Source organism: Coenobita brevimanus, chromosome 88, assembly GCF_032717465.1.
Source record: "Coenobita brevimanus isolate Jiangsu-jjx chromosome 88, ASM3271746v2, whole genome shotgun sequence".
NCBI classification, from domain to species: Eukaryota; Metazoa; Arthropoda; class Malacostraca; order Decapoda; family Coenobitidae; genus Coenobita; species Coenobita brevimanus.
Window position 1 is genome coordinate 2,420,580 of NC_137041.1, and position 72,089 is coordinate 2,492,668.

General features: G+C 40.3%; 1 protein-coding gene, 1 long non-coding RNA gene and 2 other non-coding genes across 5 annotated transcripts in view; all 4 read left to right on the top strand.

Annotated features, from left to right (window-relative positions):
* The first annotated feature begins 279 nt into the window (after nucleotides 1-279).
* On the top strand, nucleotides 280-40,047 carry Parg (Poly(ADP-ribose) glycohydrolase). Of its 2 annotated transcripts, XM_080281147.1 has the most exons (16): nucleotides 280-319; nucleotides 4,584-4,672; nucleotides 9,782-10,227; nucleotides 13,241-13,426; nucleotides 14,561-14,782; nucleotides 15,046-15,201; nucleotides 15,653-15,802; nucleotides 18,350-18,453; nucleotides 20,419-20,498; nucleotides 22,258-22,414; nucleotides 23,019-23,149; nucleotides 32,653-32,843; nucleotides 33,496-33,600; nucleotides 35,934-36,063; nucleotides 36,604-36,735; nucleotides 37,761-40,047. In XM_080281147.1, exons 2-16 carry the CDS (start codon nucleotides 4,597-4,599, stop codon nucleotides 38,255-38,257), a joined length of 2,763 nt encoding a protein of 920 aa, XP_080137273.1. In that variant the 5' UTR covers nucleotides 280-319; nucleotides 4,584-4,596; the 3' UTR covers nucleotides 38,258-40,047. The 2 variants fall into 2 exon arrangements, with proteins under 2 accessions (XP_080137273.1, XP_080137274.1); XM_080281148.1 differs by lacking the exon at nucleotides 14,561-14,782.
* Nucleotides 12,077-12,195, top strand: LOC145411280 (5S ribosomal RNA). The gene has a single exon (XR_013899406.1). It is a non-coding gene; the product is annotated as a 5S ribosomal RNA (ribosomal RNA).
* Nucleotides 40,048-57,892: 17,845 nt separating the features above from the next.
* The window catches only part of LOC145411132 (uncharacterized), a 120,763-nt gene continuing 106,566 nt past the window's right edge, over nucleotides 57,893-72,089 (top strand). Inside the window, exons 1-2 of the long non-coding RNA XR_013899377.1 lie at nucleotides 57,893-57,959; nucleotides 67,762-67,788. This is a non-coding gene — a long non-coding RNA (uncharacterized LOC145411132). The remainder of the gene's footprint in view (nucleotides 57,960-67,761; nucleotides 67,789-72,089) is intronic.
* Nucleotides 58,475-58,593, top strand: LOC145411253 (5S ribosomal RNA). The gene has a single exon (XR_013899381.1). It is a non-coding gene; the product is annotated as a 5S ribosomal RNA (ribosomal RNA).

The window sequence follows — 72,089 nt, forward strand, 5'->3', positions numbered from 1 at the left end:
CGAGTCGGAAATTACACCATGTTTTGTTTTGATTGCATGACGTGACGCCGTAGCCGTGAGTCTGCGGTGCGGTATCAGTATTTGTAAAGTTTGACCCTTCAGTCAGCCTCAAACGTAGTGTACCGCGGCTGACTAGAGACTTCGAGTGTCACTTACTACCGCAAAGTTTGAAATCAGCGGGCAGGAGAAATACCAGCCTGGGTCTCTAATTAGGACAGTTTGGTATCTTAGCTGATGCTGGTGATTGGATTTGAGCTAGGCCAGGGAATTACCATCAACGTGGTATTGCAAGCCCCTAAAGCACTCAGCAACATATCTGGTCAGTTTTCGGTAATTCACATCACTCGATCCAGGAAGTATGACATAACCACGTTGTAGATCACGTTATTTTGAATCTTCCACAATTTGTTTTCGGAATATATATTTAACGTGAAAATTCTGTATTGAATTACAGTACCCCGGATCTCTGCTGACTTCTGCCAGTAGCCGGCCATATTTAGCGTTCTTAACATGCATTTTTTTACATATGAAAGGTGGCTGTCAAATGCAGTTGAGGTTAGGTTGGATTACATTAGGTTTGGTTAAATCATTAAGTTTCCCATTGTTTTGACACTAGATACACTGATGCCTCCAGTTGGAGTGATGGTAAACAACATGGTCAGTTGGTGAGATTGTTGGTAAACATTGCTGCGGGTGACCTAGCCGCTTCCTTAACAACCCAAAAATAGGTATATTTTGCCATGGTTAGACCTAATCTCCAAAATGAGTGATTTCTGACAAAAATGAAGCTAAAATTCATTCAGATCACAAAAGTTGACCAGAAAATTTTTTTTTTTTGAATGATTTGACATCGAAAATTGACTATCTTTACACTTGCTACAGCTTGGGTGTATTACACACATTATTGACTAGAGGAGTCAATATCAGTGTATGTCAGTCAACTTATTAGAATTTCCTTTTGTGAGATTTAAGAGAAAAAAGGTTAGTGTATGTTTTACTTTAAGTAGCAGAAAGACCTTATCAGTTCAATTTATATTCCTCCAGTTTGTTTTCTGTATTTTTCTGTCTATTTTCAGGGTGGTAAGTTATCTTTTCCTGCCAAAAAAATTCCCCCCCTGTTGTTATCATCACGTTCCTTAAGCCGTACCTATGATTGTTTCTGGCGTAGTGGAAGAAACCTACTCAGCCAACTCGGAGGTAGATTTCATTTCCCAATTTCCCAACTGGAGGTTGGGTTAGGTTAGGCTAAATTATTAGGTACGGTATAGTTAGGCTAAGATAGGTTAGGTAGCATTAAGCACTTAGGTTAGGATGATCCTTTCCACCATTATGCTGATGAATCAGACGAGTTGTCACAGCAGAACAACTAAAAACAACAGGGTAACACATTTAACAACAAGCATTTGTTTACCACCCCAGAAATAATCATTAAAATATAATGGACTACCTGGAAGAAGAGGAACTGATTCAGTAAGGTGCTTCTACTGCTTAAAGTAAAACATATGATTACCAGGGAGGGGGGGGGAATGCAGGAACGTTGTGGTTAGTATATAGAAGTGATCACTACTTGGTATATGGTATGATAGTTTTTTTTATATGTGGATTTTGTAATTGATATCAATAGGTATACAACTTTTGATGCTGTGCTTAAGTCCATGGGATGCCAGTGTTAGGACTGAAGGATACCAGTTTTATAAATGAAAAATGTCTTGGAGTCATTCCTGGTAAACGAAAAGTTTGCAGCAAGAATCATACTGTACTGTCTGATGAAGTAGCACAAGATAAATGCTACAATGTAAGAGGAAAATACTATTAAATTAGTAGTCTTGTTCTGTAGCCTATAATTCTGTATTTTTGAGGTAATCAAGGGTACAGCCATTACGAAAGTATCTTTTTGTTAGAAGTGCCATTGTGTAGAAGTATGTGGGTAAGTGTTTGTGATATGTGTTTTGCCTGTTTTTTATTAAATACTGTACCGGGTATCCTTAATTTCTCCTTCAAATGCTTCCAGTACTGTTTTCTGTACTTTTAATATTCTGCAGTTTTCACCCCTTTCTCCTCCTAGATTAAGGGTAATGTGGGATATTAGAGTAAGATGAGGATAACCAGTACATAATACAGTACGGTAACTATAAATAAGCTGCTACAATTTTGAACATGGCCATGATTCTCATTTGCTTTATGATGCTGCTTAACCCTTTCAACCTACCTGGTGATTTTTTATTTCTACCATCTCCAGATAGTTCTCTTCTGTCTGTCTGTCTATTGCCAGATGCCTTACTCCCTTAAGGGGTGGCATGGCCACAAACAAATCGCCTCCATGTCACCTGGTCCCCAGCCATTACACTGCCCTGCTTCCAACCCACACATCCTCACTCTCATATACCTCTCCACTCCATCCCTCCATCTCATCCTTGGCCTCCACCTCACTCACATACACTCTCCTCATTAGTCTGTCACTCTCCATCCCCTCCATGTGGCCAGACAACCTCAGTGTATTTCTCCTAATGCTTTCTGTCACATCCACATCCATACCACAATGCTCCTTCACTTCCTCATTTGTCAGTCTCTCTCTCCATGTTAAACCACATGCTCCTCTGAAATAACTCATTTCCACTGCTCTCACTCTTGTGTCCTTCCAACAAGGTCCAAGCTTCTCTTCCATATATAGTAATCCCTCCAATATCCGATGTAATAGAGCCAAAGGCATGTCTGGATAGTGATCCTGTCCGGATATTGGGCCCCAGCCTCCTGGACTTATACTTATGGACCCTAACTCAGAAAAACACCTATACAACTCCCTCTGGACATGCATTGCACCTATTTAAGACCGAAATCACACCAATAAGGGACATAAAAGACTGAAATAAATGCAAAAGAACCATAAAATGAGGTTTTAGAGGTGAGTTTATACAATATTAAACATTCTGGGTACTTACAACAAGTCCCTGGCTCCTGGACTGGTTTGAACTGGCAGTTTGCTGTCCACAGTTAATTCCTTTGCACTCTAAATTCTAATTTCTTAACACTGCACAACACTGTAAATTCTCGTGTGTTCTAGTGGCAAGGTATTGCAGTTTATTCACAAAAAACGAGCATGGGTGGTTTGCATTGCTATAAGCATCTGCTCTCGATTGAAGTTAGGCTGTGACTGTTGATGATAGCGGGGTAACAGAGTTTGCCAGATCGCAACAGCTACATTACCAAACTCCTCAATTTTCATTACCATTTTTAACTTTCATTACCAAATTTGTAAAGCTAGCATCTGTTCTTCACTAATTATTTACACAAGTGGAAATACATGTAATCACTCTTCTTATAATTAACAGCATGTTGGTGGAGGATTAGTGCCCGTCCCTGTAAAACAATTAACTCTAAGCCCTTGGCCACCCTGTTTGGGATACATGGCGTCTGGCAATGAATGAATGAATGAAAAAAAATATTATTATCATGCTATATAGGCTACCAAATTAATCAGAGAGAGGAAACAATCCACCATCTCCATCCTGTGTATCCCCATACATGTGAAAAATCCGTTTGGTATTGTATTATTCTGATTCATTACCAAACGAATTTTTCATTACCAAATTGGCCCACATTTGGTAATGAAAAATACCAAATGGCAACCCTGACAGGGGAGGGGGAGGGGGAGGAAGGAAGGGGTGAAGGGACCATGGTGTAACAGCTGTTCGGCTCCATGTGGCAATTTCAAATTACGGGTGGGAAAAAAGTAAGATTTTTTTCTAATTTTTTGCAGTTTTTGGCCCTTTTTGGGAATATTGGATCCCGGGACGAAAATGTCCGGTTATTGGGGATGTCTGGAAAATGGGTGTCCAGATATTACAGAGATTACTGTATTAGAATTGGTATCACAATACTCTCATGCAGCAACTTTTTTACTTCCGTGTTCACTTCCCTGTTCTTTATCACTGCATGCAAAGAACCAGCAACCTTTTTTCCATGTTGTACCCTTTCAAGCACTGCACATCCCTACTCATCACACTTCCCAAGTACTTAAATGCACTCTCATTTTCCATTTCCTTATCATCCAGCCACACTGTACATTTAGTGACTTAATTTCTCTCGAAGACCATAACTTTACTCTTCCCTACATTCACCATTAGATTCTGTTTCTTGCACTTTCTTCCAGACTAATTCACCAAGTCTTGCAGTTCCCCTTTGTCTTCACTTAACAGCACAGTAGCATCTGCTAACAGCAGTACAAGGAGTTTCCAAATGTTGCCCTTTCTCATTAACACAGTTCTATTCATGGTACAGGAAAAAAAAAAAAAAAAAAACATGAATTAAGGTTATATCTAACCTCTACGGTACAGATGGTTGGGCTAGACAGTGCAGTTACCGTACTGAACAGCAGCAGCAGGACAAATAGAGTACTGTGGTCTAAGACAAGTAACGAAAATTGGGAGAAAGCAGGAATAAGCCATTATGTCAGTGGATTCTAGGGGTTAATCCAGCTGTACATGCAGTGGACATAGATGCTACACCTAGTTAGGCTTACTATCTGCAATACAGTATTATGATTGTAGTTTAGTTTAGTTCTTACACAAGGCTTCTTTTCACAGGTAATTTCAAGTTATGACTGAGTATCCACCAAAGAAGAAATTGCGGCAGTTATCACTGACGGACATGTTTATGCCATCAACTAGCAAAGGTTAGTTATGAAATATGGTATAGTGGTATATAAATGGCAAGTAAAAAGATTTTGGATATGGAATTGCCAGTTTACTTTCCTGCTTCATGAACAGTTTATGTATACCAGAGATGATGTATGCTGTGTATGGAATGCATTATTTGCCATCACCATACTGACTTCCATTAAATCTTTTGCTCCAGTATTCTGAGTTTAACAGTGCAATACTGTATTTCATCCATGGCTTATCAGAATTGTTGTTCGGTAGCTATGAGATATGTTATGCTATGCATGTACGGTATAGTGTTACAGCAATCCCTCAATTATCTGACGTAATATAGCCAGAGACATGCCTGGATAGTGGATCCGTCAGGGTAATGGACTTCTCCCCAGGCCCCCCTTTGTACATACCCTAACTTTGAAAGTCATTTTAAAAGGCCATTACAGTACATTGCACAACACTTATTCCTGGTGTTTTACACTACTCCATCTGGTCAAGCAGACCTGTAAACCACAGCCAAGAAGTTACCATGGTCAATCAGACCCATCAACCACAGACAAGCAGTCACCACTTCAGGGCCATACCCTGCAGTGGAAAAAAAAAAAAAAAAAAAAAAAAAAAAAAAAAAACTGCCAGAATTTCCACCCAGACTCAAGCATTTTGTCTGGATAAAATTGAAACATGTATGAATGATGGTTTTGAGCAGGCAGATTACAGCATCTGGATAATTGGATGATGGATTGTTCGGATAATGGATGTCTGGATTATCGAGGGATTGTTGTAGTTGCGAAGATGGTTTGTTGATATGATTCAAGGGGACCGTCCATATGATTTCTCATTATTGGCAGGATGTGACTGCAAATTTAACACGTCATTTGGCCCTTCCCAACAACATTCTCACCTAAGTTGCAATGCATTCTACCCTTTTTTTTTTTTTTTTTTTTTTTCCCCACTATAAAAATGGAAACTCAGGAAATACCTTTGAAGGGATATTGATGATTTTTTTTCCTCATAATGAGACAGCATAAGTAAAGATTGTGTGGAAGAATCATTGCATTATCATTAGTCAGTGATGAGAAAAAAAAAATCAAGATTTCATGAAAAAAAAGGGTAAAAGTTTAAAAGTGTAATAAAACTATTTAAAGGAGCACATTTTCCTTCTTACAAGACTGATTACTTATGACAGCGATTCCAAATATGTTTAGAAACTGAAAATCAATCAAGAAGTTTTTGCCCCATTTCCAGTTTCATGTGAAAAATTACATTTTTCAGGAGTGGCCTTTCAGGTTTATTGTTCATGGTATCTGGCCCCCTTCCTTTATTTTGTATGGTATACTATTGTTACAGAAAGGGTATCATGGGCCACCACCCCACTCTCTGTTTTGCCAGGTTTAGATAATCAGTATCCACCAGGTTTGTAGTTTGTAGCAAGGTAAAATGAGAGGGGGGCGATCTCAAGACGTGCGGCATGGGTGTGCTCTTAATGACAGCCAGGCAGACACTGTGTGTGTTAGGTGAGTATCCACCACCACCACCAATTACTGACAGTGTTGTCAATATGGAGGTTGACTATTTATTGTAAATAATCATAAGTAGAGTGGTAACAGCATATTACAAAAGAATAGTTACAACAGAAAATGGTCTTTACTCAACATCCCTGACCATGCCTGGTGTGTGGCATGGGGGGTGGGGGGTCACTGTATTGATTTTTTAGGTAGTTGATATCAAGATACAGCCTTCATACTTGGTGGTTAGGTAGAGGGAGTCTACCAGAGTCCTGGGGATTTTGTGTGGAATTTCGTATTTTTCCGTCAGTTTTCATGTGGGTGGTCTTCTTGAGTGTACAGTAGTCCCTCAATTATCCAGCGTAGTAGAGCCAAAGGCATGTCTGGGTAGTGGCAATGTCCGGATAATGAACAATATTCCCCCTACTATACCCAGACCCTACCCGTACCCAACCTCCAACCTATACCTAACCTATTTGTACAGCACCTCTGCTTACTTTGGCAGTGCTTTCCGGTTGTTCAGGCATATTTCGACATCAAAATACACATAGGAATGCTCAAAATATTTTATAACACCAAGAAAACCTTGGGGAAAAAAAAAAAATCTATCTATCTATAGCCCGACGCCCTAATCCTGCAAAGGGTGACCGCAGACAAAACGCCTCCAAGTCGCTCTGTCACCCACCATTTGACTACCCTCTTCCCATCTCACCCCCCTTTCCTCCCTCATATACCTCTCAACTCCACCCCTTCACCTCATCCTCAGTCTACCCCTCCCTCTCCCTCCCTCCACCTCACCTACATACACCCTCTTAGTCAGTCTCTCATTCTCCATTCTCTTCACATGTCCAAACCACCTCAGTGTATTTCTCCTAATCTTCTCAACCACATCCACATCCACCCCACAACGTTCCTTCACTTCTTCATTCATCAACCTGTCCCTCCACGTCACTTGGGTGCCTAAGTAGCTCACTTGGTAAGCTGCTGTATTCACGCAGTTAGAAGCGCTGGTTCGAATCCTCCCATTTTACCCCTGGGGGTAGGGGGGTTTCAAGAATACTCCCCCAGTATCCCTGCTTGTCGTACAAGGTGACTAAAAGGGTTGGTGGTGGGTTAGTGCCCCACCCTGTAAAAAGAACTAACTAAAAAAGCAAATAATAAAAAAAAAAAATGAAAACCAAAAAACACCCTAGCTATATACTACTGTATGTACAGTACCCCTCCAAATTTTGGCAGTGGTTTCTGGTCATTCTGCCATATTTAGAGATCAGAACACACACAGGAATATCCAGAATAATTTTAAACACCAAGAAAACCATAGAAAAAAAATACTGAAAACCAAAAAACACCCTAGCTATGCATTACTGCATGTACAGTACCCCTCCTAATTTTGGCAATGTTTTTTGGTCATTCTGCCATATTTAGACATCAGAACACACATAGGAATATCCAGAGTAATGCTAAACACCAAGAAAACCATGCAAAATAACTTAGGAAAAAAAGTACAGTACCTATATGTACAGTACCCCTCCAAATTTTGGCAGTGTTTTTCAGTCATTCTTCCATATTGAGTCATCAAAACACACACAAGAATATCCATATTAATGCTAAACACCAAGAAAACAATGCATAAACAACCACAATCCACAAAAAACCTGAAGACAGTTGGAAAATCAGTTATCTTTGAGTGATAGCTGTTCCTGGGGTACACACAAAAAAATTCCACGGCCAAATACGCCACTGGAAATTGGTTATATTGGTATACCATCATCTTTGGTGGTGTTTGTACTGTAAGTTAAAACACAGAAAACTGATGAGTAAAATAACAAAACGGTGAGAATAAATGGTGTTCAAGAGTAAAATTTACCTTCATATAACTTCCCACCATCCTTGCGCAAAATTTTGCCCACAGCTTGCAAGAGTTAAGCATATGAATAGATGCTGAATTTCATGAGCTTTTTCATGGATGTCACGGAATTTTGATACGACCAATAGTATTCAAATAAATTGCCAAAAACTTTTAAAAGTCACGGGTCAGTGGTTTCAGCACGAAAGAGGGGAGGGATTGAGGGAGTGAAGGGGGAGCAAAGCGGGGAGCATCGAAGGGTATGGAATAGGGACAGGAGGGGGGGGAGAAGTGAGACTGTGGGCAGGATTTTCACCCTTCTGTCATGAGGTGGACGGGCACTTTTACCGTACATTTACTTGTGGCATGTGGTCTATGTTACATGTTTGGTGGCCATTCGGAAACACAGCTCCCAGTGATCAGGCATTCGGTAGAGAGGTGGACGGCTGCTGTCACCAAACATGTGCTTGTGGCTCGTGGTCTGTGTTTGACGCATGGTGGCAAGTAGGGAAAGACTTATCGCGGTTGGCTGTGCGACTTTGGACATTCGGTGCGTACGGACATTGCGACACCGCCTGTGGGCCACAATCGGTATTGCTCGGGTACTGGAGGTTTGTTGAGAGTGATCGGACCTGCACACGTCTTTGCCCATTCAGTACAGGGGCAGACGGACATTTTAGCTCTGGTTGTGGGTTATGGCCTATTTCCCACTCATGGCTCGAGCCCAGCGGCCATGATACTGAATGTTTGAACATGTCGGCTGGCCTGCTGAAGTTTTAGGGGACTTTTATGTCAGGATAATAGCAAGTACATTTGGATTATGGTTTAATAAAGCCAGGGTCCAGTATCTGGATAACAAACAGGTCCGGACACTGCATGTCTGGATAAATGAGGGATTACTGTATTTTGCATGTGATGTCATCATACAATATCTGGTCTGATTTAGCTACTGTTTAGCCATAACGTATTGGGTGCAAAGCTGAATACTCTTTACTGTAAGGAGAATATATGATGGGGATGAAGTTGTGCATCTGACTGTACTAATACAAGTGAAGGAGGGTGTATCTTGCCTTCCTAAGGTGAATACAATACTCTTCTGGTATACAGAAAAATATGCTGCCATTGTAGTGAAAGGGTTATTGTAATTATAACATCTGATTCTTTTTTCCACTCCTGGGTACTGTACCCTCTTACTTGAGATGCCTGTGACAGAACCACCTTCAGTCTTCAGGTTAGTTTGTTTTGCTTCTCGCACTGTCTGTCACTTCCCTTCCTCTCCTCCCTCACAAATGTAATGTACTTTTGCCTTGTGTTTTTCCTTACAGCATGTCATCTCACCTCTCCAGGAGTGCCATCAATCCTCTTGTGTTCTGTAATCTGCATATACCATAATAGTTTGGAGAGTTTTGTGATAAGTACAATGTGTTAGGTGTCTGTGCAGGACTGGCTGGTCTTTTATGAAGATCTTGCACTTTGCTTCTATAATGCAGATAACCATTTTTTTTTTTTTTTTTTAATGCAAATCTATTGTATTTTATATAAATGATGTTATATGCTGGTGTCCCATATATATATATATATATATATATATATATATATATATATATATATATATATATATATATATATATATATATATATATATATATATATATATATATATATATATATATATATATATATATATATACATACAAAGATGATGTTGATATACAGTGGAGTTCCTAATATTTTTTTTTTAATGAAGATATTGTAGATATATAATGTTTTAATTGCAGGCAGCAAAAAAAGAGGTGTGGAGAATTCTCAGACCATTGAAACCGATTCAGACAGCTCTCAAACAATAGAGTCTAGTATAGAGTGTATGAAGCTTGACTCTGCAACTGAAAATCAATATAGAGAGACTAAAATATTACAAGATAACCCTCAGGATGATTGTAAGGAATACCCATCAGACAGAGAGAGGAAGTTAATTGAGAACTGTCCAAAAGAAAAAATGGAGAAAAGTATAGAGAAAGCATACCAGGAAGAGGAGAAAGGACAGGTGGAGACCAGCCAGAAGAGAAAGAATGATGAGATGTGTGACGCAAAGAATGGGAAGCAGGGAGGTGGGAGGAAGAATGATGACAATAAGGAGGACAGTAGAGGTCAGGGAAAGGCAGCCTTCCAAAAGACTCCCAAGAAACTCGCACCCCGAAAGTCTCCAAGAAAGTCTCCTTACAAGGTATGTCATGGTCGAGTCCACTATTTTACTCCTAGCTATAATGGAGGCTGTTATTTTTATTTAAGGAATTGGGTTTGAGAAATTTGTATATGCAACTAAATATATATACTTAATAGTTTGCAAATTCTTACGGTTTGGCTGGTGTTATGAAAATACAGTCTTTTACGCACTTTTGAAGTATATTGGCCAAATAAATATATCTCTGATGTTAGCTCACTGCACTAGGGGGGAGAAGGTACCTCCTCTATGCTGGCATTTTTTTTTTTTTTTTTTTTTTTTAAATGGCCAAATGGGCTTAATATGCCAGTATAAGATCCCTAGCACAAACATAAGCAATCATCAAAGCCAGAAAGTTGGTTGAATTGAGTTGGGTTGGTGCCATTCGACCTCTGAAATCTTCGAGGTTTCTGAGAGAGCAGAGTGGCTGAAAGCCTGTGAAGACTGACGGCTGCCTCCCATGCTCCAATATCAGTGTTATAAGCGTAGCGGAGAAATGTCTGAAGTTAAGAAGATACGTTATCCATCCATCCATCATCCAATCCCCATGAGGAGTGTAGGAGCCCGGGGTAAGGCAAGTTGGTCCCGACATTTAAGATGAGAGTGACCAACCTCACTCATCCCTGGGTGGCATTATGCGAGCAATAAACGCCAACCCCAATTTGGCTCTCTTTCGTGTTGTTTTTGTTTTTTTCTCGGAAGGAACGGTTTGTGGGCTCGTGGCCTTTGGTTCCTTCTTCCTTGCATTAAAAAATAAAAAATAAAAAAACTTGGCTATAAACCTACACAGGCTGAATCCAGTTGGAGCACGTTAATTACCCACTAAACCACCAGGTGCCATAATTTGGTTATATGGTTTCCTGGTGTACAGGAAACCATCTGGCTTGTCATCCATAGACAGAAGGAAGAGGAAAGAATGAAGAAAAGAAAGACAGAGGAGGAAAGAAGGAAGGAAAAGAGGAAAGGATATATATATATATATATATACTTTACTGTGTGCATATACTGTATATATGTGTGTATATATATATATATATATATATATATATGTATGGTTTTTGGTTAAGTTTTTGTTTTTGAAGGCTCCAACGTGCTTGCATGTGTTAACCTTGGTTATCTAATGGCGGCTGTCCATGCAGCTTGATCTCTGGCAGCTTCCATGTTTAGTCCCTTAACCCTGAGGTCACACTTAATGACCTTGTCCCAGGTCTTTTTCGGTCTACCTTTCACTACCCTACCCCCAACATTAACACTTCTCACTTTCTGCACCCAGTTATCATATCCCATCCTCTCCACATGCCCAAACCATCTCAATCTACCTCTCCTCATCACAACACCAATACACTCCAATCCCATCCTACCTCTCAGCTCTTCCATCATAAACCTAGCCCCCCCAGGCCCTGCACTCAAGGACGTACTGCACATCCACCTAATCATTGCCATTTCAGTACTTATTTTACTGATTATGAACAAGTTAAAGAATATATATAGTGTATATATATATGCAGTAATACCTCGAAATGCGATACTTCAGCTTAACGATGGGGGTAGAAATTGCACCATACCCCTCCTAATGATGGCCAAACCCCGGTTTAATGATGGGCTTTGATTTTTCTTATTGATTTTGATGATATATTAGACTAAAATTGTTTGTTTAGGTTGATTTATAAACTTTTTTTAGACTTCAGTTAATGTGTTTTAGCCGTAGGTGGGGTGAACATTGTCATTTTGGGGTACAGTTTACTAAGCTCGAGTTTTTCCAGACTTACATTTGACGATATTCAGATTTGATTTGTTGGTTTTGGTGAGTTATGTACAGGTGTTAGGCTTAGGTTAGCTTCCTTGACAGCTATTTAACGGCCATGTCACGTTGAGTACACCGCTTCCCGTCCGATCAGCGAAGTTAAGCAACATTGGGTCTGGTTAGTACCTGGATGGGTGACCGCCTGGGAACACCAGATGCTGTTGGCATCCCTACGTGTCAAGTGGGGTTGGTGGAGGATTGGTGCCCCTCCCTGTAAAACAATTAACTCTAAGCCCTTGGCCACCCCGTTTGGGATACATGGCGTCTGGCAATGGATGGATGGATGGATTGCCTTTAAACCTGTTTTTGGGCTCATCTGGGTGAGTTTTGGACTTGGTTTGGGGGGAACCCAAGGCTGGTACACGGTTCACATTGAAATACATGTTAAAAGTATTCCGATATACGATACCCCACCTAACGATAGGGTTTTACCTGACCAATTAGATCGTTAAACTGGGATATGCATATATATATATATATATATATATATATATATATATATATATATATATATATATATATATGGAGCCTCTGTGGTAGAGTGTGTGTTTTTGTACATCGGAGAATGAGGGTTCGCACCCTCCCAGGGTAATAAACTTTGGAAGTGTTCACCCAGCCACGTACTGCTTTGGCAGACATAAGGGGTGCTGTGGTTGAACCAGTGACGTATACTATAAAGTGTGCTTGCACCCAGTTGGCTTGCGTGGGCCGATTACACATGGTTCACAGACTACACACACATCCAAAGCCACTCCAACATTATGATCTCACTTACAAGCACATCTCACCCTACATACAGTCCCTGCCAGACAGCCTAAGCCACTTGGTAGAGATACATAGGCTGTATTGTCCCCAGTTCGGTCGGGATAGGCTGGTCCTGCAGTGGACACTCAAATGGCTGATGATGATGATTTTATATATATATATATATATATATATATATATATGTACAGTATATTATATATTTATTCATTTGAAGCTCCAGGTTGATCTGTATGTGAACCCAGTGGACTCCATGTTGAAGGTCTCCTTTTTGTTCAGTCCACCATCCTTTTCTTGAGGAATAAGTAAGACGTTAAGGGACATTTGCACAGTATAGCCCGATTATTCATGTCTGGCTTAAAATTTGAGAGGTAGATACTGGTACTGAAATGTTCTAACCATTATTATATTTATAGATTCTGTATCAACTTCCTTGCTTCATTCATTAAGGAGAAGGATGGGCGTCCAAGGAACAAGGACCCATCAGACCTCCGCAATATTCTGGCTGGTGCTGCAGAAAGACGGATGAAGTCAGCCACTCCATCAACGTCCAGTGCACCCACTCAAACCTACCAGCTCTCCCCTGATCTCTTTGAGGATGACTTAAGTGACAACAAAGGAAGTAGAGAAGAAGAGGTGAGAATATAACTTTTGGTAGCTCTCTGTCAAATACTTTGTTAGGTCACCATCTTTTATGCTTTCCTGTTCCTGTGATGGTGATGAATTTGATGATGATGATGATGGTGATAATGATGATGATGGTGATAATGATGATGATGATGATGATTTCATTATTGTGGCCCATAATGTCTGTTAGCAAAATCTGTTGAATGAGAAGGTTGGACACTTATGCAAGATGCTTTCAGATGAATGTGTTCAAAGTTATGTTTTAGATAAGTTTATTGTTTTTTTATGTTCATGAAAGCCAGACTGGGAAGTATGGTAGTGTAGTATACTTGTGATTCAAGATGTAATTTTTATTTAATGCATTTAATAGTTTTCTCTCGTTCATCTTTTTTTCGTGTTTCTCGATTCTGCCTCACTCTATCTTTAGGTGGGAAAAGGGGTTTTTTGAAGTTTACAAGAATTATTTATATATATATATATATATATATATATATATATATATATATATATATATATATATATATATATACCACTTTTTACTTATCATTGATTTTTACAGCAACTACAGAATCAATTCAAGAGAGAAAATTATCTTGATTTTTTTTTTAAATGCAAGAAAAAATGAACCAAAGACCAGAAGCCTGCAAACCATACCTTCCAAGAAAAAAAACAAAAACAATACAAAAGATAGTGAAATTCAAGATCACCATGGTCACTTCAGATTTTATGAAAAGTATGGCAGAGCTGAGGAAGAGAATTTTTTTTTTAAAGTTTTGCGAGTGCAAAGTGGTATAAACATTTTTCAACCATTCTTCTACATATTCTCACTCTAATTTTATTACTGTAACCTCTCTTTACATTTTGGAAATTAAAATCCATGGACAAAACATTCATGAGTATAGTGGTGAAAAGGAAATTTATGTAGCACAAATAACTGCAAATCTACAGGTATTAAAACATTCTTGTATCGCATGATTAATGTTGTTATGAGATGTTAGCAGCTCCGTGGTCAGAAGGAAAGTGATAGCTTACAGCCCAGCCAGCCATATGATAACTTAGGTGCCAGGGAAAGGGGGTGTGGCTTACTAAGTTATCCAGATTGAATAGACTTTAGTCATTCTCCATTCATGATGCTATTCACAGGTGACGTGGCGAGGATGTCCTCTCTCATCCCTGACCTGTCTTAGTGCCAACAATCTCAATGTGCCACCAGTAAGTCCCGGCCCCTCGCACACAGTACTGGTGAGGCTACCACTGCCATCCTCAGGCCCACCGCTGCCTCACCCGTCATCGTACAGTGATGTTTGGGACCAGCACCATGTCCGCATGCCGTGCTCACCTAAGAGTCAATACCCACTCTCTAAGGTTAGTCATAGTACAGTAAAATCTTGTTATAAGAATCCTGTAAGTTTTTTTTTTTTTTTTTTTTTTCCCCAGCAAGAGGACAGATTGAATCTGGGTATCACTGTTCTTCCGAATTGGAAGACCTGTCTAGTAATGGACATAATATGAACTGATGTATATACAGATATAGATGTACAGGATGTAAAGTGAAATATTGGAGGACACATCATTGACAGATAAGGAGAATTGCCTGTAATTTCATGTTTTGGTTTTTCTTGTATCAGGACAGTGATGTTATTGTAGCACGTTGGTCAGTGATTAGCCAGGCACTACAGCAGGACATGAGGAATGTAGAAGACTTTCAGAGTGCAGTGCTGCAGTACAACACCAGATATGCTAACAGGTGGAAGTTCAGGGGCCTCCAGTACCTTTTAGAGCAGGTTAGTATAACATGTTTGTCCTAACAAGTCAAGGATCACTAACCACTTTCATCTTGGTTGATGGCCAGCTGTAGTCAGATTGAAGGGTCAGTTTGATTAGTAACCAAATAGACTCAGTCCTGTATTATAACTTAAGCTCATCAAATTTCATGCAACCATAGCATATTGTTCAAGTTGTGGGAGTGACTCAGTTGTCAGGTGAAAGTAAACAGACTGTAGTATGGTATAATAAAGATAGAAGTGGAAGAATTATACCCACTGTTGAATGACTTTTTATAGTACTGAGAAGATACAGCAGCTCCATATGCTAGTATCATTCTTCCATTTGATCACTCACGTTGTTGTAAAATAAAGAGACATACCCCGTATAAGAAAACTACAAATTTATATGTATACATATATATATATATATATATATATATATATATATATATATTTTCTTTGTTTACAGGAGCTGGAGGAGGAAGAGAGTGATCACTTCTTCAACCACACACTGCCAGCCATGGCCCACTTGGCACTCAGACTTCCTAAGCTAGTGACACAGCCTCTACCACTCCTTACACAACATATTACACATTCCATCACCCTCTCACAGCTCCAGGTAAGTCAGATTATGCATATTAACTACTGTCGTGTATTTTTTGCATTGGGTACCGTAGTTTGAACTCATTAGTCTTGGAAGGAAGCTGGCATAGGAGAAGGAAAAACTGAAGGCCATAGGTAAATGTGGGTGACAGGAAGGGCATTTTGTCATTTTAAATGTTATCAAAGGTAATTGTTGGTGATACACTAGTGGTGCTGGAGTTGAATGACATTCAGTATCAATATCAGATGCCATCAGCAAGTGAAAAATGCTCATGCATGCATGTATAGAGTGACCTGGGGAAAACAAAAAATCTCTTCTACTGAACTTTTTGGTAATTTCTCCACATTTCTCAGTTTCCATTACAGAGTAGTAAGGTTTAGGTTTTTGTAGATAAATGAGTAATAGTTGTAAGTCTGCCCATTTGGGAGGAAGCATGATGTGTAACCAGCTTAACTGAGCTGTCACCAGACACTGTATTTGTGCTGTGGGTCAATTAGACACTTCACCAGATCATGTTTCAGGAATCTGCCACTAGGTTCGCTTCCACCGTCCAGCTCTGATGCAGGGTAGGTATTGAAAAAGTAGCCAGTACTTAATTTCTTTTTAGTTTTGACACAAAGGAAAACACCCGAAAACATATATTACTCATCAAATTACTCAGATGGCATAATATGCTACAAAGAAATTACAGTATGGGACCCGTTTGATTATATATAATGTATTATAAGTGTCATTTTGTAAACTCAGCTTTCGTCAGTTTACTCATCTCTGTAAGCATAACATAGAGACAAAACCTAGGCAGTTTTACTGGAACCATCCATAAAGCAAGATAACAGTGTTTAAATATTTTTCATTCATTTGTATCCACAAAAGAAAATAGATACCGTATGTAGCCGCAGATTTGGCAGCACCTTTCGATATGCTGCCCTGCCTGATGTATGACTTTTCATAACAAGACAGACCTGTTGGACGTCTTGACCATCCTAGTAGCCTTAGTCTAACATAAAGAATCCTTTAAATGTTTCCCTGGCTCCATTGCACAGTTTAGTAAGTTTACACTTCAACTCCTCGTACTCTGCCATGGGTATAGTGTCGAACCGCACTACCGTTTGTTTAGATTAATATGGCTGATTCACCAACTAAGCAGTTGTTAAGTAGCCTACGTTATTTTCAGTGGAACAGCTTACTTCTTTAAAGCATGCTAAAACACACACATCAGAAGGCCTGAAGGTAATCTCCTTTTACTAATTGCACATGATTTATTTAAATACATGTAATACCAATACACCAGCCCTGTATGAGACAGCCCTAGCATGTATTCAATATGGACAGTGGGTGTTAGCACCGAAGTGGTGACATGGACTGGTGTATGGTATGTAGGAGGACTGCTGGGCCTTGATAGCAGGCTGTGAAGCCTATGCCCAGAGTCGGACACATTTATTTAAAAAAAAAAAAAAAAAAAAAAAAAAAGGACCACACTATTTTAGTCCCCAAGCTAAGATTCTCTGAGAGCCTGGTTATTCTTTCTTTACAGGTATGGATATGCACTTGATTGAATAGGAAAAAAGATTCCTATAAATAGCAATATTATTATAAACTTAGAATTAGGTACAATTTCACAGGTCTTTAAAACCCCGCAAAAATATTTAATCGAGGTTGGACGACGCTAGACCACCTAGTGGCAGACCTCTGAAACAGGGTTTGGTGAAGCCTCTAATTGTGGCCTGTTACAGCCCCAAGTTGATCCTAATACAGTAAAACCTCGATATGACTGACTTCAATAGGCCGGAATTCACTTTTATCGGACTTGAGGAGCTACCGGACTAAATTCCTATACATCGGAAAAAGTCCGATAAAGCCAGAAGCAGTCCGGACTGCCTGACCACCTCAGCTATGTTCTCCACAATAAGGTAAATAAAAGACATGTTTATCAGTGTATAGTATAGTATTATTATATATATTATACCAATTGATTAATGCAGTGAGGTTATAACACAGTACAGTACTGCAGTGGTAGTCAAAGCAGTTTAAAAACTGTTCATGCAAAGCGGACTAATGTCTGATGTATCGGAAAAAGTCCGGATTAGCAGGGGGAAGTCCGAATGTCTTTTTTATCGGAATTTCGCATTTTTCGGAATGGTTTTGGCCCCAATTAGTCTGTTATAGTGAGGTCTTACTGTATGTAAAACCAGACATCATAACTGCTCATTTATATTTGTGCCACCAAATGAAGATGACCTACTCCTGTACCATGGCTTGTGTTAATCATCTCTATTCTGGCACACACTTTTCGTATGGTTCTAATGAATAGGACTTTGGGGAACTAATATTTCTTGATAATTTGTTTGATAACCATCTCATTTTGAACATCTTTGCACTGAAAATGGGCTTCTTATTTCAAGCTTATATTAGGTAATTTTGAGTGACAGTGATACAGAGCAATGAGATTGGTAATTTGATAGGATGGCAGTGATATGAGGATCATTTATATGAGTAAACTTAGGAGGATATTCATAGTGTATGTCATATGTTTGTATATACCACATGTGCATTTTCTTTCAGATTGCATCACTTCTAGCCAATGCTTTCTTCTGTACATTTCCTCGAAGAAATGCAAAGGGCAGTGAAACAGAATATGCAAGTTACCCTGATATAAACTTAAACAGGTATGTAGACATTTTAACATTCTGTAGTACTCTACACTTTAAAAACCAAGATTTTTGAAGACTTAACCCCCTCATTACAAGGATTTTTTTTTTTTTTTTTTTTTTTTTTTTTTTTTAGACAACCACTAGTAGGAGTTAACTGCAGCACCTCTGATTTTATTCTTGTCCCCTATGCACAGTTATGAGTTGTTTTGATCCCCCCCCCCCGATCAAAATGATGATAAAATATAGGGGAAAAAATCTTGTACTTAACATGATTAAGCTGTAGTGATGGTGTAAAAGTGGGACCTTTGGTGTGGTGGAGTGGGTGTTAGGCCACACTTCGAAATACATCTGGACTTCCAAGAATAACCTCATGGCCATTCAGCCATGTTTCTTGAAGAAACGTTACAGTTTATGACTTGATGAATGCCATATTTAACCTAACAAGTTCAAAAAGTGTATCGTAAATTAAATAAAACAATCTGTCGATGGCAAGAATACAAAAAGATACATTGAAAGGATTTCAAAGAAAATATTCCATCTTTCATTGGGAACTCTGGCTTAGTAATGACTTGCCTATTTCCTTGTATTAGTCTTTGAATCTTGCTTGTCATGTCAGATACAGTGGTGGTGATGATTTAGGTAGATATTTTCAAGACAGTTCTAATCCAAAGATTGTGTATCTCAAAATACAGTGCCTTCATAAGCATCTTGTTCTTTGAACCTGTCATGACATAAGGAAAAAGGATGAACAATGCATGAATGTGAAAAAAAAAATTTAAAGATTTTCCATTAGGGGGAAAGAAAAAAGGCTTAATTTGACCCATGTAGAGAATTTATTGCTGGAGACAGAAATGAAGCACTGGCGAGCATTGGTACTAAATTACCATTAGATGTACATCACTTATTTATTACCATATTGTCTGAAATTTTGTTACTCTCCATCACCATCATCATCATCATCGGGACCTCCTTTCCCACCCTAGGGTAGGGTGAGGAGTAGCAATATCCAGACAGCCCAAATTTGCCCAGTCCAATGGGGCATGCTTCCATTCACTCATCATTGAAGCCCCCAGAATCTTGGCTCTGTCGGATACGCCAAAAACATCCACTATGTTCTGTAGCTTCACACAAACTAATCCGATAGAGTCAGTCCGGATGCTGCCACGTTAAAATGGGGTCCCAGATCCCTGATCATGCATTTCTCCTCACAATGTTCATCCAGCCAGCTCGATCTCTTGTCAGTTCCCTAGCCCCACCGACTTCCAAACCTCTCTTCCTCACACACTCATCCACCATCACTCTCCTTCTCCTTGGCCTACCTTGCCTCCTCCCTCCTTCAGATTCGCTTAGATATACCTTTTTCACGACTCTATTGTTATCGATTCTCTCCACATGACCATACCATCACAGTACACTCTCATCGATTCTGGTGTCCACCGACTTCCTCACTCCATATCTTTCACGAATCACGTTATTTCGTATCCTATCCACCCTCTGTATTCCACATACATTCCTAAGCAGTCCCATCTCCTTTGCTCTCACTCCTGGCTTTTCATTATCATGCCACACCATAGTCTCACATCCATATGTTAAAGTTGACACTAACACTCCTTCATGTAAGCCTTGTGCAGCTACAACACTCAAGCCTCTCTTTCTTATCAAGGCCTTCATTGTACCAGCTACTTTTCTTCCTTGTGTCACTCTACTTTCCACTTCTTTTGCACATTTTCCTCTCTTCTCTATCACTGTACCTGGACATTTGAACTCTCACCAATTCCAGTTTCTCCCCTCACTCTCCCCTCACTGTAACATTGCACTGGGAGTCACCTTTACTCTTAATAACTCTCCTTCACAAATGTATATTTTGGTTATGTATTGAGGCACTGAATTTTCCGGAGAAAAGGATTTATAATGGATTTTTTCAGTATTGTATGCAGTAAATTATCTTTGTTGGTTAAGTTTTCTTTCTTCATTTCTAAGGTTGTTTTTCCACAAAGAAAAGCGAGCCCTTGAGAAGATGAAGTGTCTACTCAGCTACTTTCGAAGAGTGACAAAAAAAGGTCTGTATGTTGTTTTTATAACATGGTAGAATGGAATATATTTTAAAAATATTTTGATTTTACTGGTGATTCATTGGCAAAATCCCAACAGAGCCACCACTGTATATCTTAGCTTCTCCTATTAGTGGGATAAGAAGCCACTTTTTCAGCATGTTGAAAGACCTACACCCATAGGTAATAGTCATAACTCAGGTGATATACTCTCTCTCTCTCTCTCTCTCTCTGTTTTAGTATTTGGTTAGTTTTCAAGAAATGTATTCATCATAGTCATAAATAACATTTTCCATCGTCATGTTTGGGGATGAGAGTTAGAGCAAGTTAGGTAATACTGTAAGTTCATTTGTAATATATCAGCTCTTGTATAAAGTCACTGATCAGTTTGCTGAATTGCATTTGATGATAGCTACCTGTGCACTACATCCCCATGTTTGTTATCACAGGATTCCCACACTAAAAGGCAATCTAAAATGTTATTTCCAATACTTCACTACTTTCCACTAACTGTGCAGTCCATCTCTTTCTACCATCCCACCCACTGTTCCTTTTCTCCAACATCTCAGCTACGTGTGTCTTATTTTTTCTTGCAATGATAATTAGATAGTTTGAATGGGGTTGCTGCTGGCTGGATGAAAGCCTCCTATGTTGTCAGTAATGCGTGGAAGATTTAACCATCTCATGCCACCATGATATCTGAATTAAACTGGAGGGCAGGGAGGTGGGAGCGCTCACCATTCACTCACTTGATGTAGTGCTGCTGTCGGGTGTCTGCCCTTTCCTCTCCTCCATCATCCTTTCCTTCCATCCTCTTCAGTCTTTCTTTCCTTCATTCTTTCCTCTTCCTTCTGCCTATGGGTGACTCTACACTGAGTGACAAGCCAAATGGTTTCCTGTACACCAGGAAACCATTTACTATGCTGGGTGTTAACCATATAACCAAATTTTGGCGCTTAGTGGTTTAGTGGGTATTTATTGCTCTCCAGTCAAATTTAGCCAATGAAGGTTTATCCCCAGGGGGTTGTTGGGATTGATTGCTCAAGTAATGCCACTCAGGGATGGTTGAGGCTGATCACTCTGATCATAAATGTTGGGACCATCTGCCTAGCCCCGGCCTCCCGTGCTCCTCATGGGGCAATGTAGGATTGGATGATGGATGGATGGATGGCAGGGAAATAATGTATATCTTTCCATCCATCTTTTATCCAATCTCATGTTGCCCCATGAGGAGCGTAGGAGCCCGTGGCTCGGCAAGTTGATTCTGACATTTAAGATGAGAGTGACCAGCGTCACCCATCCCTAAGAGGCATTGTGTGAGCAATAAACCCCAACCACCCCATGGATATAAACCTGCACAGGCTCAATCCGATTGGAGCACCTTAATTACCCACTAAACACCAGACACCATAATTTGGCTAAACGATTACCACCCAGCATCATAAATGGTTTCCTGGTGTACAGGAAACCATTTGGCATGTTGCTTAGTGTAGAGTCACCCATAGGCAGAAGGAAAAGGAGAGAATGAGGGAAAGAAAGACAGAAGAGGGAGTGTAGAGTCACCCATAGGCAGAAGGAAGAGGAAAGAATAAGAAGAGGAAGAAGAGAAGAGAGGAACAGTGTCAGGACTGAGTAGCCTAGTCCTAGGCCTGTATGTTTATGGGGCAGTAAAGGATTGAATGATGGATGGATTTATCATTGTAGTGAAGAGGTTAAGTTTTGTTGTAACTTTTGCTATATGACCTGGGTTTGTGTCAAACTTTGACAGAGCCAACTGGGAATGTAACATTCACCCGACAATACATTGCTACCGATGACGTACCTCAGTGGGTATCCAGTACTAGCCACCTGCCATGCCTTCACATAGACACAGCTGGCCTTATTGAGGAGGCAGAAGGACTACTGCAGGTTGACTTTGCTAACAAGTAAGGAAGTTTCTGTATGTTCCAAAATATGCAATCAGTCTGTATCTCTGTGTAGGAAGTCAAGTGTACAAAGCAGCAAGGATTTTTCCTTGTTAGAATCCTAGGACACCTGATGGTTTGGTAGAGTAAAGAAGTTCATATGGATATGCCTCATAAGGATTTACTTCAAGGAGTGGTTGGTGTTTACTGCTCACATAATGCCACTTAGAGGCAAGAAACTAGTCACTTTCACCACTAATACCATATGCAAATTAAGTAGTGTCTCCTTGGACCTGTATGTTCATGACGGGGCAGTAAAAGAGTGGTTGATAGAAAGATAAGTAACTGCTGTAGTTAGGATTCTCCATCACTGCATAGGCAGATTGCTCATGTCTCCAAACCTTACCTAGCATGTGTAGTTAGAATGTGTTTGAAGTAGAATTTAAGGAATAAATTGTAGACCTGTAGTCCTTACCTCACCCCATCATTAGGTTGGAAAAAAGGTCAGAACAATGATGAGGGTAATGTAATGGTGATGTACAGAACAGGGTTAATTTTATCATGTGATCTGCTGTGAGTGTGATTTGTATTGGAATGTAATGATGAAGGTTGTTGCCATTTATAGATTCGTCGGTGGTGGTGTGCTTGGCCTTGGGTGTGTTCAAGAGGAGATTCGTTTTGTCCTGTCGCCTGAGCTCCTTGTCTCACGCCTTTTCACCCAAGTTTTAGAAAAAACTGAGGCACTTGTTATTACAGGTATGATTTAAGAAGTTTGTGATTTGCTGTTTTATTAGTATTGTATGAACCAGACAATGTTTAACTGATATACAGTAAACCCTCACTATTTCGGATCCATATACAGTAATTTGGATATTGGATAAATCGGATCATTTTGGCTGCCGGACAAATAGTTTTAATTCAGATACAAATCCGATGTAAGCAACAGGAATGCAGTACAGTTTTCATATAACATGAGAGAGGTTATGCAGAACCTAGTGCAAAATCAATTTCTCGCTAAGACGTGACATATATTTACATGTAAAATAGGGGGTTAGGTGCTAGGAGCCTCATATTTTTCTTTAAAAATATATATATAGATAGGTTATTACAAATATGTCTGATGTAAGACACCCAAGACAGTGTGTTTACATACAGTGTTGCCAACTGGACACATCAGTGCATTCTAAACTAACCTAACCAACTAGGTTGCCCCCAAATACTCCCCATAAAAATTTTAACCACCAAGGGTTGCCACTAAGCCTCTTGAAAGTCCTTATTACCAATCAGACAAGAACTTCTGACCTAGCCACTACGTCAATAATAGTGGCCCAGCATCAAGCATATTTCGCCAGGAATTGCTTTCGGTGCACTCATTAAAAAAAAAAAAAAAATGCATTGTCTACTTCTCACTTCTCAGATACACACGAATGCAGTAATTGTTAATAATAACACAAGTTAACCATGCAGTGTAATTTGTATGACAGTATAATTCACAAGAACTGAACTCACATAATTATCTTACCCAGCTATGTACATCAGCACGTAGTGTCTTGAATTTGGCTCTCTATTGTATTTTGTTTTTCTCTTGGAGGGAACTGTTACTGCGGGCTCTTGGCCTTTGGTTCCTTCTTCCTCGCATAAAAAAAAAAAAAAAAAAAAAAAAAAAAAAAAAATACCGTAGGAGCCAAATTTTCTTGACCAAAGACCATCAGTTCATAACAAAAAGTCAGGCATAAAGCCTTTTTTTTTTTCTTCTTCTTTCATCGCACTCGTTGCACTAAAGGCGAAAACATGAATTTTACTGTTCCTTCATCATTAATTTTTTTTTTTTTCCAACAATGAAAGTATCCACATCGTAAACACATCCAACTCATTTTATCTGTCTGATTGTTTGTGTTTAAATTTCTACGTCACACGTCACTTCGTCCAACAATTTTACATATTCCTTGGAATAAATGCTTTTCTTGTGTTTATAGCATTTTCAGAGTGCTTAGATCTAACTAAAGTTAGTTTGGAACTATGTGCTCAGAGTTCTGAGAGGAAATTAAGAACAAGGAAATAAGCAAATAAACGTTTCTTATCACAGCGACCATCCACACAGCACTGAGACAGGCAGTGGGAGGTGGTATGGGACATGGGTACAGTACTGCACAGTCACCACTCATTATAAGATGGGGTTATGTCGTCATACCTTAACGTGACGATTTTATCGTAAATCGTGAGATTGAAACACATTATAAAAGGGGGGTTACGTCAGCTCATCTTCCCAGTCACCTACCCAAGATGGAAACAAACATGACAACTCCCCTTAATCACTTCCTGTGTCGGTCCAAGGTGTCTCCAAGACCAAAACAAACACTATCACACCAGTACAGGCGGCGTTACTCACGTACAGTAAATAATTGCAACAACACAACAATCACCCTTGCTCTAGTGTTGGCCTGGTGCTACACAATGTATAGGCCTACTGTAGCACGATGCTTGGCTGAGAGGTGACGATAGCAGGGGGGGCACACGTGAACGAGTGGAAAACACAGGGCTTTGATGGGGTGGCCGGACCGCAATTGAATCAAAACAATGCTCTGCACGATGGGGCCGCCATCTTGCCGGAGACAAGCGACTGTCACCTTGCGTGTGCCTGACACTTCGGACGAAATTTTCCGTGGGCAATATCGTTATAGCGGGAAGTTCATCGCAGCTCAGATTTTGGGGTGGAACTTTTCTGTTATCAGTGTAGTGAATTATCGTACACCGAATCAACTTATAACGAGTAGTGACTGTACTGTACTGTTCAATGTTTTTGTGAGAAAGCCATGTTTTGGTGAGTGTGGGTGTGCTTTGGGGACAGGGGCAGGCATGTGCTCTGATAATTCGTATTTTCAGATATTTCGACATGGTGTTCCTCCCAATTAATCCAAATTAAAGAGGGTTTACTGTACTGTATATTTATATAGATATATATACCTGTATATATATATATATATATATATATATATCAGGTAACTCGCGCGGAACACGATCTCACGGAACGCGCTCGCAATTATACACGGTAAGGGCTGGGATACATATAAGACAACGTAAGATTAAAGAACCATTATGAAAACTACAAATTAACGCAGGAGAGGCCTTTGAAAAATCAAATCCTCGAACGTCCCCTAAGCGCACGGTTTGTTTTGATTACGTGACGATCTAGGCGGGAAATTATTCAGTGAGTGAGACATTCCCGAGTACAGTAGCACAGTACAGTAATCACTCCAATATCCGGATCAATAGAGCCATCGGTAGGTTCGGATATTGGTTTTGTCCGGATATTGGGCCCCAGCTTATGGACTTGTACTTACGGACCCTTGTCATAAAGACTTTGTAGTTACTTGTAGAGAAGTATATTTTAGACTTGTGGTCGAGCGGCTTTTATATCTTGTAGTAGTTTCCCCACCAGATGTCATGTAGTGACGGGAGAGGTAAAGAATCGTATGGGACTATTTTTATTTGTCTTGGAAATATTAAACAGGTATAATAGTATAAGTCCTGGGTAGCTACCTCCCTGTCTCGCTATCTCTCTCTCTCTCTCTGTTCTAAGGCTAATCTCCGTCTCGACCTCTCTCTAGGGTTGCTTGTCTCCTTCTAAACTCTCTTTCCTAACATCTCGTGTAGTAGGGTGTGTGTGTCACGTATGTTCCTCATGGCAACAGAACTTTCTCACGAGAGGACTGCTGACAGCTAACTGCATCATCTCCTTACTGGCCGCTGTCGTCAGCTTTCCTCCGTGTAAGCGTTTAGCGCTGCTCGCTTCTCGCAAACACAACACCTTCTCATCATTTGACTTCCTGCTTCTATCTGTCTCTCTATCTATCTATTTATCTATCTATCTAGTATGATTTGCAATTATAATATGGAGACCTACCACATTGCTCTGCCGCGCAAAAATGGCGTACCATCGACATTTAATAGTTATAATATATTAATACATACTACATACACATTATAATGAACTTATAAGCTAATTAAGTGAAATACATAATATTGTAAAGTAACATAATTGTATGAATATTGTATACATATATTATTCATAGTAAATAGTGATTATTCAGTAATATTACATTTAAACAAGTTGTATACATATTTGAATAAATGCAATGGTTGTTGTATAACACTTGTAAGACGTGCATGTACAACAGACGTACGCATATAATTGTGCAATGGTAATACTGCTAGGTTATACATTACATATTTGAGTTATCACTTTAGTAATGTCTAATATTTCACCTAACTTGTATGATGATACTGGTAATATAGAATTGTGCTATAATTGTATGACTTATAATATTGTACTAACATTGTGTTAATGCAACTGTTACATAATTGGCAAAGTGTAACATAATGCAATCGTTTGTCGTTACATAATTATAATATGGAGACCTACCACACCCTAACACAGAGAAACACCTATACAACTCCCTCCGGACATGCATAGCACCTATTTAACACCCAAATCACACCAATAAGGCACATAAATGACTGAAATAAATGCAATAGACACATAAAATGTGGGTTTAGAAGTATGTTCATACATTAATAAACATTCTGGTACTTATGGACTCTAACCGAACCTAACCTAACCGAACCTAACCGAACTCTGAAAAACACATTCCTACTGCACATGCATGAGGTAAGTTTAGTATGGAAAGAAGTACAGTATGACACTTTCTGGTAAGTATAGTATGGGAAAAAATACAATATGAAACATTCTGGTAAATATAGTATGGAAAATAGTACAACATGAAACATTTTGGCTACTTACAGCAAGTCCCTGGCCACCTCGATGAATAACCGCCTCCTCTCGGACTCTGACAGTAAGAACGATTTCCTGAAGCACTTGCACTACACTCTTCCTGAAGTCTTGCACTGAACTTAGTCACTAACACACAGAAGTCCGTTCTTTTCACAGTGTTCACTTTAGTCCAAATAATGTTCCATTAAATTTAAGTGTTGCACATTAACTTTTCCCAAGTTTTTAAGTTTCCAAAGCCAAAACAAAGAAGGTTAGTTACGTTAAATTTCTTTTCTACTTAGTCTTTTCTCCCAACTTGAAAACCTTAACACAACACACCGTTTTTTTCACTGCACAACACTCAAAATTCCCGTGTGGTCTAGTGGAGAAGTTCTTGCTGTTTATTCACTGTCAGAGCCCGAGAGTATCACTGGCAGGCGTCCAAGGGGTGCATCGGTGGGTAGTGGTGATGGCGTACCGACTACAGAAGACTCTGAAGACAGCCGCAAACTCACGTCGAGCGGTGACTCCACTGTAGCTGATGTGCTGGGCTGTGGCTCGGAGCATGAGGGCCTGTCTTGGGGAGGCAACGGAGTGGAACCAGGGCTTGGCACAGCGGGGGTCACGGGCCTGAAAAAACTGTCAATCGTTGACTGACGCAAGGACCGACGATTCTGGCGATTGATGATGCGCTGCCGGAAAGCACGCACTTCCTCCACGAGTCCCAAGGGCCCCATCTCCCTGTCGCAGTCCGGGTGTTCCAGGTAGTCTAGGACGAACTCTAGATGTTCCCGGAGTGCGCTCAGCTTGGGGATGGCTGGAGTAGTGTCCTGCTGGGCGGAGTCTGCATCATCATCGCCTTCGTCGTCGGAATCTTCAAGTTCGGGACTGACACCAGGAACCGAAGACGCGATCTCGATATCAGACAACGTCTAATACCCAGGATCGCCCTCGTCGTCGTCCAACCACTCACGAACATCGTCCACATCAACATCGTCGCCGTGCGTACGTAGCCGTGCATGGAAGTCATCCACGTCAAACCCTAGGAAATCGTACTCCACATCTGTTCCGAGAAGCAGACGAGACCAACCATTTTCAAGAGTTTTCACAGGGACTTCCTTCCATGCACTAGCCCAGTTGTACAGCGCAGACTTGATGTTGTAGCGGCGAAGGTTTTCCAAAGTCCGCTTGCCTCGAGTGTCACGTCCTTCCCTGCGCTCGTCCTCGTCCTCGAGAACCACCATCACCTCGTCCAGGAACTTCCGACTGTACAGGCGCTTTGTTGCCACGATCACTCCTTGGCCCATTGGTTGAATGAGAGCAGTCGTATTAGGTGGCAGAAACATGCACCTAATACGGCCATTCTCAGCAACCAAGTCCTTGTCGCACGGGTGGGCAGGTGCATTGTCGAGGAGAAGGAGAGCCTTTACCTGGTCGCGAGGAATTCCCAGTGTCTTCGTCTGGTAATGTATGACCTCCTTGACGAAGTGATGGTGAAACCAGTCTTTGAAAATCACAGCTGTGAACCATGCTTTCAAAGAATGGTACCATACGACAGGAAGGACATCCATCACCCCACGAAGGCACCGAGGCTGCTTTGCACGGCCAACAATAACGGGCTTAAGCCGGTGCATGCCGTTAGCATTGGCACAACACAAAGCAGATATCTGTTCCTTAGAAAGCTTGCGGCCAGGTACACGCTTCTCCGCCTCATCGGCGAGAGTGTTCGTTGGCACCGAGCGATAGAATAGGCCAGTTTCGTCAGCGTTATAGACTTGACCGAGAGTGAGGCCCTCCCTGTCGATCAAGCCTTTCACCTTGTGCCGAAACTCGTCCACTCCATCCTCGTTAGCGTCCAATGCTTCGCCATGTGCTTTACGGTTAGTAAGGCCATGTCGCAACTTGAACGCGAAGAGCCAACCCTCGGATGCCTTGAAGTCTAGGGCGTCGTGAAGCCTTGCAAACTTCTCAGCAGCAGCCTTCAGCTCCGTTCCACGTACCATCACACCAGCTGCACGTTGCTGTCGATACCAAATCAACGTGGAGCGGTCGATCTCTGCATACTTGGGAGTAAACATAACCTTCCTCTCCACGTTGCGTTTGCTTCTCGACGAGAAGTCAGCCGTGTACTGCATGAGCTTGTCTCGGGAACGCTTGATATCAAACAAAGTCGACCGGGCCAGGTTGAACTCGCGGAGAATGCGAGAGGAAGACCAACCCGCATCAACCTTCTCCAATATCTCCCGTTTCTTCTCCAGAGTCAACACCACTCTCTTCCTTTTCTCAGGAGGCGGGGCCATCATCACACACACTAAGAGTAGGGCAGAGAGCAGCAGGAGGCCTTGCAGCAAGTACGGCACCACCACAAAAGCGAGCACGTGGGCAGCCATGACGAAGAGCGTAGGTCTTGTCGCGGTGAGAGACAGGCGGGAAGTGGGGAGGATGCAGCGGCGCTCTATCGGACGTCGGAGGAATGACGAACCAAAACAATGCTCTCACGCGGCGCGCGCGGCAAGTTCAAATTACGGACGGCAAAAAATCGATTTTTTTTCCAATTTTTTTGGATTTTCGGACCATTTTGGGAATGTTTGATCCCAGGACGATAAGGTTCGGTTAGTGGGGATGTTCGGTTATTGGACGTCCGGATATTAGAGGGATTACTGTATTTGTAAGTTACATATTTACAGTACTGTACTGTTCTGGTAAGTTTATGTGCAACTTACAGTACTATTAAATAACGTTAAAGCAAGAAATAAAGTCTTATAACCATTTTACCTGATAGGCGTCAGAATATTGCCTTTTTTATTTGTTCGTTTTTTCCACAGTACTGTACAGTATTTGTAAGTTAAATATTTACTGTTCTCGTATGTACTGTACTTGTAAGCACTTAAATAAAATTAAATAATTAAATAAAGCCTTGTAACCAGTTAACCCGAATTATATGATTACCCATGATCGGCGTCGGAATATTGCCTTTTTTGTTTGTTCGTTAAACTCTTACTGTACTGCCTTTCTACAGTACTGTATTTGTAAGTTAAATATTTACTGTTCTGGTATGTACTTGTAAGCAATTAAAGCATTAAATAAAGCCTTGTAACCAGTTAACCTGATTTATATGAAACCCATGATCGGCGTCGGAATATTGCCTTTTTTGTTTGTTCGTTCAAGACTTATAATAAGAGAAAAATATATTTTTGTCTTGGTATCTTTACCTATTTGCTCAGGTTTGCTGTAATGGTTTGGATCATTTGATGCAATGCAACGTGTAGAAAACTGTGAAAACTTTTGGGAAGTGAACGAAAATCTGGGACATGAGACTGACCTTGACAGCACCCTCTCATGTATCATCTGTCAGTTCACCATCTGCTATCGTGATGAGTGGATGTACGATTTTTTCGCTCGTGGCCAAGCCTAACCACACAGTTACACCCATTATCTCGACCCAGACAGAATATACAATCTTTTTCCTCCCTTGCAAAACACAAACAACCACCCTGTTTACGAGACAGCAATATATATTGCGAAAATAACAAGGTAAAATGATAAAGATGAACGTAAAATGATAGAGAAAGATGAACATGTTATGACGGAAGAAGTACGTTTTCCCCTTCTGTAAACGTATTTATTTCTGCTTTGTATCTGTATTCGTAATAATTAGACTTGATGTTAGTTCTGAAACTGCATTACGATTCTATTTTTAGCCATTCTCGTGGTGTGGGAGCTGGAAGTTGTGACACAACTTCCTTATTCCTAATCGGACTGACCCTCCACTTTATTCTCCTGTGGCAGAGTCTAGCCTTGGAGGACGTGCAGTTTTCTCATTTAGGACTGAAAATTCAACTCTTTCGCTCCCTTTTCCAAGCATGGGCACAACGATAACGTAAAAAATAACTCGAAACGACCATAAACGTATATACAAAAGGTGAAAATGTATTCATAACATTTTTTTCTTTTCCAGCCATTCCTAACAGATTATGTACTGAAATCATTCGATATCACAGTACTGCATTTCTAAGTTAAATATGTACTGTTCTGGTATGTAAGTTAAAGCACTGGTACCAGTTAACCTGATTTATATGATTAACTATGATCGGCGTCGGAATGTTTCCTTGTGTTTACATACAGTATTTGTGTGTTGAAGTTTTGCTGTGGAGTACTGTATTTGTGAGTTATAACATTAAATAAACCTTCTAACCACTTAAAGTGCTTTCTAGTGATTACCAGTGACAGATAACAGCAAAACAACACATTTGGGGGGTCTAGGGAGCAAAATCAGAGTAGTTTAAATATACGTGATTTCGCACCTAACACAGCACGGTAGGAACGAAACCCACGTGTTCCGTGCGAGTTACCTGTATATATATATATATATAAATATATGCAGGCATACCCTGGTTTAACGATTTGATTAGTTAGGTAAAACCCCATCATTAGGTGGGGTGTTGTATATTGGGGTACTTTTAATGTGTATTTCATTGTGGACCGTTTACCAGCCTTGGGTTTCCCCCAAACCTAGTCCAAAACTCACCCAGATGAGCCCAAAACAAGTTTAAAGGCAATCTAAATGGCCTAATAGCTGTCAAGGAAGCTAACCTAAGCCTAACACCTGTACATAACTCACCAAAACCAACAAATCAAATCTGAATATCGTCAAATGTAAGTCTGGAAAAACTCAAGCTTAGTAAACTGTACCCCAAAATGACAATGTTCACCCCACCTACGGCTAAAACACATTAACTGCAGCCTAAAAGTTTATAAATTAACCTAAATACACAATTTTAGTCTAAAATATCATCAAAATCAGTAACAAAAATCAAAGGCCATCATTAAATTGGGGTTTGGCCATTGTTAGGCGGGGTATGATGCAATTTCTACCCTCATCATTAAGCTGGGGTATCGCATCTAGGGGTATCCTATATCGAGGTATTACTGTATATATACTGGTATATATATATATATATATATATATATATATATATATCGATATATATATTATATGGCATAGCTACTAAGCTTAATAAAAATTCTTTATCTACCTTAGTGAAGTGGCTGATCATAGATATTTCTTTGTTGGAGATAAAAATAACACTATATTGTGGCAGGAACTTTTAAGATATCAGTATATATTATTTTCAAAATCATCCTAAAATATTTTAAGTACGAGCTTATCAAGTGCCTGAAGTTTATGAGCATCTGATTTTCCATCCAAAAATATTTTGTTGAGTGGAGAGGGATGCCTTCACATTGTGGCAGTGATATAACTTGGTGGCTCTGGTGCCAGGTTGTACGCATCCTTCAGCTCCCAGTCAAACAAGAGGAGGAGGAGGATGTTACTGGATAAGGGCAACTTTGACCTAAAGTCGACCAGGTTTGCGTTCAGATGAGCCTGAGGCCAAAGAGCAACTGCGCTGTGCTACTCATAAGTACCTTTGGGTGTACATATAATGAAAAAGAGAAGTAATGTTTTAAATATATATATATGCTGCAGGAGTGGAGCAGTTCAACCTTGGCAGTGGTTACGCCTCCACCTTTCGCTGGAGTGGGTCACAGCAAGACGAAACCCCACGTGACCCCTGGGGCCGGAAGCTCTGTCAAGTAACAGCCATTGATGCGCTACACTTCACTAAGCAGCCTCGCATTCAGTACAAAAACTGCTACATTGAAAGGGAGCTGAATAAGGTACAGTAATGACATTGTGTGGTTTGTCGAGTTTTTCATGGTAATATTTCTTGAAGGATTATCCAATGGTAAGTTGTTGTTTAGTAACCCCAGACTGTCTGGCTGAACAGACTTATCAACTGCAGGCAAGCAACCATCCCAACAGGTTCATCCCATGCATTGAACTGGTGGACAGCACCGTGCCATAGCGAAGCATGGGAAGGAGTGGAAGTTTGGTTCCTGGATGGATGCCACATTTGTGTCTCTCCACCCAGTTAACAGGGGCACCATAATATACAGTACTCCACATTACCCTGTTATTTGGTTACCACCTTGCATTGAACAGTGTAAGTGGTTTCCAGGGTTACTGGAAACCATTAGGCTTGTCACTCAGTGTAGAGCTACCAGGAGTGACAAGAAGAGCAGTAAAAAATGACAGGAATGGAAGAAGTAGGAGGAGAGGAAGGCAGACAGAAAAAAGGATAATAAAGGCAAAAGAAGAAATGTGCAGCACTCCATCAAGTGAATGGTTGATGGTCGCCACCACCTACCACCATCCAGTGGTGAGTATTCAGTTATAATAAGTCAGTAAGAAGGTAAAATTTTTGTGGTAGCTGTATCTGTTATAGTGCCACATACAGCACTTATCTAACACTATATTGTGATGTTTCAGGCCTACGCAGGTTTCCGTTTGTTGGACAGAAGTGCAGGTTCTCCAGTTGCTGTTGCCACAGGAAACTGGGGATGCGGTGCATTTAAGGGCAACCCACGCCTCAAGGTGAGAATGTTAATTACAGTACACATTTGGTTTTGTGAATGGGAGTATTTTTTTTTTATAATCATCATTATCATCGTCGTCATCATCCTCATCCTCGACGTCGTCAACATCCCTGTTTTCGTCATCGTCATCATCCTCATCCTTGTCAGTCATCATCTTCCACTTACGGGATGGGGTGAGGTGAGATTCAGGAAAAAAAAAAAGAAAATCATCATCATCATCCTGACCTCCTTTCCCAACCTAGGTCAGGGTGAGTAGTAGCAATGTCCAGACAGCCTAAGTTTCACCAGTTCATTTGGCCATGCATCCATTCACTCATCATTCAAGCCCACGGAATCCTGGCTTCATCAGATAGGCCAAAAAAATTTCACCACGTTCTGTAGCATCATATATACCTATCTGATGGAGTCAGTCTGAATGCAGTCAGGTTAAAAAGGGTCCCAAATCCCTGGTTATGTGCTTCTTCACACAAAATTCATCCAGCCAGCTTGGTCTCTTGTCAGTCCCTAAACCTCATCAACTTCCATACCTCTCTTCCTCACACACTCCTCCACCTTCATCTTGGCCTGCCTCACTCCTTCTTCCTTCAGATTCGCTCAGATATACCTTTTTCACCACTCTGTTGTCATCCATTCTCTCCACATACCAACCAGCTTAGTACTGTCTCTTTGATTCCGGTGTCCACACATATCCTCACTCCGCATCTTTCACGTATCACATTATTCCATATCCTGTCCTTTCTCTGCACTCTACATACACTCCTCAGCAGTCCCACCTCCACTGCACTTAATCTTGACTTTTGATTTTCATGCCACACCATAGCCCATAGTCTCAGATATGTATGTTAAATTTGGCACTACTACTCCTTCATGTAAGCCTCGCTCAGCTGCAACACTCAAGCCTCTCTTTTTTTTATCAAGGCCTTCATAGCACCAGCTACTTTCCTTCCTTGTGTCACTCAACTTTCCACTTCTTTTGCACATTTTCTGCTCTTTTCTGTCACTGTGCCCAGGTATTTGAACTCTCTCACTAGTCCCAGTCTCTCTTCATTCACTGTGACATCACACTGGGAGTCACCTTCTCTCAAGACAACCATCACTTTACTCTTTTCTACATTTACTATCAAGACACGACACCCACAGACATCTACAAAACTCTGCACTAGTCTACCAAGCTCTTGTCCAGTATTTGCAAGAAACACTGCATCATCAGCGTACAACAAATATGAGATATTTCATTCATTACCATTCATTACCAGTGCCATCCCTCTCTCCATTACTCATGTTTTACTTCTCTCATCACCCCATCCCTGTATATATTGAACAGCCATGAGGACATAACACAACCATGTCGCATGCCCACATTGATCGTGAACCAGTCACTTGGATGCCTGTTTACCTTTACACATGCCTCACAACCATCATAAAAACTTTTGTCGGCACCTAGCAGCTTACATCTACACCATACATGTGCAAAACCCTCCACAATCCTTCTCTTTCTACTTTGTCATATGCTTTCCCCAGATCCATAAATGCCATAAACACCTTACAGTCCTTCTTGCATGCCTTCTCCACGATCTTTCTTACTGCAAATATATGATCCACACATCCTCTGCCCCTCCTTTTGCCACCCTGTTCGTCACTCGCCATGACTTCTGATCCCTCTCTTACATTCTCAATAATAATTCTTCCATATACCTTCCCTACCACACTCAGTAGATTTATGCCACAATGATTCTTGAACTCACTTCACTCATCTTTATTTTTGTGTAGGGGTAAAATCACTTCCTGTTTCCACTCTACTGGCACAGTTTCACTCGTCCATGCCTTGTTACATACCTCCAACATACACTTCATTCCACTCTTCCCACTGCACTTAAACATCTCTGCATACACCCCATCAACCCCAACTGCTTTCCCATGTTTCATCTGCATCACAGTGTTCTTCACCTGTCACACAACATACCCAGTGAGATGAGCTATGCAGTCATTCACAATTTTATCCCACCCATAAGAATTTGACCATCATCCTTCATGATTATTCATAAAAAAAGATAAAGGAATTTTCAGTACCTATGCTGTGCGTCTGCCTGTGATACCATGTAACTACTGTAATTGTGTATATGAGAAGGCTAGTAGGGTTCATGGATGCCACTTTCTCAGAAGTGAATGAATTTTTAACTCCCCCCCCCCCTTTTTTTTTTTTTTTTTTTTTTTAATGCTATTATGATTAAGGTAGTGACCAGAAAACAGTTGCCCTTATGAGCATAACATATGGTATTTCATTATGTATTTGAAATTTTTTCCACTTTAATTACTTCTTTTCCATCGCAGGCACTGATTCAGCTTGCCGTCTGTGGCCATGTTGGGCGAGACCTGGCATATTTCACATTTGGGGATAGTGCACTCCGGGATGACCTGATTACCATGTACATATTTCTGAAAGAGAATAATGTTACAGTGGGTGAGTAAGTTGGAATGATTCACTCCTTGAAGATGAAATGATGTTCCTTGATTGAGTTTTTGTGTCCGGTTGGACAGATGTGACATTACAACGAAATTTAATAATGTGGCAGCAAACAGTGATTTTTGAAACCAAGTGATGTGGTCTTTGAAGATCAATGGACTTTTTAGTATATTGTGAATTTCGCAATGCCTTGACTAATAGTGGAGCTATTTTATTACCTGCAGCTGTAGTAGTATGTTCATCTTAAATGTGAACCCAGTGGACTACAGGCTTAAATTACCCTTCTTTCACAGTCCCCCATCCTCCATTTGGGAGATAGGAAGTAGTTGAGGGACGTTTGCATTACCATCTACTTGAACTGCCCAGTTATACCGATGCCACCATAAGAAGGCATACTTCTCCAGCACCACTCACAGCTGTACTAGGCTTGAAGCACCTTACAATTATTTTAGTTAATTATAAGCTGATTTTTCACTCTTGGTAAGAAAAATTGCCTTTTAGCTGTCAGAAGCTACAAAAATAATTTCCTTGTTTCAGGAGAATTGGTACGAGTACTCAACCACCATGGACAGCGAGAGTGGAGTGATGGTTCAGACTTTTTCCAGTATATCTACCATAGTCTTGGATCATATGACTCAGACACAGATATTGAAACACCTGCTGCAGCTGGTGAGTATGTTGTTGTTGTTGTTGTTGTTGTTGTGTGATATGTTTGTGATGCCATCTGGTGTTTAAGTACAGGTCCTCCCCCACTTGCGAATGGTTGACTTACAATTGTTCGCACTGGCAAATTTGTACTTTCAATAAAGTACATGGAATTACAAGAGATATTCAACACTAATTATAAAATAGGTTTTGAGTTACTGAATTAGCCCAGCTGTAGGCTAATGTAAGTGTTTAAGCATGTTTAAAAGGCCAAGTTAGGCTATGATGTTTGGTGTGTTAAGTGTATTAAATGCATTTTGGACATACAAAAAAATTGACTTACAAGCAGTTTCTTATAACGTAACCTGTTCGTAAGTGGGGGAGGACCTGTATAGTGTTGAGTAGGATCTAGTATTGAAGGGATTAATGAAGGCTGTATCTTTCCCCTCCAGGGTGTATCCAACTCCTCCATTTTGGAAAATCTGCAAAAGTTAATAAAATCATCTAGAGGTAGGAAGCATAAAAAAAGAAAAAAAAAAAAAGTCATCTGAGTGCATGGGTTAATGATGCCATAGCTCATTTTTTTTTGTTTTGGCGCCTGGTGATTTAGTGGGTAATTGAGGTGTTCCATCAGATTGAGTCAGTGCAGGTTTATATCCAAGGGTGGTTGGAGTTTATTGCTCACGTAATGCCACTCAGGGATGATTGAGGCTGTTCACTCTCATCTTAACTGTCACAACCAACTTGTTTAGCCCTGGGCTCCTACGCTCCACATGGGACAACATGGGATTGGAAGATGATGATGATGTTTACAAAACCTCCAACATGTTTGCATGCATTGGGCTTGGTCACCTAATGGTGGATCTCCACACTGCTTGATCTCTAGCAGCCCCTTCGTTCAGTCCCCTATCGCTTAGGTCACACTGTATAAAGTTGTCTGAGGCTTTTTTCATTCCGCCACTCGCTACTCTATCCTCATTGTTCACACCTCTCACCTTCTGCACCCAGATGTAGCTGTGGATACAATTTATATATCACCTGTGTTTCAGAACCTTCAACCAAGAAAAGTTCAAATGGAAAGCACTCAGAGAAAGAGAAGCCTCATAAGTGTCAGGAAACTTCACGCACCATTTCAGAATATTTTAAAAGTTCATCAAGTTCGTCCAGACCTGATACATCAGGCCCCACCAGCAGTACATCACACAACAAGGGTCTGGTAAGTAAACAGTCAAGGACATCAGATGTTGAAAGTGTACCTGCAAACAAAGAGGCACTTAGTGATGAAAAGATATCACAGGTTTTGAGCGAATGTGATCGCTTAGTTGAGGAACAGAGAAACAAAGAAAGAGTACATAGTGATGGTGGTAATAAACAGTCTGTAGTTCCCAGTGACAGAATTGTAGAAAAGGGTGAGGAAAAAGAAATTCTGCCTAAAGATGTTAAGGAGAGGGATGATCAAAAAGATAAAGCTTTGAAAAGCTCAAAAGAGCCAAGTAAACTTTTATCATATTTAGATGAAATTGACTCTCAGGCGATGAAAACCTAGTGGTCCACAACAGTATTTGAAACAAGGGCATTGCATTGAGAATGATTTTGTTATTTTAAGTGAACTTAGAGACTACCCTTATTTTAACTGTGAGATCATGCAGGGCATTTATTCTATGTACTAAAATAGTGCATTAGCCCTATTGCCTTCATTGTTGCAATTTTAGATGCCTGGTGGTCTAGTGAGTTAAGGCGATCCAGCTACATGTGGCCCTTAAGAGTCTCATTCCATGAGGTGGTTAAGTTCCCATACTGCTGCTCAAGGATAGCAACTGGTCACTCATCCTAAATGTCTGGACTGAGTAGTCTAGCCCTAGGCCCCCACACTCCTGATGGGGAAGTGCTGCATTGGGTGATGAATTATACCATATATATTATGGGTATAGCTCGTATATAGTGTACCATGTACTGTTAAAGAAAGTATTTGTGCACAGTACCATGTGTGATGTTTTGCAATCAACAGTGCCGTTGAACACAGCATATTCTTTGCTGACTAATTGTTGCAAGATTTTGTATGTGGTATGTGAAGTTTCTGTACAAGGTGTGATCAGGCATATTTATTGTTAAAAATTATGGTAATTTGTAGAATGTTGATTAGTAGTGTGTTCATGCAACTGCCCTGTGCATTGCATAGATTAGCACCATCTTGAGTGATATTTGCACAGGGTGAAGCTTCTTAGGCAAATTGCTTTTGAAAGTGAAGATGGTGTGCTAAAATCAAGTGAAAGTCATAGAATTTTAATTTATAGCACTGTGCTGGTGAAGAGGAAAAACAAGGTAAATTGTGAGCTAGGAAGAAAAATGAATGCAAGTTACTCTGAAAATAGGAAGATATTCTGGAAGGAGGTGCAGAAATGTAGAAGTGACAGTGGAAAGAAATGTGAAAGTGTGAAGGATGTAAGTGGTAGATTATTAACCCATGGGGATGAAGTACTGACTAGATGGAAAGAATATTTTGAAAGTCTGTTGAATGGGAACAGAGAGAGCAAAGCAACTGTTCACGCGATTGGTATTGGGGGTGTACAGAGAAGGAATGTAGTGCCAGGAAACTTGACACTTGCACAAGTGATGAACGTTGTGAAGTGGCCAAGAAATGGGAAAACAGCTGGGGTTGATGAGGTGTATGCAGAGATGTTTAAGTGTAGTGAGGAGAGTGGAATGAAGTGCATGTTGGAGGTATGTAAGAAGGCATGGACGAGTGAAACTGTGCCAGTAGACGGAAAAAGGCAGTGATTGTACTCCTTTACCAAAATAAAGGTGAGTGAAGCGAGTGCAAGAATTATGGTGGCATAAGTCTGTGAGTGTTGTAGGAAATATATATGGAATAATTATTATAGAGAAAGTAAGAGAGATATCAGGAATGAGTGATGAACATGGTGGCTTCAGAAGTGGCAGAGGATGTGTGGATTGAATATTTGCAGTGAGACAGATAGTGGAGAAGGTGTGTGAGAAGGACAATAAGGTGTTTATGGCATTTATGGATCTGGATGTAGCATATGACAAAGTAGACAGAGAAGGATTGTGTAAGGTTTTACAGATGTATGGTGTAGATGGTAAGCTACTAGGTGCTGTCAGGCGTTTTTATGATGGTAATGAGGCATGTGTAAGGGTAAAAGGGCATCCAAGTGATTGGTTTACAGTCAGTGTAGGCGTGTGACAAGGTTGTGTGATGTCCCCATGGTTTTTCAATATATATATGGATGGGGTGATGAGAGGAGTAAAAACATGAGTAATGGAGAGAGGGATGGTGATGGTAATGAATGGTGATGGGTGGAATCTATGTATATAAAAGAGCTGCATTGTTTGTTTGTCCTTCAGTCACGCCCAAACCAAGGGCCAGTGACCCACAGACCCATATATATTCTGAATCAGGGTGACCCAAGGATGGTTTTAGGCCAAAATTCAGATCTGGGTCATTTGAGATCACTGGTAGAGTGTTTGTCTTTTTGGCCCGGCCAATGCCAGATACCCCTGCAGCCCAATTTTTGGCACGGAGACTCACATGACCTCCAGTTCAGACATAGGCTATGTGAGGTTGACCTCCAAGGTTATTTGAGGTCACTGGTTGGAGGTCATTTGAGCTCACCAGTAATATGCGCTCGAATGACTGGACCCAGCAGCCCAGTTTTTGGTATGGCTTCAGTTCGGACATAGGCTATGTGAGGTTGACCTCTGAGGTCATTTGAGGTCACCAGTAATACACGCTCGAACGACTGGACCCAGCAGCCCAGTTATTGGCATGGAGACTCACATGACCTCCAGTTTAGACATAGGATATGTGAGGTTGCCCTCCCAGGTCATTTAAGGTCACTGGTTGAAGGTCATTTGAGGTCGCCAATAATAGTAAACAAGTGCGCACAATTATTGAGCAGTAGTTAGCTAAAACTGAAGTAGAAAGTTCCTGGACCTCTCATAATCTCTCTTCAGAAGCATAGCAGGTACATGATCTTTCTGGAGTAGAAAGAAAGATTGAACTAGATCAAATAGGTTTAGAGTGTTCGCCTTTGTGGTCTGGTACCGTGCTAGCATCTCATATTGTATGCTGATGATGCAGTGCTACTTGCAAATACCGGACAAGAAATGGCTAGACTAGTGCAAAGTTTTGTAGATGTCTGTGAGCATTGTGCCTTGAGAGTAAAATTATGTAGAAAAGAGTAAAGTGATGGTTATTGAGAGAGGTGTGTTGTCACAGTGAATGGAAAGAGTGGAATTGGTGAGAGAGTTCAGATACCTGGGTACAGTGATCGAAAAGAGAAGAAAATGTGAAAAAGAAGTGATAAATAGAGTGACCTAAGGAAGGAAAATAGCTGGTGCTATGAAGGCCTTGATAAAATACAGATGACTGAGTGTTGCAGCTGTGTGAGGTTTACATGGAGTGTTAGTGCCAACTTTAACATACAGATGTGGGATTCTGGTGTGGCATGAAAATGAAAAGTCAGACTAAGAGCATTGGAGATGGGACTGCTTAGAAGTGTATGTGGAGTCTAGAGAATGGGTAGGATATGGAGTAATGTGATTCATGAAAGATGCAGAGTGAGGAAGTTTGTGGACACCAGAATCGAAGAGGGTGTATTGAGATGGTTTGGTCTTGTGGAAAGATTGGATGACAAGAGAGTGGTTAAAAAGGTATATCTGAGCGAATTTGTAGGAGGGAGGAGGCAAGGTAGGCCAAGTAGAAGGTGGAGGGATATGGTGGATGAGTGTGAGGAAGAGAGGTAGCTAAGGAATTTGGTGAAGCTAAGAGACTGACAAAGGACCGAGCTGGCTGGATGAGTTTTGTGCAGAGAAGCACATAACCAGGGACTTGGCACCTCTTTTTAATGTGACAGCATTCAGATTCACTCTATCAGATAGGTATATCTGAAGCTACAGGACGTGGTGAAATTTTTTTTGGCCTGTTTGATGGAGCCATGATTTCAAGGGCTTGAATGATGAGTGAATGGAAGAGTGGCACATTGAATTGGAGAAACTTCGGCTGTCTGGACCTTGCTACTCCTCACACTGCCCTAGGGTGGAAAAGGAGGTCAGGATGATGATGATGAATACTGTACTTATTTTCAGTTACTCTTATTGAACAGTGAGGTTGAATGATGTGTTGTGATATTGATTTAAAGATGGTACAGCCTCTTAGTTATAATTCACAAAAAATGCTTCAGTTATTTTATATGAATACTGTACATCAGTGGCTGAATAGTGTTGTTTTCTGTGATATACAGTGAGGCAAACATATTTAAGTATTCATGGAGTATTTATTAGTGTCGTTTTGTGTAGCTGCTTACATACCTTATGCTGTATATTTGCTTACAGGTAGTTCTCATCACAATTAGGAAGTTTTATATATATATATACATATATATATATATATATATATATATATATATATATATATATATATATATATACTGTATATGTTGGAGAGACACATTACATGCGCATGTACAAATGTTTTTTACGCACCTGACTGGGAAACGAACCCCAGACCCCTAGATAGAAGTCAGGCACTGATGCCACCACACCACAACGTGATAAAAGCTGAGATGCCTGAATTTTTTGACGAACCAGGTAAATCCATTATGGGAGGATGTATTTCAGTCACAACATATTAGATTATTTCTCAGCCCCACACAACTCAGCAAGTTACAGAGCAGTTTTAATATATCCCAGACACAGCACAAGCATCTTTATATGTTGGAAAGACACACATTACACGCGCTAATCAGGAGAAACAAGTGAATCAGCTTCATATATATTATATATATATATATATATATATATATATATATATATATATATTTGTTTACTGTGGACAGTCCTCCAATTCAGTTACATAGGCCTGTCATTTATTTTGTTCTTACCACCCCCAGATGACTTTATTTAGTTTATATGAGAATTTTCAAGCTGGAGGGGTTAGGTATTGAATCCATTAACTACTCCATTGAAATAGTTGTTCCTCTCCGATGTTGAGTAAAATTGTGTGGTAGCAGCAAGAATATAATTCCTGTAACGGACGTTCCCAGGCTGAAGGAATTATCATAAAAAGAACCAAATTAAAAAAAAGAAAAAAAGATGGAATTTATAAAAAAGGCTTACCCATTACCTGTACTAAACTTTATTCTTGATTTTCTTCAATATCAGACACCTAGTGGGTTTCAGTCTTAGGTGCCAGTCAGAGTAAGTCAAAGAGAAAATTGCTGTAAGTCAAATGACACATATTTGGCTGCAGCTGATTCAGTTGGAGTAACGGCCTTTCATTTGTGGGTGTGAAATTTCTAGTTGTGGCAGGAAAATTTTTCATTTCTTTAGTGCCAGCTTGGATGTAGGCTGGTTATTTATCCTCAAAACCCATAACTAGATATGTAAACTCCATCCTAGACAATTTACCAATCAACAAGGCTCCAGGTCCAGATGGACTTCCTCCACTTGTTTTGAAAAAGTGTTCCCCAGAACTTGCTGCTGTTCTAGCTAAATTATTCAGATTATGTATACGTACTTCTTCATTCCCTAATTCTTGGAAGGAAACCAATATCCACCCATTTCTGAAGAAAGGAAGTTCATCTGTCCCCTCTACTTACAGACCAATTGCTGTCGCATCTACTCTTGGTAAAGTATTTCAGATTGTAATTAGGTATATAGTTGGGGGCATGGTGGCTCAGTGGTAGAGCGCCTGACTTGAGACTGAAGAGTCGTGAGTTCACGCCATGCCCGGGTAAGCTGCCTTGCCGGGAGGGGTAGTGCTTTCCTATCACCTAGCTGGTTGTAGCAGCCGTGGCTCAGTGGGTTAGAGTGTCCTGACCGAAGGATCAGAGGTCCAGGTCCACTCAAGGGTCATTGGTAGACATCAGGAAGGGCATCTGGTCATAAAGTGCTGCACGTCCCCAAACCAAAGTCCTTTATCCATGGGCAACGCCTTAGCTTTTATCAAAAAAAGGGATGCAACGTTAAAAAAAAAAAAAGTGAAAAAGAGAGAGAAAGAAAGAAAAAAAAAAGTTGAACACAGTTTGGTTTTTGCCACGAAAGATTCACTGTTGATATACCCAATCTCTTGACTCATACCATCCATTGGTCAATTGACCAGCATGGAGAAACTCATGCAGTAGCCATTGATATTTCTAAAGCTTGTGACCGATTATGGCAATGTTCCCAGCTGTCCAAACTCCCTTGCCGTGGCCTGTCATCTTTTGTTCCTCTAATCTCATATTTCAGCAACAGAAAGATAAAAGTAAATGATGTGTATTCCAGTTTCCACTTGATTAATGCCAGCATGCCAAAAGGATCAGTTCTGGCTCAAACCCTATTCCTAATTTGTATTAGTGATCTCTTATCTGTCACCCATAATCCCATCCATTCATCCGCAGATGACACAACACTTCACAGTTCATTCACACTTAAACACCCATTCACAAAGTTTAATATCTCTAAGTCACAACTCAGTACAGCAATCTTGATTTATATCAAGACTTTTCTAGAATCTCTGAATGGGGATAAAATAACATTGACTCATTTAATGCTGGGAAAACCAAATACTGTGCACTGAGTGACAAGCCAAATGGTTTCCTGTAAACCAGGAAACCATTTACTATGCTGGGTGGTAACCATATAGTGAAATTATGGCACCTGGTGGTGTAATGGAAAATTAAGGCGCTCCAAGTGGATTGAGCCCGTGCAGGTTTATATCCAAGGGGCAATTGGGGTTCATTGCTCACGTAATGCCACCCAGGGATGAGTGAGGCTGGTCACTTTTATCTTAAATGTCAGGATCAACTTGCCTGGCCCCGGGCACCTACACTTCTCATGAGACAGCACTAGATTAGATGATGAATGAATGAATACACTAATAGACAGATATTGCCTGATTCCTATAATATCGTCAGTGCTATTGATATTCCTACCAGTATCTTCAAAAGTATGGAAATTCTCGGTGTTTCACTTAACAGTGCCCTCAGCTGGACCTGTCATGTTAGATCATTTGTTAAAACCACTTCAAAGAAACTTGTTTTATTGTACAGAGTCCATAATTTCTTCACTGACAAGCAGTTTGCTATAATTGGCGAGAGTCGTGTGCACTGTCAGCTGGAGTATTGCTCACCCTTGTGGAATGGATGCTGAGAGGTGGCACTAAAACAACTAGACAAAATTAAGAAATCCATTCAAATTATTAATAACCCTACTATTACAAATGAGCTACTTCCCCTACAAGTAAGAAGGAATGTTGCCTCCCTTGTATTATTTTACAGATACTTTTATGGCAAATGCTCAGATGAAATTGCGTCCATTTTGCCACATCTCCATGCCTTCCCCTGTGCTATGCGGGCATTTGGTAGTGCTCATGACTGGACTGTCACACTGCCATATTGCAGAACTTCTGCCTATCAGAACTCTTTTATTCCCCAAACTGCATCTCTTTGGAACTTGCTTTTCCAGAGTGGTTTCCCCCCAAACTTCAGCCTGCAGCTGTGCAAGTCCAATTGTTGCAGATTTTTAATGAATGAAGGACACATATAATTTGGTGTATGGATTATTATTTTTTGTTATTATTAATTTGTTTTTCCTTCCTCTGTTGTGTTATTTAAAAAAAATAAAAAATAAATGAGCTTCATTTAGACACCTACCGGGTATGCCTTTAAAGAGCAATGTGATACTGGCTTTTATTTTTTATTTTCTGTTTTCTGGTATGAACATAGAATTGTACTATAGAATGAGTTAAATACAGTGCTGTATAATGGTATACATACCATATTGTTTTACACTTGCCTGTCCGGTTGATAATATTGCATTCTTCACTTTTAATGAAACTGCTGGATATGTATTGTATCTAGTTGCATATTCCAACTGGTAGAAATCTTGTTCTAGCTTATGTAAGAAATTGCCCATTTTAGGGGGATGTATGCTGTATTCAGCTGAGTGTAGCTCTGCTGTGTACAAGTATACAGCATTTTATTAAACTTGGAAAGCAACTGATGTGAAAAAGTGCATATGCATCTATACCTGTATGCTGATATCCATGAGCAAAAAGGAAACATACGAGTAATTACCTAACTGTTTTTTTGTGTGTTAGATGTGATTGAATGAAAGTGCTCAGAAGTACTGTATTGTATTCCCTTTTTCCTTTCTGGATATTAACATACCCATGAATCACATGCATTTAGATGATTTATTTCCATATACGGTGTATATATATTTCTCAGTTTGGTCAGTACAGTACTATATAATTATAATTTTTAATGTTAGATGTTCTTGTTTCTTTCAGACAGTTTGTGTTTATAGGTTGATCCTCACAGATGTTGACTATAAAACACCTTTACATTGATATTGTTAGTGAAAAGAAGACTTTCCTCCTCCTTCATCAAGGTGTAATGACTGCAGTCATTGTCTTAAAAATCAATTTTCTCCTCCTGAAGTTGAAGATGAAGATGATGACTATTAAAACAAGATGTAAGTATATCCTTTCCACATGGACATCCAGCATGAGACATAACCCACTGCCATCTGTAATCTCTTCTTTATGATTGTGTTTAAGCTAAGTTTTTCATGCCACCTCTTAATGATTTTTTTTTACTTATGAAAGGCCTCTTGTATAGGAGGGCTTAAAAAAAGTTGCATTTAATCCCTACATTTCAGAGTCTTGCCTAAGATGAAGAAAATTGTTTGGAGGCAACAAGAATTATATGAAAAATACATAATCAAATTGAAGGGGTTAAATTGGCTTCAGTCATAAACAAATTGTACCTATATCCTTCCATTCTGTAGGATGTGTTCACAACCTGCCTATTCATAATGGTGACATACTGTACACACACACACACACACACACACACACACACACACACACACACACACACACACACACACACACACACACACACACACACACACACACAATTTTGATTCTAAATGCACCTCTCTCCTTACAGACATCTCCTGATTCAGGGTTAGCCAGCATAGGGAAGGTTTATTTTGGATATGCCCCACACTCCATAGGGATAATTTATGAAGTGGCAGGACACAGTAGGGAGTACAGAAAAAAGACATCATAGCAAAGAGGTTAATGAAAACTTCAGGTGAGTTGACAGCTGTATATGTAGAATCATCACCATCTCCATCATGATTCCACCCTCTGTTTTTTTCAAAACCTAATATTAGGTGTTTTAGGAGTTAGAGAAGGAGGGGGGGAAAATAAAATGGAAGAACTATCAACAGCATTCCCAGTGAAATGGACCAAACACTCATTCACATCTAGTTTGAGCCTAGTATTCTGACTCCACCTAACAGGTCTAACCATCTGTTAATGTAATTTTTGGGGACAGTTTTCACTATAGATGCATTTCATGGAATGTCAGGTTAATAAAAAGAGGGTTCCAAGTCATTGTCATGTGTTCCCCTGACATAATTCATCCAACCAACTTGATTTCCTGTCAGTTCCATGGCACTATCAACTTCTGTACCTTGAATTCTCACACACTCATGTACCATAGAAAGACATTGAATGTTCATATGAAGTAGTAGTAGTAGCAGTTTATCTCTACTCTCTGGCTTATGATCAGTCCCAGAGTGTTTCAAAAGATATTAGCCATTCCTTTACTGGCTACCATTGGCTTTGATTGTTGCAAGGTAAGTTGTAAAATATGTTAAATTTTTCACATTAGATTTTAAAATCTAATATAGGGCTTTCCAGTCTTATACTATTGCACATACCTCTTGATATTTTTCTAGCCAGTTACATTTCATTGTGGTTGTGTCCATAGATACTGATAATAAATGACTGAACACTGAATAATTTTAAAGTACTTATGAACTGACCAGTACCTTACATCAACATGATTACATAAGTACGGTACAGACACACAATTCTCCTACTTATTTTAGTAGGTAAGAAACTGCTTAGGCACTGCTTATCCATATGCTAGACTTAATTGCCATATTGTCTTTTTTTTTGACTAATATTATCTGAAAGTATTTCTAAACTAGCTTTCATACATCTGGAATATTGCAGGGCCCTCAGAATGTTAAGCTGTTGCAACAGATTGCTAAATATTGGTCGAGTATATTTTTCCTTTTGCAAAATTGTTATTAGTAAAATCCTTGAGCTAGAGATCAAAACTGTATTGTATTTCTTGAGTTAGGTTTGGAGTTGCTGACTAGAACAAAAGCTTTATTATTGTGTACCTGTGTAAATTGTTGATCTGCATTTTTTTTTTTAAGGGGGGGGGAGAGTCGGTTGTTGCAACTCACGATGTACCACCTACTTCTTGACTTCATATCCTGATGATAATTTTTTTTTTTTTTTTTTTTTTTCCCACCCATTTTTCCCTCACTACTCTTCCTTTCTTTCTGTCTTCTTCCAGTCCTCTCCATTTCTGCTCTTAACTCTTACTCCTACCTTTCTTTCATTCCCACTCATTCCTCAGTCTTCTGTTATAGTTGCTTGTTTCCTTGATTTTTTTTTTTTAATCGTGTGTTTCATTGTCCATTCCATCTTTATACTTGCATCTCCCTTCCCCTGTTTTATTCTCTTGTTCCTCCTCCATTCCTTCTTCCTAACTTGTTCCATATTCTTTAATTTGTTTATTTTCCTTTCTTTCATTTTCCTGTCCCATCCATCTCACTTTCTTCCTGTGTCACTCCTTGCACTCTGATCTTCCTTCTGTTCGGTGTTCATCCTCATTTGTCTTGAAATCCTTCTGTTTCCACGCATATCCCGTCGCCCAGTGATAGTCACATGTTTCCATAAATTTCTCTTATCATCATTTCTTGTTCCATTTCACACATCTTCTCATTCCCTAATTTCCCATCCTAGTCATTCCTCCTAGTTCCCTAATCCACACCCATTTCCCAACTTCCCATTTCCTCTTCAGAGTACCAGAGGAGGGAAGGTGGGAGCAGTCTGAAATACCTCCCCCCCCCCCTCCCTACCGCGTCATTAACCTTCCCCCGCTTCCTAAAGCTTTGGGGTATGGCCCACTAAAGCAGTTTTACTTCTTGTCCAGCCGTCACTTGGAGTGCTGGAGTTTGGTTAAGTGCTTGTGAGGCTGTCTTACGTTTGCTTAAACCCCTTGCTTCCTACACCCCCCCCTGTCCCCATGTAATCTATGTTTTCCTACACCCCTGCCTTCAGTATGCGTCCCACACCCCTGCCCTCAGTATGCTCCCTGCACCCCTGCCTTCAGTGTGCTCCCTACACCCTTGCCCTCAGTATGCTCCCTACACCCCTGCCCTCAGTATGCTCCCTACACCTCTGCCCTCAGTATGCTCCCTACACCCCTGCCCTCAGTATGCTCCCTACACCCCTGCCCTCAGTATGCTCCCTACACCCTGCCCTCAGTATGCTTCAAGCATCCCTGCCTTCAGTATGCTCGCTACACCCCTGCCTTTTGTATCTGCCTTCTGCAGTCCTGCCTTCTATATCTATCCGATACACCCATGCCTCTGTGCTGTCTTCCCATTTTCCTGACTTCTGTCTCTCCCCTGCACAGTTATTTCTCCACCTCCTGAATATTGTAAGTCCATGTGTGGGTGTCTTTCATATGCTTACACCCCTTCTTACTACGCTATTCCTGTTCGCCATTATCTGTCCATATACCCCAAATCATTACATATCTTCATCCTAAACCCCTGTCTTGACCACACAGGCCTCTGTACCCTTGCTTCCTTTCCATCTTCCCTCTACAACTTAGCTTCCCGTGCTCCTGTGTCCATATTTTGTTTGCTGCTAACCCAACATCCTACATCATCCATGCCCATGTATAGGACTCCTGTTACTGCAGCCTCTAAAACTTGCTTCATATGGTAAGTCTCTGCTCCCTACTCCCCGTCTTTCTCTGCCCCTGCCATGTTTTACCTGTACATCCTACACCCTGACCAAGTACCCTTTTCCATAAACTCCTTATTCTTGGGCCTGCTAGACAATTTTTATAGTTTAAGGGAGACCTTTTTGAGGTAAAGGAGTTTTTAAGTCTAAAATCGTGCCAAAACAATATTAAAACTATATTGAGGGAGAAATATAATCATCCCACACCTGCCTCATGTCTAATGGTAGCAGGGAAGGTGCCAGTTTTGATGACAGTGGAGTTTGGCAGTTGTTGACAAGGTGTTGGAGACAAGAGTGTAGTAGTTGCAGAAGTGGTGGTGGTGGTAGCTGGATAGTATGGTGTATGAGAGGATAGTTGTTGTGGCTTTGGGGAGTGGTGCATACAAGGGTAGGAATAGGGAGGCAGGGAAGGATGTGCTCAGCCAGGGAAAGGTCATGGGGGTGGGACAGGAATATGGGTATAGTCTCACCAATCTTAAACCCAGGTTTGGGTGGAGTCTGGCGCTGGGTGCAGCCATGCCATACTTCCTAAACGAGCGATGAGTAGATTCTGTTATATATGTAATAGGCATCACAGATAGGTACACACATACTAATACAATATAAACGTAAGTATTCTAGCATATAAAAGGAAGGTAAACGTGTAATGCATATGGCTCTTGTACATCAATAAAGAAACGTGTCATACATATTTTACAGTGGTGCTGAAAAATATGTAGTTACTTTTACCGACTTTCACGGTAGTTCTAAGTTGGGTAAGTAATGTAACAATTACGTTTATAATATAATTTGAAGGAATCAGTAGAACATACGCTATTTTCTTAACAGAAATAAATAAGTTAAAACACTCACGAGCGGCAACACCAGGCCCATACTGGGAGTTAATCCATTGGGGGAGATTTAAGCTTCTGTCAGGTGCTTCCACTATTCACTTTCTATGTTGATGCAGACACAATGGCAGCTACGCCAACTCGCTCGCATCTACATAGTCAAGCCAAAGAAATGGCCTTCAACGTAAGCCAGTATTTTCTGCAGGAGAAGCAGTACGGAGGAATTTTCGATGATGTGTCAAGGGCAATTCATCGAACAGCTGCAGCAACAGGACTTAGCAAGAGCAGGATTGAAGCAATACGCAGAGAAGCAAGAGATAATGAAGAAAACAACTCTCCAGAGTTTACGTCTCCCAAGAAAATCACTCTCACCTCTTCTGATGAGGAGGATTCATGATAATTTCTTACATGCTGTAAGAGAAGAGGAATAGGCCTATCGGGGAAACCTCTTAAAAAAAAAAAAAAACGCGCCGTGACTTTTACCTCTTGGGTGGTGTGGAAAGTCTAAGTTTTAATATGTAGAGTGTAATTTAAAGGCTATAACCAGGTAAAAAATCATAAATTATATGAGAGAGAGAGAATGCGACTTTTAAATTCATTATTTTGATTATATTTATAACTTAAACTAGTTTGTCTTTACACACACACACATACACAAACACACACACACACACACACACACACACACACACACACACAGAAGTGGGTGAAGTCATGTCAGGCCAGGTGGCGAGATGGGAGCGGACGAACTCTAACGGTGTCAGGTCAGCCACTAGCCAATGAGAGTATAGGAAACAAGGCAACGCTGTACGCCGGGAAATCCCCGGCTAGACTCCACCCAAACCTAGGTTTTAGATTGGTGAGACTATAGGAGGAGGGAGAGTTTCAGTAGCCGAGACTTAAAGAGGAAACGGCTGTGAAGGAGCAAGGTGGTAGGAAGAGGGGATCGGAGAATGGGGACGAAGGAGAGGAATATGGACAGAGAAAGTTACAGGTGGGATAAGAGAAGGAGAGGAATAGGGGCAGGGAGACAAAGTGACAGGTAGAAGGGAAAGGAGAACAGGAATAAGGAATAGGGGACAGGGAGACAGTGACGAGGAGAAGAACATGGAGAGGAATGGAGATGGAAAGTGATAGGTATAAAGGATAGGAATAGGAACAGGAAGAGAAAGCGACATGGGCTAGGAGAACAAGGACCAAGGAGAGGAATAGTGACACGGTGAGAAATTGACAGCCAGGTAGAGGGGATAAAGGGACAGGGACAAGGGAGAGGAATATAGACAGTGAAAAGCAACTAAGGCTGGGACAAAGAAAAACAGGTGAACAGGAATATGAGGAACCAGGGAGGCCAGAAACGGACAAAGGCAGAGGAGGTAAATAGATATAGGCATGGTAGGAGCAGTGGAAGAGGAGTAGGGAAAATCAGGAGGGCAGGGGCAGGAAAGGATGAAGGTAAAAGCGGGACAAGGGCAGAGAAACAGGGGTCGGGGAAGGGGAAAAATGAGTGGGGCAGAGACACGGGGTGGGAGATCGACCAGCAACACACGGAGGGCCTCGTATGAGCACTTAAAATCGCCATCAAGGTCCCTGGTTGGCCTTTATGGCCCCAGACTAGGACTGGGAGGGCGGTATGCAGGTAGGTAGGTAAGAAGGTAGGCTGACTGGTAGGTAGGTAAGAAGGTAGGCTGACAGGTAGGTAGGTAAGAGGGTTGGCCGATAGGTAGGAAGGTAGGTAGAAATATTGTTAGGTAAGTAGGAAGGTGGGATGGTAAATAAGTAGACAGTAAAAGGAAGTGTGTGTGCGTGCGTGCGTTGTGTGTGTGTGTGTGTGTGTGTGCGCTGTTCTTCACTCTTCTTTCTTCATACTTTACTCTTTCTCCCTTCCTCGTATACCCTTCACCCCCTCCTTTTCTATCTTTCCTACCTTTTCCCTCCCTCCGCCTCTTTTCTTCCTTCCTCTCACTATTGTCACAACCTACTTCATGGCCTCCCTTTACTCTTCCTCCCTCCCTTCCTACCTCTCTTCTATTCTTCCTCCCCCTCCATCCCTCCCTCACTCTGACAAATTGGGCTGGAGGGAGGTGAGGGAAACTTGCCTTTGACACTCCATCAACTTTGCTTACCCCACCCCACGCACTCTTCTCTCTCTCTCTCTCTCTCTCTCTCTCTCTCTCTCTCTCTCTCTCTCTCTCTCTCTCTCTCTCTCTCTCTCTCTCATATTATAATCCATTTCATTTTTTTTTCTTCTCAGCTTCCTTGTACGTTGCTCCCCCAATCTATTTCCAATCCTGTTTCCCCTTCACGTTCTCCTCTCCCTCGTTTCTTGCTTTTCTTCCCTTTCTCATTTTATTTATCCACACTTCCTCGTATGCAGTTTTCCTTCCACTACTCACTCCTTCCCTGTTTTCCTGCACCCCTCCCCCTGTGCCTCCATTCCTGTCCTGCCGTCAATTTCCCTACGGACGTCTGCACTGTGGAAAATATCAACATGTTTTGGATGGGATACAGTAGCTGATGACGCCAGGTTGTAAGAAAGGGTCTCACACACACACACACACACACACACACACACACACACACACACACACACACACACACACACACACACACACACACACACACACACACACACACACACACACACACACACACACACACACACACACGAATATTTGACCACTCGCACACGTGGATGCATGTGTTCTGTATGTGTATGTATGTATGTACCGGTATGTACTGTATGTATGTATGCACCAGTATGTATGTATCTGCAATACATACAGATATCCATATATTTACTGATTCCCCCCATCTCTCTCTCTCTCTCTCTCTCTCTCTCTCTCTCTCTCTCTCTCTCTCTCGTATTTACACTTTATCTCTCTGTATGGAAGTGTCATCTATGTACTTATGCCTAGGCTATCTGTTTTCCTCCCTATCCATCAGTCCATCCATCCATCTATCTGTCTACCTATCTCTCCATCTACGCAACCAAATCACTCATGGGCGTGGCTAATCTCAGCAGGCCAGCCATCTCCCAACTTCTAATACGCACCTTCAAGTCGTTTATCAAAGCTGAATAATGTTGTTACCTTCATGAATAGTAATGATCCGTAACTCATCTCAAACTTTTCAGCTCATTTACAGGCATGCACATGGGAGAGAGAGAGAAAGAGAGAGAGAGAGAGAATGCTGGTGTCGTGGGAAGAGGAATCGTTACTGAATAGGGATAGGAAAGCTTGGTGGTGCTTTTTGTCGATTCCACCCTTCACAGGAAGCGGCGCCAGGCAACAGTTTAGAAAGATGTCAAAGATTTCAGGGAGGGTGAGGGACTTCCTCGAATTTCACACTACGCTCTCTCTCTCTCTCTCTCTCTCTGTCCCTTGCTTCCCCTTCTATAGCTCAATTTGTTGGGTTGTTACCACGGGTCGTCCAAAAATGGGAGAAGGGGGGGGGGAAGAGGAGATTATAGAGGGAAGGAAGGGGGAAATCAAGAGTGCGAGATGATGAAGGGGGATAGGAGAGGGAGAGACGAGATGGGGAATGGAAGGGAGAGGGAGAGAAAGAAGGCAAATGGGGAGGGGAGAGGAAGCGTTTAATATGGATGGATGAGGAGGGGTAAAGGAAGGGGATGTTAAAAGATGAGGGGGGGTAAATACAGGGTAGGGTAAGGTTAAGGGAAAGATAGAAGGAAGGGGAGATGTCAAGTAGAGACAGTGAGGGCTGGGGAAGGTAAGAAAAATGCAGGACAGAAGTAGGAAGGGGAGGGTTAAGGATGATAGAGCAGGGGAGGGGGTAGTGTAGGAGAATAATGTTTCTCTCTGCTTTCCTTCTTCCCTTACCTTCACTCCCTGCCCTCCCTCTCACACCTGCCCCAGACACAGGTGAGATTGGCTGACGTACAGGTAATTTCACGGACACCCTCTGCTCTAGGGAGTGAGAGGGGGTGTGGATAGAGAAGGGGGAGGAGGGTATATGGAATGTGTGGGAAGGTATGGAGTGACTGGAAGTGTGTTTGGGAGGGAGATTAGATGAGTTAGATCTGGTTTAGGGAGTGGGAGAGTTGAGGAGGGATGGTGAGTGAAGTGTGAGATGAGGAGGAAGAGTAAGGAAAGCTGAAAAAGAAAATGAAATGAGAGATTAGAGAAGGGTGAGATGTTAGCTAGGAAAGCGCACAGGGAGGGTGAGGGAGAAAGATGAGGTAGGAAGCGGAAGGTGAGGAAGCTGAATGACGGTGGGAGAGGGGATGAAACAGGAGGTAGGCATGAGTAACAGAAGAGGGGGTACTGTTGTGGTGAATGCGGAGGGAAAGGGGAAGCACAAATGGAAAGATGAGTAAATGGTGAAGGACGAAGAAGAAAGATTAGACGAGGAAGAAGGGAAGGATGAATATCAAAAGAGGATGACTACTGATGTGATAAAATGAGGAGTCAAACAAGAAAGAAGTGAAAGTAAAGGATGGAGGAAAAAGGTGAGAGGTGAGGATTGAAGGGTTGGTGAGCATGAAGAAAATTGAGTAAAGTGGGGAACGGAAGAAGAGGAGGGTGGGGGCCGGGGGGTACTGGTGGAGAGGGGAGTAGGCAAGATGGGAAGACGTTAGTGGGGGAGGCGTAATTCAAAGAGGGGGAGACTAGTTTAATTTTGAGTAGGGCGGGAGGGGAGAGGATTGTGTATGTGAAGGTAACATATCTCTTCATTAGCAATGAGGGATTTGTTCTTTAACCGCTGTCTGTTTGGGGAGGGGCGAGGAAGATTGTGTGTGTGTGTTGTGGTTGTGCGTTTTAGTCTGTAGCAAATCTATTTGTCATCAGCACTAACAAACAGAATGCAGACTTATTGAAGCACATACTACCAGCTCCTTCCTTAAATGTCCGCTGTGGTTATAGTTACGAACCCCAAATTGAGGACAAATGCATATCAGTAGACGAACACATTATCACCAAGCTCCAATAATTCCCAAGTTACCATAGCAACCCCGAAATTCTGCTCTCAAACCATGGAGCCCCCCCCCCCATAAAAAGAAAAGAAAGAAATCCTGAAGGTGTTGATATACCTAACAGCACCGGTATTCAAAGATGAAGGTGTTTTCCTTTACAAGACTACCCTAGGGAGGGGGGGGGGGAGAATACTTCCCCAGTATCCCTGCTTGTCGTAAGTGGCGACTAAAAGGGGTCTTTTTGTCTCCAGCCTTTCTCTCCTTACTGTCCTCCTCTGCACTTCAGTCCTACCTCTCATGATATTTGTGTATTTCGGCCTTTTTTTTTCCCCCTCTGCTCCAACAGTGTCATATAGCCAAAGTATGGCTTGGTGCTAATTGTTCATCATTTTTCCCTTCCTTCCTTCGCTTTACGAGAATGGCGATGAGTATAATAATAATAATAATATCGTAATAAAAGCTGAAGCGTTAGTGACCTGAATAATAGTCTGTTGGTGGCAACAGTTTTAAACATCAGCAGATTAGAAAAATGAGATGAAAACGGAAGTACCCAAAGACGCAACTTTATATCAGCCTCTCGTCCTTGCGGATATATATAAAATGTTTGGTATCCCCCCGCCCCTTACAAGAATGGCCCAGAGCAAACAGGGGAAGGATGGAATGTTTGGACTCCTGTACTGAATTTCAGTCCCTTCCTTATTTTGCTGAGAAAGAGGAAAATGTGGTAACAATTCAATGCCAGACGCCATGTATCCCAAACGGGGTGGCCAACGGCTTAGAGTTAATTGTTTTACAGGGAGGGGCACTAATCCTCCACCAACCCCACTTGACACGTAGGGAGAGAATGTGGGGTTGGTGGGGTAACGTGTATATAAAAAGCGGTAAGAGGTGAGGGACTGAGAGAAGACGGTAGGAAAAATGACAACTTTGAAAGTAACGGAAGACACGAGAATATCATGATAAAACTTCTATCTGTCAGTATATGTCCATCTCTATCTATCCACTTGTGTCTTGTCTCTAAGTATCTCCATCTGTCTCAAGAAATAAATCCACCATGAGTTTGTCCTTTGGTGCCCTTTTAATATCGTAGAGACCTGGGGCTAGGCTACATATTCCCACAAGTAACCTGTCGAAAATCCCCCGAGTGTAATTGTGTTAGCAATAAACCTTATACACTCCTTGGATGTAAAGTTTTAAACCCATATGACGTACATCGATGTGAAGTGCCTTAACCTAGTAGGCCATCAGGCGTCTATGACAATATGGTTACCACCCAAAGTAACTGTGGTGGGACTAGGAGCAGCAGTTTGGTTTTCACTTATTTTTGAGTCTCATCAACGTAGCGCTACATCAGGTGAGTGGATGGTGAATGCTGGTGGGTGCATGAGAAACGAGAAGAGGTGGTGGGGCAGAGGGTAACGAGGGCAGTATCGGGCGTGAACAAGGTAGGCTGCTTAGGGTGAGAATAAGGTGGGCTGTGTAAGAGTGAGAATAAGGAGGGCTGTGTAGGGGTGAGAATAAGGAGAAGGCTGTGGTAAGGACTGGTAGGGAGGGCAGAAGATCGGCTATGTAGGATTGCATGTCACAAAGGAACGAGGGAGGATTATTGTCGGCAAGAAATGAATGTTACATAGGTACTTCCTACCGTTTCGTGCTCTCTCTTTCTCCTGATCTGTTCATTTTCACCTCTGTTTCATGTACTATCTTCCTTTTCGTAAGTAGTTATACTTATTTTCGTCCTACATTCAGTCATTGTGGTCTTTAGCGTTCATTATTTTCTCCCTGATGCGCATCCGCTGTTAATAATGTTTCTCCTTTCTCACGCATCACTTTCTGTTCCATTTACTTCACCTTATAATTCATTTAACATTGATTTTCTTCCACATGTTCATCCACTTTCACTTCCCTCGTCATCTAACATATATTAGCTAACATGTTTTCTTCCGCATCCCTTCCTATTTTTACTTTCTACCTTCCATCCGTTTTCAGATATTCCAGTTTTCATTTTGGAGCATAGATAAGATAAATCGAGTGGTAATGCGTAGCTTGTGCATGAATAATTATTACTTAATTTGAAAGAAAAAAAAATGAAAGCAATACGATTCTGGTTCAGTTTATCAAGAATGTATCCGTTTTTTATCCTCAATTATGTGACGTGGACATTTTCTTAACCAATCTGTAAGTTGGTTAAATTCCCCCTTTTTTTTTTCGTTCATATATATGGTTTTCACAAAGTAATTTAATTAGGTTTTGTTTAGATTGATAAAATAATTATATGACGGAGTCACATGACCTATGTGGATTTACAGGTGTGTTGTTGGCAGACGGTGCTATACTCCAAGCGTCGAGGTGGAGAACTCGTGGTTGTATAACTCTTTGGCTTAATTTTTATTTTGCACGTGAAGATCGACGTTTCCTATTCGCATATTGTTACTGTTGACACAGTGTGCTTGGTTACTATACAAGTAAACATGAATGTGGCCCTAAATTGGTAGGGACGAGTGATGGTAAGCCGAGCCGTGACTGGATGCTCCTTGTTGCGCATTGGCGTTGAATTCTGCGTCAAGCCGTCGGGCCCCTACGTGTTATCTTTGGTGATTAAGGGGCGTCGAAACAACGCTGGCTGGATTCACAGGTATGAGTCTTGATTTCACAGTATTGTGAATTATTCAGATGGAAAAATTGTACTTGTGGCTTAGGCCTAATTTACCAGGGTCAGGTAGACCAGGCGAGAGCAAGTCAACATGTACAGGCAGGTAAATGGCATGGTAAATGATACTTCTCTTAAGCTTCTGTTAAAAAAAAAAAAAAAAAAGGAAAAGGTAAATGTGCGCTTTATTGGAGGCAGTAGAAGGCCTTTTTATCAATTCAATTCATATTTCCTCCAGTTTATTGTTTGTATTTTTCTGACTTTTAAGGGTAGTAAATTACCATTTCCTGGTTTTTGTTTTTTTTATTTTCCAAAATTAGCTTTCTATTTCAATGTAGTGTTTTGAGGCATTATTTGTTGTGGAAATGAATAATAATCATAAATATGTCTATGACAATCTTAGGCTACTTCCTAACCCTGCAGGAGCTCTTGATTGCCACCTAACTTAACCAAACAGAAGTAACCTAACCTAACCCAACTAGGTATTATTTTACAAGTGGGCCAACGGCCATACCACGTTGAGTACACCGCTTCCCATCCGATCAGCGAAGTTAAGCAACGTTGGGTCTGGTTAGTACTTGGATGGGTGACCACCTGGGAACACCAGATGCTGTTGGCATAACGTTCTCCCTACGTGTGTGGGGTTGGTGGAGGATTAGTGCCCCTCCCTGTAAAACAATTAACTCTAAGCCCTTGGCCACCCCGTTTGGGATACATGGCGTCTGGCAATGAATGAATGAATGAACAATATGCAGTTTTGGAATTTTAGCACCATTATCGTATAGTATAGTCCCTAAGGATCACAAATAACTCCCATTACCCCATTCGGAAATTGATTATTACTCCCCTAAGATAGGTTAGGTGCCGGTATGTTGTGTTTGGTTTGGTTAGTTTTATTATGTTCGGTGAGGGGCATTTCTGAAAAAAATGAAGGTTAGAAACATTCGAATCGCATCAAAAACTGCCAGAAAAATATATTGCACTACCTGGGGAGTGTATTGTCCACTAGTAAAAATTTATGTAACCTAACTTACTCTGATGGTCCTTTTTGGCTCATCCAACAAGCTAAGCTAAGCTATCTCAGCCTAAGATATCTCGATCTAAATTAACCTAACCCAAGATCATGGAAATTAAAAATATTCATAAAAAATAGAAATATTCATTTGCACAAAAAAATGCAAACAGGCATACACTATATGACAGCACAAATCCACTGGGTATGTTAACCTGCCGCGTGCCAGTGCCGTTTTTAAACGGTCTGACAATTCTGCGGCCAGTGCCAGTGTCGTTTTAAAACAGTTTAATATAAAAAACTTCACTGTGACCACATTTTTCAAGATTTGAGGTATTGGCAGGCATGTAAGGTAACTGTTCCTCTACCATTCCCCATGCTGTCAAGGCCTTACACTCACTCACTTTCCTCCTCACGCTTGCTCTGCCTCACTCTGCCTGTGTGCCTTACTCAGTGCTGTACATAGTGAAGGCATTTTGTAAATGTTTTCATGTAAGTGTGAGTTGTAAATATTTTCTTGTAAGTGTAGGGACTACATAGTGAAGTCAAGTTGTAAATATCGTCTTTTAAGTGCCAGGACTGTACTTAATGAAGTTAGGTTGTACCTATCTTCACTTAAATGTAAGATAATGGATTCACAGTGAGAAAGACATGCAAATTGTGATAGATGCTGAAGTAATAAGAAATCAGAAAAGTGTACTGAACATTGCCATACCTTCCCAGCATAAATACCTGCATTTACCTTACACAGAAAACTGCTTTCTCTCACATACGTGGTGAGTGTGAGAGAGCGGCTATACCCGTACACGTGTATGCAGGACTCAATAAAACTCATTTCCAAGCCTCAGTGAACATTTTAATGGTGAAATTCGTTGCTTCCACATCAAAATCTATCATTTTAGCCAAAATAAAAAAGGTTGAAAAATGGCCAGCACTGGGGTGACCCATAGGGCTAAAAATAGCCTGCACGTGGCAGGTTAAGATTGCCTGCAAAACAAATGGCAATAAAGGAAATAGATACTACCGTAAATTATTTTTTCTTACTGAAAACTTTTCCACTTCTTATCATGTTCCTTAAGTTGTACCTCTGCTCAGTGTACTCGAAGGTGGTTTTCATTTCCCAACTGAATGCTATTCCCCCACCCTGCTGTGTCCCCTTTTGTTGTTGTTGTTGTTGGTGCCTACTCCCATCCAGGAGTATTTGTCTTTAAACATGATGGCTTTTTTTTTTTCTCTGTCTCTCTCTATTGTTCATTTCTGTGTTGCTCCTTATATTCATAATCACTTCTCTTCGTTTCATTATTCTGCCCACTGTATTTGCTACAACCTGTAATTCAGTTTGTGTTAGTATTTCTGTTTTTGATTCCTTTCTTTTAATTTCTCTTGTTAAATCTTCGTATGCTTCACATATGAATACCGGTAAATGATGCTGATATTCATTCTCTTCTTAACACATGTTATGTATTTGGTTAGGCTCATACGTTTTCTTATAATTTTCCTTCACTTCTAGCATTTTGGTTTGCATCAAAAATATTATCTTTGCACTTCCAAACTCTGTTTCCTCTAGGTATCTCTGTAGGCTTATTTCTTGTTCCAGATTCCTTTGTCTTAATCCCTTTATTCGTGTCTTCACAAATTTCGTCTTTATTTTTTGTCATTATTTTTTCTTTTATTACCCTTTTTGCCCCTCTCTCTTTTAATGTTTCTAGGTCTTCAGGTATGCTGTACTTTTCTTTAATGTCTTTTATTTCTCTCATGTACTTTCTTTCAAAATCTCACAATGTTTTTTCATCTTTACTTCAACAGCTTCTTCTTCCCTATTCTTGAGATCAGTGTAATGTTCAGGTTTTCTCTGGTTAATTTTGTGTTCTATTTTTATTTCCTTTGTTTCATTTAGTAAGGCACATTTCGGTGTTGTCCTTGGTCATCCTTGGTCCTCTGATTAATTTTGTCAGGAACTGAGTTTGAACACTAGAGCTTTTCTTTTTCTCTTAATGTTTTCCCACTGTCCACTCCAAACAACATTATTGGTAATACACAGGTATTAAATTATTTTAGCCCAATTTAATTGTGCCTTTTTATAGTTCTTTTCTATACTGTATTGTTAAATTCATTTGCCGCTACCATTGCATTATTTACCATATTTTCCACTTCATTATTCTGTTTCCCTTTTTCTTGTATAATTTTTCCCAGGTACATATGGCTATGTGTTCATATAATTTCTTTACCATTTATTTTTACTGTTTTTCCCTTCCCAACTAATGCTGATTGCCTTGTATTATGTTCATTCATTTTTAGTCTTTTTAATTTTAGAAATACTTCAATTGTGTTTATTGTACCCTATATTTTGTAATTTTCTTCTATTGGCATGATAGCATCTTGAAATATTAGTGGGCTTATCCTTACATTTCCTGTCTTCCAATTATTTTCTTTTTCCATCATCCTGCTTAGTGAATCTATGGTTATTGAGCTTGTTTTGGCCCCTAGCGCTGATCCCTGTGCTAAGGCGTTGCCTCCAGGTGTAGAACATAGCTTTTGGAGCTTTTAGCACTTTATGACCGGATTCCCTTCCTGATGTTTACCAATGACCCTTGGGTGGACTTGAACCTCTGACCCTCTGGTCAGAGCATTCTAACCCGTTGAGCCACGGCTGCTACAAGTTTAAGTATTAGGTACAGTGAAGCTAGGTCAGGTGTGGTTTAGTTAAGTATTTAGGTTAGGACAGTCTCTTCCACCAGTGCACAGACAAATCAAAACTTGTTGACAGTGGAACATAGCTAAAAACAACAGGGAAACAGATTTTGCATGAAATGTTTATTTACCACTCCAGAAATGATAAGACAAATATGACATACCATCAGGAAGAAGAAGAACTGATTTGGGAAGGTGCTTCAGTTGCCTCAAATAAAGTATGTGTGCGGTATCCCCCCAAAAAACTCATGGTATGTGGGTAGCAAATTTCAGGCTAAAGGTGAATTCACACGGGGCAAAAACTGCTGAAATAACCATTTTTGTGTGCAATATTTAATTAGGCCAAGTCTGTGCTGTGCATACCTGGTGCAGTGGTGAAATATTTTCTTCACAGTTAAAAAATATGAAAAATTGCTAATCAGTTTTGAGTCCAGTACTTACTGCAGCAATAAACCTCCTGACTTAGCATACTGAAACCCGTCGACTGATGGTCATATTGTTCGCAAAAACGGCTAACATGTTAGCTGTTTTCTGCCCACTGTGACATCAGTTGGACCCTGTAGCTTCATGTAAACTAGTAAACCTCTCATGGTTGGAATACCTGGTACAGTATCTCAGATGCTGATATTGTGTATGGTAAGCCTGTGGGTTAGTTTAACCCGCAGCGTCCCGTCGACATTCTTTAACGTCCACACGTATTGTCACTGCCAATCCCGTCGACGTACATAAACACGAATCAATTGCAAGGTCCCTAATTTGCACAATTTTCAATTTTCTTGAGTGATTTTTGGTACGTATACACGTGACACCTTCGTCTACAAGATGCCAGGCAGGGACAATGCCTTACCCAGCATGACCTCCTCCCCCCCCTGCATGCCATTGTCTCAGCAATTCACCTGTTATCAGTGACCTGGCCAGTAAAGCCATGTCATGCCACAGTACGAAATTCAGGGCCAGAGTGATTCCCCAATCGATGACAATGTGGAGGACAAACTTTACATAGCATTAGAGGAAGAAACAGTCAGAAATGATGATCAGGTAATGTGGCAAAAAAAGGTCAGGTATGGTGATGAGTTAGTGAGTGAAACAATGCTTATAATGCCTATATTACCGCCTGAAAACCAGTATACTGTACTCTCGTACTACATATAAATTCGTACTAAGTAAATAAATAAATACCGTTTATGAGTGGTGTGAAATAGTTTTCCTCCTATAGAACTTGTTTTCTTTGGTGCCAGCCTGTTGGAAAACCCTGTAAGGTAAGGAGGTACTCCTACCTGAATCGAATATTTTAAACCTCAGGTGAGCGATTTCTCTATGAATTTTCGATGTTTCTCACCAAAAGCGGAGGTTTGAGTCAAAAAAAAAAAAAATTCCAAAAATGGTCGGGAATGGGGGGAGTCAGTGGTGGAAAAGTGGTCGGGATGGGGTGGGTTAAGCAGCAGAAGTGCCTTTCCGAATCACATCGTCTTCTGCCTGGTTGTTTTTTATACTTTTCTAATAATTTCTGTTGTGGTAAATGATTGTTCACAGCATTTTTTATTTTTTATTTTTTTTTTATTTTTTATTTTTTGAACCTAGAAGAGCTAATACCGATATGCATAACATTTACAAATATATTTTCTTCTCGGTAAGATAGGAAAAAATTTTACATTATTATACCGATATAGTGTGTAGTGTTCAAATTTCACAATGAAGACACAGAACAGTGTACATAATGTAAAAATAATATATTATAGACTGCTGTTACAAGTTTGAGCAGAAAACAAGACTCTGCCCGCCTTCTCTCAGTTGCGTGCCACTGAGAGTGACCTTGACCTGCCACCACCCCTCTCACTCACCTCTCCACCATCCAGCCAGCGTGGTGCTTTTTCACCTATTCTGATCCATTTATGCATGTTTTGTCAGATTTCATAACACTTTAAGTTTTCCAATGAAATCCGTTGCACACGGTTGTAAAATTGGAAAGTAGCCCCCTGGTTAAGATTTAACGAACACCAAGTTATCTTTGTTGATGGTGGCAGGGCTTTGGCATCATATGGGGGCAGTTGATTGATTTGGACCTGAATCTCTTTGCCTACAGATCGTTCCTGTTCATTGTTAGGTTAAATTAAATTGGGTTATGTTATTAGGGTAGTAGGGATGAATTGTTAATGACAGTGACTTTGTAACTAAATCAGCCTGAAAGTCCAAACATGATGAGTGGCCACTTCACCACTGATTACATGTAAAGCTGATGAGGTTGCATAATTGATAAGTATCTTCAAAGTTATGCTTTTCAACAGCTTGCTAAATCAGTCACAGTGGTAATTACATTACAAATTATTGAGAGAAATTGCAGTTGTAAATTTTATACATGGGAGCTCTTGCAGTTTCACTATCATATTAATTTGAAGGTGAGTCATATGAGTGAGCAAATTCATATTGTTGGCATTAAACCTTTTTCTGAACTGTTATTTTGTCACAGAGTAAATACTTTAGAAAATTTCATTCATCTGTATGAGTAATAGGAGCACGAGGCAATTCATTGTGAAGGTTACAGAAAAGCAAGATGTGACTTCATCCCATGGTAATCGTGAGTTTATAACACAGTGATCATTCATATGATGAAGTACAGCAGTTTTTTCTAGGCTTTTCATAAAATGGCAGGGTGATGATTTTAACATCTTGATGCTGGGGATATGCAGACCCATGGGCAACCTAGTCCTGGGATGATTTTGGCCAAAAGTTAACTCAAAATTCACTTCTGCCCCTATTAAATGGTCAGATTTTGTTTTTCAAAGAAAGTGGCTGGTTCTTTGAAAGCAGTGATAAGAAATAGGGAGGTGAGCATGGAAGTAAAAAAGTCTTTTTATGATGGTAGTGTATTGTGATACCAACTTTTAATGTATGGGAGTGAAGTTTGGACCTTGCTGGAAGGACACAAGAGAGAGAGAGCAATGGAAATGAGTTATTTGAGAGAAACATTGGAGTTACATGGAGAGAAAGACTGACAAATGAGGAAGTAAAGGGAGTGTTATGGATGGATGTGTATGTGATAGAAAGGGTTTGGAGAAACACATTGAGGTGGTTTGGACATGTGGAGAGGATGGAAAGCAAGAGACTAATAAGGAGAGTGTATGAGTGAGGTGGAGGGGGAGAGAGGGAGGCCGAGGATGAAATAAAGGGATGGAGTGGAGAGGTATGTGAGAGATGGTAGGGTATGAGCTGGGGGAAGGGCAGGGAAATGGTGGGGAACAGGGCAACATGGAGATGATTTGTTTGTGGCCACCTCTTGCTGGATTGAGGCATCTGGCAGTAGATCGATAGAGCTCTAGTTTGCAAACAAGAAGGGAATTGCCTCTAATGTATTATGAGCAGTGTATAATAACTGCCATCTACGTCGCTTGAATTTTGTATACAAGGTTGAGAGACTGATGACCACAGACAACTCTTGAGATTGTTGGTAATGCATGCAGTCACCAAAGCTGCAAGGTGTCGTACCATGCAAGCTCTCTCTCTCTCTCTCTCTCTCTTTTATATATATATATATATATATATATATATATTGCCCATTTACATATAAGTTATAGACTCCATAGTCCAACAACTTACCATGAATAGTAAGGAAATGACATGGTGGGATTTAGGGTCTTAACAAAGCTCTAGCCACCTCATTTCAGGTGATGTCCTTTTTATTCTTCCTGCTGCTGCTGGATGATTTTATTGAGCTTTGGAAAGGCTTCTCATATGGAAAGGGTTTATTAAGGCTATATTTAACCCCTCCAGTCTGAACATTCAATCGTAAGGTGATAAAAATTTCAGATGGCAAGAACAGAATTATAAGGTCAAGGGATTAAGCAGAACTGGCCTGTGTTTCTGATGGTTATCGTCACAATATCCTCGTGTCATTATTGATAATCTTTGTATATTAGTCTTATGTTTTGGAAGATGTCCTGGAGAATATGTAACTTCAGTACAGGGTATGTGGAATAAATCCTTCACAAACTTCATGTCCATGGCTGCTTCATTGTAACTACTGTACTAAAGCTTACCTAATCTCATGTCACTTGCAAATTATGCATGGCCACCTAGTATGGCTGCTGACTGTAGGTTTCCCTAATAGGTTTGGTGCAGGATGTAATGTTTAGTTTTTCATACTGTACACTGTTAGCAACTCTGAAAATCGGCACCTTTTTGATGCAAGTAAGGAAATATATGTGTACAGTATTCAAATAAAATTGGTAAAATGAAGCAAGTATAGAGTAAGTTGATGGTACCAATTCAAATTTGTTTAAAAATTAGTTTGCTAGGGTCTGTTAGTATATTGTTATTACAACCATATTAGTTGTAACCTAGATTCATCTGAATTAGAGCCCAGCAGACTGCAGGCTGAAGTTGATTAACTGTTCGTTGACAAATTGGAGAAAGAAACACCAATACCTCACCCCCCCTCACCCCCCCACTGCCTCTGCTATACCATATAAACAGGAAATGTGGTGTATATTCAGCAGTTTTATTCTGAGGAAGCCATGAGACTGAAGTTATCCCCTTCTTGCAGTCCATCATCCTCCTTTCAGGGAATAGGAAGGGAGTTGTGTCCATCTATGTCAGTGTCACTGTGTGGAGGTGCCCCCTTCCAACACGATAATGTTATTAACAGATTAATGAATTACAATATAGTACAGGGACTAGACACATTAATTGCAGTATGCTTCCATCTTGACATCCTGATGAGTATGAGGAGGGGAGTTAAACATTTGACCTTTGTAATTTACCTAACCATAGTACTGGTATTTGTAGTGCATTAGAATTAACTTTGTATCCAAGTATTAAGGAAACAAACTTGTGGAAATAAATTTTGACCTTATTTTAGAATTATATACATACAGACTGGTAGACATTCATACACACACCCTCTCTGGCCTTGTATTCAATTAACCAGGGGGATTGCAGGTTCAGGAGTTCCTAATTACTACTCTGCCGCTAATCACCTCTCTCCTGGGAGGTCATTAGAGCCTAAGTGACTTAACTGGGGGATTAATTGACCTCAGATAATTGATGCTTGGGCAGGGAGAGCTGAATGGATGGAAATGGAGGAGGAGGTAGATGGATGATTTGCTGGATGGATGGGTTCATTAATGTGTGATGATGGATGATATATACCCTTGTAATAGCATAGATAGATAGACTGATTGATAGTTAGGTATGGAGGTACATGGATGATTTCATTTTAAGTGGATGGGTTAGTGAGTGGATAATAGTGAATGATAAAAGCATAAATAGATTGATAGGTAGACAGATAGGTGGGTGGGTAGGTAGTTAACTGTGCTTATCTTGACAGACTGGTAAATGGATAATTGGATGGGTGGATTAATGGAGGCAGGGTAACATAGATGTGCTGCTGATTTATCGATTGAATAGTATAAATGGGCGGGATGGCAGTGAAGGAAACAGGCATGGATGGGTGGAGGGAGAAAGGGAGGGATAGGTGGCAGGTAGAGGTGGTAGATGGATGTCAGAAAGGATAAATGTATTTCATGGATAAGGGCATGGGTGGATGGAAGAGGAAGTGCTGTAGTAGATGAATGGTTAAGTAGGTGAGTGGCTATGAAAATATGGTGGAATAGATGAATGAATGAATGGATGGAGGAAGACTATTGACTGGAAGGATTGTATAAGTGGATGTCTCGGAGTAGGTTTTAATGAAGGCCATTGGAGAGATGGATGAATTGATAAAAATGCAAACATTGGATAAATATGGACCAGTAGAATAATTATTATGTAGGCAATCCTTGAAAGATGGATATAGAACTTATAAAGAAAATATTTGGTGAATTGGAAGTAGGTGGACTGTAAATTGTTATACTGTACTAGAGAAATATTATTATTATTATTATTATTTATCTATCTATTGCCAGACGCCTCAATCCTGTTTGGGGTGGCCACAAACAAATCGCCTCCAAGTCGCCCTGTCCCCCGCCATTTCATTATTATTATTATTATTTATTATTATTATTATTTATTATTATTATTATTATTATTATTATTAAACAGTATTATTATTATGATTACCATAGTAATATTGTATTGTTTTTATTGCAGATCCTGACTAGTTGGGCATCAGCATTGGTGAGTACCCTTTATGCTTGATTGATGGATGAATGGACTGGTTGACTGGGGGTAAATAGTTAGACAGACAAGCTGACTTTAATGGATAAATGTTTATAGACAGGTAGATAGAGAAGTTGTTGAATATAGTTGATTGGGTACTTGAGGGATGGATTGATAATATGGTGAATAGATAGGTTAATTAATACATTAATAGATAGGTTGTTATGTAGAAAGGTTAAGTTGCTTTAACTGGATATATGGATAGATAGATGGATAAATAGTAACTTTCAAGCACTATTGCTGGGTAGGAAAATAATTTGATATAAACAGATAGGTGGCTCGAAGTGTGTAGATAGCTAAATTGCTACCTTACTAATTGTTAGATATCAGGTAAAGATAAGCTGAAGAAGTGAGTTGATAAATTATAGACTAAGTGAAAACATCTTGTAAATGAAGGTATATACATTAATGGAAATAGGAGTTTGGAAGAGTAGATGTAAGGTAGATAATGAGATACAGTATAGGGATTAAGGAATAAGTTTGTGACTGGAAATGGTATTGATAGGTAAAAGTATGTATGGTGTATGATTGTGTGTGAATGTTAATGACTTTGTACAGACAAAAGCAATTATCGGTATCTGCAAACAGACAAAAGCTAAGGAATGTTATGTGTATCACTAATTTGCTCATGATTTCACTGTGAACTCATCCATATGCTCACTTTGTTATGGAATACTCGTTGACACATGACTGTATCTGCTGCAGGGTATACCAGTTGTTGCTTTTGTGTGTACTGTATTATATATTTATGAAATTTACTGATGCCACTTTATGTACAGAACTGAATCATCTTTTAACTCATACCTCTATATATCCCAGGCATCTATCAGTATCATTACCTGTAAGTGAGTGAGTGTTATTTATGACTAGAGTTTCTGGTATGATCAAAATTCCAAGCTATTTTGTGGTCCAAAATGCTGTAGTTGACTGTCAAAATTCCAACAGCTAGAAGTTCCAAATGATCAAGAATCAGAACAGTTTGAGAATTGAAATCCCCACACGTTTTCTCATTCAAAACACACATTAGTTTTGACATGCTGACATATTTTAGTGGTGGGCCACAAGTCTTCTGGGTCATATGGGGTTACCATGGCCATTGTTTAGCTACCTACCTGTGCTTAGCTTCCTATCCCTATACCCTGCAACTCTCAGAACAGTTTTGTAACAGTTGATCTTTGTAATGGCCTGTGAAATCTCAGCATCTAATACTTCGAAGAAAAGGAAGCATACTACATTAACAATTTTAAAGAATGCCGAGATCATAGAAGAATTAGACCGTGGCATTCTTGTAAGCAAACTGTGTGATGAATACGGCGTGTGAAAATCTACAGTTCATGACAGCATGATAAAATTCTGAAGTGTATGAAATGTTTGAAAATATTTTCCTGTAGCCTCTTCAGTATGTGTATGATTGCTACTTTTATCTATACTGCTTAAAGAAGGAAGCTCACGTGATATATGAATGTACAATATCCAGTCAGAATTTTTTTATTTTTTTTTCCCAAAAGAAAAAAAAAAACAGTAACTGTTTAGTAAAAGAACAGAAATACCGTACCAGTTCACTCCATCATTTTGATTGTTTTCCATATTTTTGTATAGAACTACCACAAACTCCCAATTGTTATATTCAAAATCATGCTGTATAGTGCTTTTTTAAACTGCAGCACTACCCCTCAGCTCCCCTAGAGGGGGCATAGTCCTACAAAAACCCATATTGTGCTGTACAACAACAGTATTCGAGTAGAAAAAAACAACCTCAAATGCGGTAGAGTTTTCCCTATAAACAGTACAGTATTCTGCAGTAAAATACCCAGTACTGCTACTGTATACAGTACTCACCATGCTGTAATACTGTAAAAGATTTTGTTGGTTATACATATATAGTTCATAGTATGCTGCCAGTTAATGGCATAATGCGAGGTCTAATAATTTGGAGTTTACTGCCTTTTTATTGTGGTAAGGAAGTTTCAAACAGGTTTTGTTTTCCTTTTTCAGTGATTTACACTGCAGTTTCCTGATGCATGTTTGTTCCTCAAACGCAAAGGCAGATACTTACTAAAACTAATCGATCCAGATATACTGTCATAAGCTTAACCCTGCATAACCATAGGCTAACTCTTCCTAACCTAACAAAGTAGCTAATCTAACCAAACCTAATGAAATAGTGGAACCTAATCTAACCAGAGTTAACTTGTCCTAACTTAACTTAGGGTAACATTACCTGACTGGCCAGAATACAAATATAGATTAATTTCTGTGGGTTTGAGTAGATTTTAGTAAGAGTCTGCTGTAACACCCGAGTAACGTACATGCATCAGGGAAATGAAACGTATAGAGAAACTACCTTTGAAATGATAAGAAAAATGTAAAAAACAAAGTGGAAGAAGATGTGAATCCGTAAGGTCTTACTTTTTTTCTACTGTACTGAAAGTTAAACCTTTAATTTACCCATGATCAGCAACAACGGTCATTGTGAGACCATCGGTCACCACGTGTCAAATACATTTATGATTGAGAGTATATATGATGGATTTATGGTACTTAAGTGTTTTTGTGTGCTAATTTCTTAATATGTTTATGAGTTTTGTGTTTGATTGTGTTTTGACAGTGGAGTAAAATGGAAAATAATCTTCTGAATACATGTATTTTTCTTCATTCAGTTACTTGCAAGGCATGGTGAGTGTTGTTATAAACATCCCAGATAAAGTCAGTATGGTTATTCCAGCATTTGACAGTCACCATATGAGTAAAGTTTTTGGATTGTAAGCATCAGTAATCACTGCGCAAGAACTTCACGCAAGTTGTACCCTAGGGCCTGATTCTTGGTCGCATTTTGGCTTCATATTAAAGTACTGTACAGTACAATCTGTCTAATCCGGTCAGTTTCCGAAAGCCTCCACTCTCCAAAATTATTTTTATGCAATGGGGGGCTGTTGATATCATCTCTCATTACACAATTCGTATTTGAAGACAGTTTATTTGTAGAAAAATATAATGAATACTGTAATACAGTACATTAATAATATAAGGCACTTCATATAATTTACTGTTTATGATACTACTTTTTTTTTATATATAGTTCTATTGTTCTGCTTTCCAGAATAGACATTAATAATAAAAGATGCTTCATTGGATTGCTGTTCATGGTACTACATTTTTGTTTTCTATTTTTTTTTTTTTTTTCATTGCTGTCATATTCTGCTTTCCAAAATATCGTACAGTAGCAATTCCATCTTCCATTAAGCCTTTGGAAACAAACATTTCAGATTTATGAGTTTGTGCTGTACCTTTTTCTTTGCATTTACTTTTTTTACTTAGCCTATACTGTATAGCATTCCCACAACCCAGATTATTTTTCACCATTTAAGAATCTGTATTTTTTTTTTTTTTTTTTTTTTTTTTAATGCGAGGAAGAAGGAACCAAAGGCCATGAGCCCTCAGAAACAGTTCCCTCCAAGAGAAAAACAAAATACAATAGAAAGCCAAATTCAAGGATTGATTCCATTTAGATTTCTAGACAGGTCTTTTTCCCAGGCATGTCAGATTTTTGACAGTTGACTACAGATTTTTGAAAGTTGACCACTTACGGAATGAAGGACAGGTGCTGTATGCATCAGTTCAGATGCCCAAGATGTGACTGGAAAGTTTCCAGTTTTATAAATATACCAGTCATAGGCTAACCCAAGGCCCCTACTCTATGCATGGGGGTACCGGTACTGTGGGTCTAGTTTGTTTTCTATCTATAGCCAGATGCCATAAACCCCATAAGGGGTTGCCACAAACAATACGCCCCCATGTCGCCCTGTCTCCCACCATTTCATCACTCTCTCCCCAGCTCACATCCTTCTCTCTCATATACCTCTCCACACTATCCCTCCATCTCATCCATGGTCTTCCCTCTCTCACTCCCTGTCCAACCTGTCTCACATAGGCTACACTCTCCTCATTAGTCTTTCACTCTCCATCCTCTTCACATGGCCAGTCCGCAACATTGTGTTTCTCCTAATGCATGCTATCACATCCACATCCAAAGCCACACCTCAGTGCTCCTTCACTTCCTCATTTGTCAGTCTCTCTCTCCTTGTAACTCCACATGCTCCTCTCAAATACTGATAACTCATTTCCACTGCTCTCTCTCTTGACTTGTGTCCTTCCAGCAAGGTCCAAGTGTCACTTCCATATGTTGTCATACTATCATGCAATGACTTTTTTTTTTTTTTTTTTTTTTTTTTTTTTTTAAACATCCATGCCCACTTTCC

What these genes read in the sequence shown, in the direction of transcription:
- Parg (XM_080281147.1), top strand. Translation starts at nt 4,597, where the DNA reads ATGACTGAGTATCCACCAAAGAAGAAATTGCGGCAGTTATCACTGACG. An exon ending in CAAGAAAGTCTCCTTACAAG is followed by an intron (nt 10,228 to 13,240) that starts GTATGTCATGGT and finishes TCATTCATTAAG; the next exon opens with GAGAAGGATGGGCGTCCAAG. An exon ending in TCCAGTACCTTTTAGAGCAG is followed by an intron (nt 15,202 to 15,652) that starts GTTAGTATAACA and finishes CTTTGTTTACAG; the next exon opens with GAGCTGGAGGAGGAAGAGAG.